The sequence below is a fragment of the Engystomops pustulosus genome, chromosome 2 (genome assembly GCF_040894005.1).
Source record: "Engystomops pustulosus chromosome 2, aEngPut4.maternal, whole genome shotgun sequence".
Lineage (NCBI taxonomy): Eukaryota > Metazoa > Chordata > Amphibia > Anura > Leptodactylidae > Engystomops > Engystomops pustulosus.
Genome location: NC_092412.1, coordinates 161911480 through 161983568, shown reverse-complemented (window position 1 = coordinate 161983568; position 72089 = coordinate 161911480). Strand labels below are relative to the sequence as shown.

The 72089-nt window shown below is 42.9% G+C and overlaps 1 long non-coding RNA gene across 1 annotated transcript; it reads left to right on the top strand.

Moving 5' to 3' along the window:
• Positions 1-22687: 22687 nt before the first annotated feature.
• On the top strand, positions 22688-61956 carry LOC140118822 (uncharacterized). The gene is made up of 6 exons (XR_011853262.1): positions 22688-22703; positions 47631-47709; positions 49770-49905; positions 58380-58501; positions 59572-59658; positions 61700-61956. It is a non-coding gene; the product is annotated as an uncharacterized lncRNA (long non-coding RNA).
• Positions 61957-72089: the final 10133 nt, after the last annotated feature.

Here is a 72089-nt window from a genome sequence, read left to right as displayed (position 1 = left end):
CTTAGGGGACTTCAGGCTTTTTTGGTGCCTCATCCACTGAAGCTTGTGCTTACTTTGTAGATACCTGGTCATACACGAGGTGCTTAGATTGCCAAGACTTTATGGACTGTCCAGAACTTCATGCAAAAGACATGTGTTTGTATTCTGCACTCTTGGAGAACACTGGAAGAACACTCTGGCCTTTGTTTTTTTGGTCCCTGGGCCCTAGGCAGTGACAGGTGACAACATAACTACAGGATAACTCTTTTGCTTGTTATGCTGGCTGCCTGGGGCTCCTGATCACTTCATCGTACAAACTATCACTGCCTTCCACTCATGTAGGGTCTATGACCTCACCATTGCCCCTCGTTTATTCTACCACAGAGCCCTCTCCGCTGCCCATTTTCTTTAACATCACATTACAGAAAGGCATAGTTTTGGGTTTCATAATCATCGTAGATGTCTTCTGAATGTCCATCATCCACAACCTCATTCTCCAACACAAGGTTTTGGGAATCATTCAACTTCAATTCAGTTTTGGGGGAAGGGGCAGGTGAATGGACCACAGATTCACAACCAATTCATCATAGAGCATTAGTTAATGCTCCATGACTATTGTGTGAGAAGTAGAGATGAGCGAACATGCTCGTCCGAGCTTGATGCTCGGTCGAGCATTAGGGTACTCGAAACTGCTCGTTACTCGGACGAATACTTCGCCCGCTCGAGAAAATGGCAGCTCCCGCCGTTTTGCTTTTTGGCGGCCAGAAACAGAGCCAATCACAAGCCAGGAGACTCTGCACTCCACCCAGCATGACGTGGTACCCTTACACGTCGATAGCAGTGGTTGGCTGGCCAGATCAGGTGACCCTGGGATAGACTAGCCGCTGGCCGCGCTGCTCGGATCATTCTGTCTCTGGATGCCGCTAGGGAGAGAGCTGCTGCTGCTCAGGGAAAGCGTTAGGGTGTTCTATTAGCTTACTGTTAGGCAGGAGTGATTCTCAAAGAACCCAACAGCCCTTCTTAGGGCTACAATAACGTTCTACTTTTTTTATTTTAATTTGCATCTTTTACCATTTTGTGAGGAATTAGCAGGGGGACTTGCTACCGTTGTGTTTAGCTCTTAGTGGCACACATATCCATAGCAAAGACCGAAGTGGGAAAATTCAGTAGGGGTTGGATTTCTATTAGGCAATAACTCAGTGTCATCTCATCTGGCATAGTACTGTGCTTCCTTTGATACTTGGCTAGAAAATAGCCATAGGAGAATACAAACAGCTTCTTGAAGCCTACAGTAGCGTTCTATATATTTGATTTCTGGTTGATCTGCTGGTGGCTGTAGTTTCTGCAGTGCATGTACTTGCCAATTCTGAGCAATTTGTAGTGAGACTTGCGACCGCTGTGTTCTGCGCTTAGTGGCGCACATATCCATAGCAAAGGCTGAAGTGGCAAAATTCAGTAGGGGTTGGATTTCTATTAGGCAATAACTCAGTGTCATCTCATCTGGCATAGTACTGTGCTTCCTTTGATACTTGGCTAGAAAATAGCCATAGGAGAATACAAACAGCTTCTTGAAGCCTACAGTAGCGTTCTATATATTTGATTTCTGGTTGATCTGCTGGTGGCTGTAGTTTCTGCAGTGCATGTACTTGCCAATTCTGAGCAATTTGTAGTGAGACTTGCGACCGCTGTGTTCTGCGCTTAGTGGCGCACATATCCATAGCAAAGGCTGAAGTGGCAAAATTAAGTAGGGGTTGGATTTCTATTAGGCAATAACTCAGTGTTATCTCATCTGGCATAGTACTGTGCTTCCTTTGATACTTGGCTAGAAAATAGCCATAGGAGAATACAAACAGCTTCTTGAAGCCTACAGTAGCGTTCTATATATTTGATTTCTGGTTGATCTGCTGGTGGCTGTAGTTTCTGCAGTGCATGTACTTGCCAATTCTGAGCAATTTGTAGTGAGACTTGCGACCGCTGTGTTCTGCGCTTAGTGGCGCACATATCCATAGCAAAGGCCGAAGTGGCAAAATTCAGTAGGGGTTGGATTTCTATTAGGCAATAACTCAGTGTCATCTCATCTGGCATAGTACTGTGCTTCCTTTGATACTTGGCTAGAAAATAGCCATAGGAGAATACAAACAGCTTCTTGAAGCCTACAGTAGCGTTCTATATATTTGATTTCTGGTTGATCTGCTGGTGGCTGTAGTTTCTGCAGTGCATGTACTTGCCAATTCTGAGCAATTTGTAGTGGGACTTGCGACCGCTGTGTTCTGCGCTTAGTGGCGCACATATCCATAGCAAAGGCCGAAGTGGCAAAATTCAGTAGGGGTTGGATTTCTATTAGGCAATAACTCAGTGTCATCTCATCCGGCATAGTACTGTGCTTCCTTTGATACTTGGCTAGAAAATAGCCATAGGAGAATACAAACAGCTTCTTGATCTTGAAGCCTACAGTAGCGTTCTATATATTTGATTTCTGGTTGATCTGCTGGTGGCTGTAGTTTCTGCAGTGCATGTACTTGCCAATTCTGAGCAATTTGTAGTGAGACTTGCGACCGCTGTGTTCTGCGCTTAGTGGCGCACATATCCATAGCAAAGGCCGAAGTGGCAAAATTCAGTAGGGGTTGGATTTCTATTAGGCAATAACTCAGTGTCATCTCATCCGGCATAGTACTGTGCTTCCTTTGATACTTGGCTAGAAAATAGCCATAGGAGAATACAAACAGCTTCTTGATCTTGAAGCCTACAGTAGCGTTCTATATATTTGATTTCTGGTTGATCTGCTGGTGGCTGTAGTTTCTGCAGTGCATGTACTTGCCAATTCTGAGCAATTTGTAGTGGGACTTGCGACCGCTGTGTTCTGCGCTTAGTGGCGCACATATCCATAGCAAAGGCCGAAGTGGCAAAATTCAGTAGGGGTTGGATTTCTATTAGGCAATAACTCAGTGTCATCTCATCCGGCATAGTACTGTGCTTCCTTTGATACTTGGCTAGAAAATAGCCATAGGAGAATACAAACAGCTTCTTGATCTTGAAGCCTACAGTAGCGTTCTATATATTTGATTTCTGGTTGATCTGCTGGTGGCTGTAGTTTCTGCAGTGCATGTACTTGCCAATTCTGAGCAATTTGTAGTGGGACTTGCGACCGCTGTGTTCTGCGCTTAGTGGCGCACATATCCATAGCAAAGGCCGAAGTGGCAAAATTCAGTAGGGGTTGGATTTCTATTAGGCAATAACTCAGTGTCATCTCATCCGGCATAGTACTGTGCTTCCTTTGATACTTGGCTAGAAAATAGCCATAGGAGAATACAAACAGCTTCTTGATCTTGAAGCCTACAGTAGCGTTCTATATATTTGATTTCTGGTTGATCTGCTGGTGGCTGTAGTTTCTGCAGTGCATGTACTTGCCAATTCTGAGCAATTTGTAGTGGGACTTGCGACCGCTGTGTTCTGCGCTTAGTGGCGCACATATCCATAGCAAAGGCCGAAGTGGCAAAATTCAGTAGGGGTTGGATTTCTATTAGGCAATAACTCAGTGTCATCTCATCTGGCATAGTACTGTGCTTCCTTTGATACTTGGCTAGAAAATAGCCATAGCAATAGGATAGCATTGTTTGGTTTTAAAAACTCAAAAAAAAACAAAAAACACAAAAAAAAAAAAAAAAACACAAAAAAAAACAAAAAAAAGTAAAAAAAAAAATAAAGTTATAACTCTCATTTTAAAAATGTTTAACCCGAGGGCTAGGGGTAGAGGACGAGGGCGGGGACGTGGGCGTCCAACTACTGCAGGGGTCAGAGGCCGTGGTCCTGGGCGGGGTGAGACACCACCTGCTGATGAGGGAGCAGGGGAACGCCGCAGAGCTACACTCCCTAGGTTCATGTCTGAAGTTACTGGGACTCGTGGTAGAGCACTGTTGAGGCCAGAACAGTGCGAACAGGTGATGTCGTGGATTGCTGACAATGCTTCAAGCAATTTGTCCACCACCAGTCAGTCTTCCACGCAGTCCACCCATGTCACCGAAATCGCCACTCCTCCAGCTCCTGCACCTCAGCCTCCTCCCCCCCAGTCTGCCCCCTCCCAGGAAAATTTGGCATTTGAACCGGCATACTCTGAGGAACTGTTTTCTGGACCCTTCCCACAGTCACAAACCACTTGTCCGGTTGCTGCTGAGCAATTTTCCGATGCCCAGGTTTTCCACCAGTCACAGTCTGTGGGTGATGATGACCTTCTTGACGTAGTGGAAGTGTGTAAAGAGGTGTCCGACGATGAGGAGACACGGTTGTCAGACAGTGGGGAAGTTGTTGTCAGGGCAGGAAGTCCGAGGGGGGAGCAGACTGAGGGATCGGAGGATGATGAGGTGACAGACCCAAGCTGGGTTGAGAGGCCGGGTGAACACAGTGCTTCTGAGACGGAGGAGAGTCCTCGACCTGAACAGGTTGGAAGAGGCAGTGGTGGGGCCAGACGGAGAGGCAGGGCCAGAGCTGGTGCATCAGCGCCACTGTCAACTAGTGAAGCTCCCGTGGTGAGGGCTCTTGCGGCGAGGGCTAGATCTTCAGAAGTGTGGAGGTTCTTTAAGGAAACACCGGATGACTGACGGACTGTGGTGTGCAACATTTGCCAAACCAGGCTCAGCAGGGGTTCCACCACTACTAGCTTAACTACCACCAGTATGCGCAGGCATATGAATGCTAAGCACCCCACTCAGTGGCAACAAGCCCGTTCACCTCCGGCCGTGCACACCACTGCTCCTTCCCCTGTGTCAGCTGCTAGTCAGCCCCCTGCCCAGGACCCTGCCACAAAAACCCCATCGTCGCCTCCACGATCCTCCACAGCATCCACCAGCGTTCAGCTCTCCATACCCCAGACGCTGGAGCGGAAACGCAAATATAGTGCAACCCACCCGCACGCCCAAGCCCTTAATGTGCACATCTCCAGATTGCTTAGCCTGGAGATGCTGCCCTATAGGCTAGTAGAGACCGAGGCCTTTCGCAACCTCATGGCGGCGGCCGCCCCTCGGTATTCGGTCCCCAGCCGCCACTACTTTTCCCGATGTGCCGTCCCAGCCCTGCACCAGCACGTGTCAGACAACATCATCCGTGCCCTGACCAACGCCGTTTCTGACAAGGTCCACCTGACCACGGACACGTGGACGAGTGCTGCCGGGCAGGGCCACTATATATCGCTGACGGCACATTGGGTTAACTTGGTGGAGGCTGGGACCGAGTCTGACCCTGGGGCTGCTCATATACTGCCGACGCCGAGGATTGCGGGGCCTACCTCGGTCCAGGTGTTTCAGGCCTACTATGCCTCCTCCTCCTCCCACCCCTCCTCCACCTCCTCCTCCGAACTACCATCCGTGGGCACGGCGCCATCAGTCGGTAGCTCTAGGCACAGCAGCAGTGCCGTCGCTAAGCGACAGCAGGCGGTGCTCAAACTGCTGAGCCTAGGCGACAAAAGGCACACCGCCCAAGAGCTATTACAGGGCATCACGGGGCAGACTGATCTGTGGCTGGCACCGCTGAACCTCAAGCCGGGAATGGTTGTGTGTGACAACGGCCGTAACCTGGTGGCGGCTCTGCAACTCGGCAGACTGACACATGTGCCATGCCTGGCCCATGTGTTAAATCTGATAGTGCAGCGTTTCCTCAAGACATACCCCAATCTGTCTGATTTGCTCACGAAGGTGCGCCGCATCTGTGCGCATTTCAGGAAGTCCAGCCCAGATGCTGCCACTCTCAGGGCAGCGCAGCGCCGCCTCCAACTGCCCGCTCACCGACTGTTGTGCGACGTGCCCACGAGGTGGAATTCAACACTGACCATGTTATCCAGAGTTTACCAGCAGCGCAGAGCGATTGTAGACTGCCAGATGTCAACTTCCACCAGAACTGGTAGTCAGGTCAGTCAGCTTCCTCAAGTCTACAATGAGGAGTGGACGTGGATGTCTGATATCTGTCAGGTGCTGAGTAACTTTGAGGAGTCAACACAGATGGTCAGTGGCGATGCCGCCATCATCAGCCTCACCATCCCGCTGCTTGGCCTGTTGAAAAACTCTCTGGTCAGCATGAAGTCGGAAGCTTTGCGCTCGTCACAAGAGACGGGGGAAGAATATTCCCTTGTTGATAGCCAAAGCACCCTGAGGTCTGTTTCTCAGCGCATATCGGAGGAGGTGGAGGTGGAGGAGGATGAGGAGGAAGAGGAGGAGAATGTTGGCGAGACACAAGAGGGGACCATTGTTGAGTCCTTCACTGTTCAGCGTGTATGGGCAGAAGAAGAGGAGTTGGAGGAGTTGGAGGAGGAGGAAATGGACAGTCAGGCCAGTGAGGGGAGTGAATTCTTACGCGTTGGTACTCTGGCGCATATGGCAGATTTCATGCTAGGCTGCCTATCCCGTGACCCTCGCGTTCAAAGAATTTATTCCAGCACCGATTACTGGGTGTTCACTCTCCTGGACCCACGGTACAAGCAAAATCTTCCCACTCTCATCCCTGGAGAGGAAAGGAGTGTGAGAATGCATGAATACCAGCAGGCCCTGGTGCACAAGCTGAAACAGTATTTCCCTTCTGACAGCGCTAGCGGCAGAGTGCGTAGTTCTGCGGGACAAGTAGCGAGGGAGAGTAGGCGAGCAGGCAGCTTGTCCAGCACTGGCAAGGGTACGCTTTACAAGGCTTTTGCCAGCTTTATGTCACCCCAGCAAGACACTGTCACCTGTCCCCAGTCTCGGCAGAGTAGGGCTGATCTTTACAGAAAGATGGTGAGGGAGTACGTAGCTGACCATACCATCGTCCTAAATGATCACACAGCTCCCTACAACTACTGGGTTTCAAAGCTGGACATGTGGCACGAACTGGCGCTCTACGCCTTGGAGGTTCTTGCCTGCCCTGCCGCTAGCGTCTTGTCCGAGCGGGTTTTCAGTGCAGCTGGTGGCATCATCACCGATAAGCGTACACGCCTGTCGACTGACAGCGCTGACAGGCTGACGCTTATCAAGATGAATAAAGCATGGATTTCTCCTAATTTCAAATCTCCAGCAGGTGAAGGAAGCTCAACCTGAATAATTTATCCACTCCTCCTCCTCCTCCTCATTTTCCTCCTTCTCCTGCTCTTTGTACAGTAAAGCAGAGGAAACTGGCTATTTTTTGACAGGGCCCACTGGCTCTACCTATAGTACTTTATGCATTTAATTTTTCTGGAGGGCCACCTACCCGGTCCTCTGTTTGAAACAATTTTTGTGAGTGCCACATACAGGCACTCAATCTATTCCATTTTTCTGGAGGGCCACCTACCCGGTCCTCTGTTTTAAAAAATTTTTGGGACTGCCACATACAGGCACTCAATCTATTCCATTTTACTGCAGGGCCACCTACCTGCTCCTCTGGTTTGAACAATTTTTGGGACTGCCACATACAGGCACTCAATCTATTCCATTTTACTGGAGGGCCACCTACCTGCTCCTCTGGTTTGAAACATTTTTGGGACTGCCACATACAGGCACTCAATCTATTCCATTTTACTGCAGGGCCACCTACCTGCTCCTCTGGTTTGAACAATTTTTGGGACTGCCACATACAGGCACTCAATCTATTCCATTTTACTGCAGGGCCACCTACCTGCTCCTCTGGTTTGAACAATTTTTGGGACTGCCACATACAGGCACTCAATCTATTCCATTTTACTGCAGGGCCACCTACCTGCTCCTCTGGTTTGAACAATTTTTGGGACTGCCACATACAGGCACTCAATCTATTCCATTTTACTGGAGGGCCACCTACCTGCTCCTCTGGTTTGAAACATTTTTGGGACTGCCACATACAGGCACTCAATCTATCCCATTTTACTGGAGGGCCACCTACCTGCTCCTCTGGTTTGAAAAATGTTTGGGACTGCCACATACAGGCACTATCCAAATTAAATTGTCTCCATAGCAGCCTCCACACTTTGTCTCCATTGCTACCTCCAAAAGTCGTCCATATAGCTGCCTCCATACATCGTCCCTTTATCAAACGAGGTGTGTCAGGCAGAAATTTGGGTTGTTTTCATGGATTCCACATCAAAGTTGTTAACTTTGTCGCCACCCTGCTGTGTAATCCCCAAAATATACTGGCAAACTTTTACCATTTAGGGATATTATTTCAGCGCTTCTTGCGCATCTGTTTACATTCCCCTCACCCGGCATATCCTAAACTTATAAGAACGCTACTACACTTGATCTTATACAAAAGGTTCTTAGAAGTGCTGTTTGGGGAGTAGCCTAGAGACAGGGGCTTGGATTGGCGAAAGCTCGCCTGGCAGCGGAACGCCAGCTCCATGCGCATCATGCGCTTCTTGCGCATCTGTTTACATTCCCCTCACCCGCCATATCCCAAACTTATAAGAACGCTACTACACTTAACTTGGTGCAGGCTGGGACCGAGTCTGACCCTGGGGCTGGTCATATACTGCCGACGCAGAGAATTGCGGGGCCTACCTCGGTCCAGGTCTCAAAGGCCTACTATACCTCCTCCCACCCCTCCTCCACCTCCTCCTCCTCCGAATTACCATCCGTGGGCATGGCGCCATCAGTCGGTAGCTCTAGGCACAGCAGCAGTGCCGTCGCTAAGCGACAGCAGGCGGTGCTGAAACTGCTGAGCCTAGGCGATAAAAGGCACACCGCCCAAGAGCTATTACAGGGCATTCCACATCAAAGTTGTTAACTTTGTCGCCACCCTGCTGTGTAATCCCCAAAATATACTTGCAAACTTTTACCATTTAGGGATATTATTTCAGCGCTTCTTGCGCATCTGTTTACATTCCCCTCACCCGGCATATCCTAAACTTATAAGAACGCTACTACACTTGATCTTATACAAAAGGTTCTTAGAAGTGCTGTTTGGGGAGTAGCCTAGAGACAGGGGCTTGGATTGGCGAAAGCTCGCCTGGCAGCGGAGCGCCAGCTCCATGCCAAGATCCAACTAACATAGTTTTAACTGCAGCACCTTTAATCTACTACTAGTTCACTGCCTCCATACATCGTCCCCTTATCAAACGAGCTGTGTCAGGCAGAATTTTGGGTTGTTTTCATGGCTTCCATGTTAACTTTGTCGCCACCCTGCTGTGTAATCCACAAAATATACTGGCAAACTTTTATCATGTACCGATATTATTTGAGCGCTTCTTGCTCACCTCCTTTGGTTCCTCTCTGCCACCCATTGGTTTGAAGCCTGAGTCCATTTAGGGTATGTCGCCATGACACTCTCTAGCCTGCTGCCGCTGCCTCTGCATGCCGTCCCCTATAGTGTCAGGGTCAATTATTGGATGTTTTAGATGCTATCTAGCTTCATTCTGTCACTCTGTCATGGCCATGCTGTTGCCCATAATTTTGGCATAATGGTGCGATTATGCAGCCTCAGAGGCATCCATGCATGCTGCCCCTGCTGTTTCCTGTCCATTTCCGTGGTGTTTCCATCCTTTTCTGAGGTTCCCAGGTGTTTGGCCAAGCTTCCCTGTGCAGAGCCTTGGTCCCCTTGAAAAATGCTCGAGTCTCCCATTGACTTCAATGGGGTTCGTTATTCGAGACGAGCACTCGAGCATCGGGAAAAGTTCGTCTCGAATAACGAGTACCCGAGCATTTTAGTGTTCGCTCATCTCTAGTGAGAAGGCTTTGCTGTTTTGAAAAGGATGAAATTGTCATGTCCCTGTCCCTTAATTCCTGCATTCCTCATTTAAAAAAACCGTCAGTATTGTTTTAAGTTACAACTGATGCAAATACTTTTAAGACTGGTAATGTGAAGTAACACTGTTGCAAATAGGTGTAAAACTGTATTTTACCTTAAAGAGGACCTTTCACCACCTCACACGTGTTAAGATTATAACACCATCCTGTAGGAGCAGCTACACAGATTCAGGCGCGCTTGGAATTTTCCTTCTAGCCCCCACGGTTGCGGAGATATCATTCTGAGGTTCTGACCATTGTAATCTGAGCTGGGGCTGGAGCTGGAGGCATGCGTTATGTCAATCTTCTCTCATACTGTCCAATCAGAGGCAGAGAAACGATTATGAATATTGAGCTGTGATTTTTTTCTATGTTCATCTAATGGTTGTGTTCACACACATTCCGCTAATATACTGTTGACATTCTGTTTACGATGTTTGGCAGTTTTGTTTGTAGTTGCATTTACGCGGTTTTTGCACCATTAATGATTACGCGCCATTTGCGGCAGTAATGATTACGCGGCGTTTGCGGCAGTAATGATTACGCAACGTTTGCGCCAGTAATGATTACGCGGCGTTTGCGGCAGTAATGATTACGCAACATTTGCGCCAGTTGCGACTACGCGGCATTTGCGCCAGTTGCAATTACCTGACGTTTAATCCAGTTCTGATTACGCAGCGTTTGCGCCAGTTGTTATTACGTGCCATTTGCGCCATGGTTATGCTTACACGGCATTTGAGTCACGGTTATGCAGCGTGTGCATCACGGTTATGCTTATTCTGCATTTGTGACAGGGTTACGCTTACGCGGCATTTGCGTCCCATTTACGCTTACTCTGTGTTCGTGTCCTGTTTACGATTACGCGGCATTTGCGCCAGTTGCGATTATGCTGCGTTTGTGCCACAGTTATGCTTACATGGCATTTGAGTCATGGTTATGCAGCGTGTGCATCACGGTTACGCTTATTCCGCATTTGTGACAGGGTTATGCTTACGCGCTATTTGCGTCCCATTGATGCTTACTCTGTATTTACGTTCCGTTTACGCTTACGCTGCGTTTGTGTCACAATTGCGCATATGAGCATTTGCGGCACATTAACACTTACGCAACAGTTGCGCCATGTTTATGCTTACGTGCCGTTTATGTGACGTTTACGCTTACACTGCAATTATGTTTCCGCTGAAATTATGTCACGTTTACACTTACACAGTGTTTTTCATTATGGTTATTCTTACGCACTCTTTGCGTCAAGGTTGCGATTCGCTGCATTTGCAGCACACTTTCGCCTACGGGCCACTTGTCTCACATTTATGTTTGCATTTATGCGTACGCACCACTTGTGGCGCATTTTTACGTGCATGAAGTGTTTGAGGTGCGTTTACAGATTTTCTGTTTATGTTGAATTTGCGCCATGTTTAACCCCTCCTCGGGTCCCGGTGCATGGAGAGGGCTCGCGGGCCGAGCCCTCTCCATAGCCGGTAAGTCTTTGCTGCATATTGCAGCAAAGGCTTACCGGTAACACCCGCTATCGGTGCTAGCACCGATCGCGGGTGCTTTCACGGCGATCGCCGCCGGCAATGCTGCCGCCATCTTGCCGCGGATCGCCGCTCCCCCATGACGTCACGGGGAGCGGTGATCCGTTGCCATGACAGCTTCGGGTCTCACGAAGGCCCGAAGCTGTCTCGTTTTAACTCATTCATTACAATGTGCTATCAGCACATTGTAATGAATGAGGAGTAAAATCCCCATATACTGCCATATTGCAGTATGGCAGTATATGGTAGGATCGATCAGACAACCTAGATTTAAAGTACCCTAGGGAGTCTGAAAAATAGTAAAAAAAAGTAAAAAAAAAAAAACTATAATAAAAAACCCTAAAAATTCAAATCACCCCCCTTTCCCTAGAACTGATATTAATATTAATAAACAGTAAAAATCATAAACACATTAGGTCTCGCCACGTCCGAAAATGTCCGATCTATCAAACTATAATAGCGGTTTTTCACTGCGTTTAACCCCATAACGGAAAATAGCGTCCAAAGTCAAAAATGACATTTTTTTGCCATTTTGGAAAATATAAAAAAATTAATAAAAAGTGATCAAAAGGTTGCACTGTCCTAAAAATGATAGCAATGAAAACGCCATCAAAAGTTGCAAAAAATGACACCACCCACAGCTCCATACACCAAAGTATGAAAAAGTTATTGCCGCCAGAAGATGGCAAAATAAAAAAAAAAATTTTGTACAGGAGGTTTTAATTTTTTTAAATGTATGAAAACATTATAAAACCTATACAAATTTGGTATCCCCTTAATCGTACCGACACAAAGAATAAAGTAGACATGTCATTTGTGGCACACAGTGAAAGCTGTTAAATCCAAGCCCACAAGAAAACGTTGCAAATGTGTTTTTTCACCATTTTCACTGCATTTGGAATTTTTTTCCCGCTTCCCAGTATGCGCCATGGAATATTGAATCCCGTCACTACGAAGTGCAATTTGTTACGCAGAAAATAAGCCATAACAGAGCTCTTTATGTGGAAAAATCAAAAAGTTATAGATTTTTGAAGGTGGGGAGTGAAAAATGGAAGTGAAAAAACTAAAAAAGGCCAAGTCGTTAAGCTTACATAGCATTCGCCTTTATGTCGAGTGCGACTTGTGTTTTTGCTTATGTAAATGGCGCTTGCGTTTACGGCACATTCAAACTTACATTTACATGCTATTTGCATTTATGTCTGGTTAGCATCATGTTTACGCTTATGTGGTGCATGCGTTGATGTCTCGTTTGCACTTACGTTTACACAGCGTTTGCGTTCACCAATGCGTGTAACATTGCATTTTTACCAAACAGACTATTGGGGCGAGCACAGCTCTAGTGTTAACTGGTCCACACACTGGCAATTAAGCAACTGGAAATTGGAAGAAAAGAAGTGTGCTATAATGCACCGAAAATAAGGTACTGTAACCTCTAAGAGTGAGAGTTCACCTTATATGCACTGTAGAGACATTCTAGGGAGTGTGTTCTGGTGTGTCCGCGACCGGAAGTAGTATGGCGGTAAACCGGAAGTGCTCACAACCGGAAGTAGTATGACGGTAAACCGGAAGTGTACGCACTCAGTGTCACATCTTACTAGCTAGTGGCGCATGCGCATCCTCGGCCGAGGTATTAAGTATAGCATAGCTAGGCTGACTGGTTGCTAGGTGATACCGATGCTACAAAAAGGCGTGACACATATCGGAATGTCTGCAATCATGCATGTATAAAGGCGTAAGATATAACATACATCATTATAGCTTAATCGTACACATTATCAAGGTGAGCTAATGACTTACATTCTACCATAAACATTCTATGTATGTAGTTGTAACCAACAAGGTTCAGGTAATAATACACAAGTGTGTTATACAACAAAATTAAATTCTATACAATAAAAAAGGTATTAACACAAATTTTTACCCGGGAAAAAAAAAAAAAATTATTTTTGCTGTGGAGCAATTGAGACAGAGTCCAATACCTAAATGGAAAAAAGGTTCATGCACAGAAAGGACCAATTAGGCCTGCACAGGTAATGTTCATCAGACGACAACGAATTATCAAGGATGTTCTTCCGCATGGGATGTTCCACTCTGGGTTGAGAGAGGCTCCAGAGTGTGGTCAAGTCTGGTATAGTATAAACCCTTAATATCGGAGAATATTGGCAGTAAGCTGTTTAACCCCTTCACGCTCCGTGACGGATATATCCGCCACGGAGCTGTGAAGGTTGTATGAAGAAGGCTCACGGGCTGAGCCTTCTTCATACAGAGATGGGCTTTGCTGCATATCGCAGCAAAGACCCATCGCTATCACCCGCGGTCGGTGCTTGCACCGATCGCGGGTGTTAACCTCTTCTTTGCCGCCGGCAAAGTCGCCGGCGGCACTTTAAATTTGGCGGCGCGTGGGCGCCGCCATCTTACCTCCGATCGCCGCTCCCCCGAACGTCATCGGGGGGCGGCGATTGGTTGCCATGGTAGCCTCGGGTCTTCGTTTGACCCGAGGATACATGGCTTCTGCACATGCATTACAATGAGCCTGTGGCTCATTGTAATGTATAGTGTGCAGAAATGCCATATACTGCGATACAGTAGTATTGCAGTATATGGCAGGAGCGATCAGACCATCTAGGGTTAATGTACCCTAGAGGGTCTAAGAAACAGTGGAAAAAAAGAGAAAAAAAAAAGTTTAAAAAATGTAAAAAAATAATAAAATATTAAAAGTTCAAATCACCCCCCTTTCCCTAGAACTGATATAAAATATAATAAATAGTAAAAATCACAGACACATTAGGTATCGCCGCGTCCCAAAATGCCCGATCTATCAAAATATAAAAACGGTTACGGGCGGCGGTGACCTCCGGAACGGCAAATGGCGCCCAAATGTCCAAAATGCGACTTTTACACCTTTTTAGATGACATAAAAAATGTAATAAAAAATGATCCAAATGTCGCACAGTCCTCAAAATGGTAGCAATGAGAACGTCGGCTCATTTCGCAAAAAATGACCCCTCACACATCTCCATGCGCCAAAGTATGAAAAAGTTATTAGCGTCAGAAGATGGCAAAAAAATTTTTTTCTTTTTTGTACACATTCGTTTAATTTTTGAAAATTTATTAAAACGCAATAAAACCTATATAAATTTGGTATCACCGCGATCGTACCGAACCAAAGAATAAAGTAGGCATGTTATTTGGAGCGCAGAGTGAAAGTCGTAAAAACTGAGCCCACAAGAACATGCAGTTTTTTTCAATTTTTCCACATTTGGAATTTTTTTGCGGCTTCCCACTACATGGCATGGAATAATAAATAACATCATGGGAAAGTAAAATTTGTTACGCACAAAATAAGCCCTCACACAGCTCTGTACACGGAAAAATGAAAAAGTTATGGATTTTTGAAGATGGAGAGCGAGAAATCAGCGAAAATACCCTGCGTCCTTAAGGGGTTAAGAATTTAAAAAATGCTGTAAACAAAGTAAACATTAATGCATGAACACATTTTGTGCTTTTGTGCTGTTTAAATATGCCCAATATCCAGAACCACGGCTATCCAAAATGTGTAAAATGCTGTAAACAAAGTAAACATTAATACATGAACACATTTTGTGCTTTTGTGCTATTTAAGTATGCCCAATATCCGAAACCACGGCTATACAAAGTGTATATGTGCAGTTCATGCACATACCAATGTGCATGAAAGTGAAAAGTGCTCAGTATAAGAGGAATTTTTTTTTTTTTTTTTTAATAAATCACATGGAGATGAGGTGCAATTAGCCAAGTCGGTGCAAAAAGACGATATATAGTGAAACTAGGATAGGGGGTCATAAGGACCCAAAGACTAAGAGACCGTCTAGTGGTCAATGCTGTGATGAAAGTGACGAAGAGAAAAGAACCCCACATGCAAAGTGGATGAAATAAGTGGTGGGCATGAAAAGCCGCCTAAAAACTCGAAAGTTCATATACGGTAAAAGAGACAATAGTAAAGAAGGATGTGCCATAAGGTAGTCTAAGGCTAGAAAATAGCGTGTGTTATAAATAATATATATTTACCTGCGCCAAATGCTCATACAAATTATCTTTGTTTATAAAAGCCAGTAAATAATAAATCTTCGTTCAACCCAAGTGGAGAAAGAGAGCCCAACTCGTAGATCCATTTGGCTTCGCGTCTTAAGAGTTCAAGTGAGGTATTTGCACCCCTGATGTTTGTGAAAACCCTGTCAAGTCCAACCACTCGTAGTCCCTTTATTTTGCCTCCATGATGTGACCTGAAGTGTGAGGCCACTGAGGAAAGGGTCTTGCCTAGGTGAAAGTGGGAATGGGCATTGTTTATGCTGGACACATGTTGTTGAATCCTCCTTCTTAATTGTTGAGAGGTCTGACCAACATATAGTTTGTTACAAGGACAAATCAGGACATAGATCACGTTTTTTACTTTGCAATTGATGTAGTGTCGAAGAGTAAATGATTTGTGGTTAACCTCCAATTTTTTTGTTTGTTGCATCAATGGACACACAGAGCATTCCCCACAGGGACATTCTAAAAAATGTGTAAATGCAATGTCAACAGAATATTAGAATGTGTGTGAACATAGCCTTTAGATGCATATAGAGAAATTATATCTCACCACTGACAGAAAGAGAGAAGAATAGCATAACACACGCCCCCAGCTCCTGCCCCAGCTCCTCCTCTCTGACCAAACACAGATTGTAATGGTCAGATCTCGTGACTAATAACTTTGCAACCGTGGGGGCTAGAGGGAAAATTCAAAGTGCACGTGAATCTATGTAGCCACCCCTACAGAATGGTATAATAATCTCCATATAAGTGAAGAATCGAAAGGTCCTCTTTAACACTGGATGATACAGGAAATGCAAACCATACTGCAACAGTGTATTTAAGATTTTGATAGAACAGCAAACAATAATGTGATGGCACTCAATGCAACCGCAAACTATAATGCGACGGCGCCTTTCAGATTTTAATGGAATGGCAATCTATAATTCAAAAGCACCTTTAAGATTTAAACTTTTTATCATTCAAAGATTTTGACTAATTTGTTAAATATACAAACAACAATCGAATAATTCAAGGTAACACTGCAGTTGCCTTGGTAGGTGTATGCATAAGAATATTTAGAAAAAATACTGTTAGATAAAGACATAGGTAACCAAAATGAAGTTACAGTAGTGGCAACATTATTACATGCTGAAGATAAGAATTGGACAAAGCTCAGTAACATATGTGTTTTGAGTAACAACAGAAGAACAGAAAGAGAAAGAAGAGTGGGTTAGGAAGGAGGAGACAGAGACAGGGTAAGAAAATAGAAGAGTAAGAATAAAGGGGGATGGGCTGAGCTGGGGGAGGATATAGTGCGCTCTCCCAGCACCTCCTGCAGGAGTGCCACCTACAAGTGCAGATAAAGCTCCCCAAACTGTCCATGCTGAGAATCAGCCAATAAACACCAATATCTTCAGGGACTACATGGTCCGAAGACGCAGTAAGGGATAATGCAGACCTAAGATTATTTAACAAAATCCAAGAAAAGGCTAGGGTGTATAGGCATGAATGAATACAAATCTTTTATTAATTCAAAATACATTTAAACAGATGCCATGCATCAAAAATGTATAGAAATAATTAAAAGTGTGAAAACACACATCAGAAAACAATAAGTGGACCAAAGTGATTCATATCGGTCCACATACAGCCCGGAGTGCAAGAGGCATACAATCAATTCCCACAGAATAAATAGTTACAATCGTCCATGCAAAATAGTCCTAGACAACTAAGGTGTTGGATGGTATAAATAGGAAGACATCTGCAGTAGTCCTTACACAAATATCTGTGGGTCCCTATATCCACAACTGAGGTACTTAACAAAAATATATAAAGCTAGTGAACAATAGGATTACCCAGTGATACAAACCAAGGCCTAGGCACTACAAAATGAACCATGTGAAGAGTGGATAATTGTGCTCTCGTGGCTGGAGGCATCCACCTAAGAATATTTGTGTTGCATTCCTTACTGCTGCAAATATTCTTGCCAACAACCATGTAACAGGAAATGTGGCTCAGGGGAACAGTGGGAATATGTCCCCAGTCTCCTCAGGTTTCTCCTGGCTTGGATCCAGGCACGCAGCCTTGCTCTGCCCCCAAATCATCAAAAAATTAACTTCACTCAGAGGACTGTTATATTTTGGATTTGTCCTAAAAACCAACACCAATTAGCAGTCTTCTGAATGAAGGGAATTGATATTTGACTGTTCCAAAATTCGGGGTGCAGTTGTAGGGCATTTGTGAAAGTTCCCTGGATCTTTCGTCAGTGACTCTTGGCCCTTCCACTGCAGCCACTTTCCTGCTTTCTGTTAAGAAGGAACTGAGTTCCTTAGCTTCAAATCCTCCTGGGGCATCTGGGAGTCTGGTTGTGACATGGTGGCAAGCCAAATCACACAAATGACCTTTCTACCTCTCAAGTGAATGAAGATACTCAAAGGTTCAAAAATGAATATAACATTTTTGGACTGCAGTTCTGCTCTTGTGTATGCCTCTCTAATTTACATAATACTAGACCAAATAAGGAAAATAATTTACCGAGTTTAAAGAGGAATTTAATGTCATTCCAGGCATTACTAAAATGCATTATTGTTCTACCCATAAAGGCACTAAAAATGGTTAGCAGAAAAGGGATGGCTGAGCAAGTTGACTTAAAAATATTATTTGGCCCACATGGGTTCTGCTGCCACCTCCCCCTGATGGGCGATATGTTCAGTCAAATCTTAGGCAAGGTCAATCTGCAGCTATAGCTATATTGTGGAGAATACAACATGCTATTATGACCTTGCAGACAGTGAAAAGTCCAGACACCTGAACAAGCTTTTCAGCATGCCAAACATACGCTCAAAGGAACTGAGGGTTCGGCAATGGGTCCAATTAAAGCTCCTCTCTTTAGTGATGATGGGGTTCAAATAGGGTTTCATGAGCCACAGAATCAATTTTTAGCCATTATCACCTAAAAATAGGGTAGAAAGATATTATGAATTAAATTTTCACAAAAAAAAAAAAAAACATTTAATAGCATTACTATTACATTTTAGTCTAATCCCCACACTATCCCTTGTTGGCTCAGAATCTGTTTGTATTATTAAGGGCCATACTGTTATTTAACCCCTTCCCCTTCACATAGATCTTGAGAATCCTGCAAAAGGTGCATATAACTAGGAATGGCCAAATCTCCACATAACTTTAAAAATAATGGATGCAAGCAAAATACAAAGATTTCTGAAATATGTAATATTCCCACTGTTTTGAAGGTTTAGAACATAATTTATTTCAATACTGGAAATGGTAAACATTGAAATACAAATTGATATTTATTGCAATCTGAAAATATGTCATATACGTAAAATCATGTTCTAATGTTTTCTGGGTTTTTTTTCTGATGCAGAGAAAATGGTTACCCTGGTGCTGGAACCTGTTGATAATCCACCAACAGAGGTCCAGCAACCAGAGGTAGCAACCACAGCAATGGCTGAGGGTTATCAGATGTCCATCAAGAGATTTTGCATGAGCTGCGACTGCTCAATGCAAAGATGGACATGCTGATCATCTGATTCTAAATGGTGTTTTGCCCACTACGTTATTAATTTTTTATTTTTCCGATTTTATTATGTTTGTTTTTTGTTGTTTTGTGTTTATTTTTCTATATAAAAATTTTAAAAAATAGATTTAAAAAAGTTTAGAAAAAAACAAAAAAGGAGTTGACTTTCAAGTAATATTATCACAAAAAGATGCATTGTTGTATGAATTAACGTGAATCTTTTATTCGTTCATGATAAAACAGTTAAATGCTTGCATACATGAAAAGATAAAAATGCTTATCTGAAGCATTTCAGACCCTTCGGTCTTTAATCATAGATAACATAGAAAACAATATTGTGAGCAAACATACCGTATTCACCGGAAATGACCTCAGTGAATTCTGAATTCTTACCCATGGCTATATACAAAAACAAAACAAAAACTACACATTTAAAATACATAAGCGAAAACATCAATAGTTTAAAATCAGGTGGTTTCTAACATTAAGAGCTTTGGGATACAAACAATCCTTGATGAGGCTCCAAAATACAAAATACAAAATTTTGTAGTTTTTTCCTGAGGTCTCCTCCCTTACTTTTTACTTTAACTCTTTATTAACTGCTGAAAGAGAAACTGGCTAAATCCCTATATCCTTTGTGATGGTGCTCCCTTCCCCCACCTTGTCATCAGCAGTATCAGCTCTGTGCACATAAGCTTTTAACTCTCAGTGCTCACACAGCACAGGCTATAGACTGTATGTAGCTGGTGTACTTGGATTTTTACCACTTATTACATGTGCCCCGCTCCTCTATGTGATGGAAGCTGCCAGGCTAGTCCCCATATACATCCTGTATGTGCACCATGCAGTGTTCAGTGGATTTACTTGTGGGGAACTAAATGGATTTAATGCCAAATTACTTTAAGCAAGAACACAAGGAATCATCGGATCTGTGAGCAAGCTAACTGGCCTCAGCATGAGGGCATAGACTGACAGACGATAGTCTCCGCCCACTTCACCTCTGGTAAGCAGGATTTTTGTCAAACACTTTCAGAACAGAAAATGCCATAACTTTGGAAAGAAGTGTGAGAAGGGTGAGCAGGACAAAGTAAGCATCGTTCTGTTTGTTTTCAAAGGGGAAATCACATATAATAATTTAGTAAAATCACTAACTTTACAGTTAGGCTTTAAAATTGTCATTTGGGCTTAAATTATTCTTCACCAAGTTAAGTGGATAAAAAGGTGGATAAAAAGTACAACCAACCAACAAAATTCCAAGTTCTGTAACAAAATAAAAAAGGGTGAACTGACTTGCACTTGTGATCCATTTTTGTCAGACCCCACATGATAAATGTGATGCCCGGTCCAACTGTGCTCCAGAACACCCCTTTTAGTGCAGAGTTTTGTGTAATGTCGGGTATAGAGCAGCTGTGACACAAATGTGTCACAGACACTACTTAAATACATGTGCAAGCAGTTTGCACATAAAACAATGTGCAAAATCTGACAGAAAACAGGCACAAGGTTCTTAGTAAATGTGTCCAGTGTCCCTTGGGCTCAGCAGTAATGTGGCCTTTATTGCATCTGTACATTATTCATACACTGTCATGGCAAGTATGGCTAGGGTCATTGTACTACTGACGGCCATCAAACAATACCAGCCTGCTATTGTCTGTCTTTTGAAGAAGTATTTTTCAACTGACAATTATATTGATATGTCAGTACCCCTATGTGCATCCTCCACAATTCTGGCTAAACTTCTTACAAACCTTTACCTTAGTGATTTGTAGAGGGCACAAAACCTGAATGTTATGCAATATTTTTGTGGCCCCAGCTCACATGGCTCTATATCTAGCATAGATCTGACCTTAGGTTCTGATATAATGCAAAGAATGGTACAAGACATGCAATACAGCCTAAGGGTTGTGTCATATCACTCCCTGTGTTGGCTATGCTGAATTGGGCTGCATAAACGGGTTGCAGACATTCTGGCGTTGATGATAATGCACTTCCCATCCTGACTTCTGAACAGAGGTTAGAATTAGAAAGACTGATCATCCTGGGAGAATTGTAGAAGGCAGTTAAGATACCACACCAATGAGAACACTCCAGGAGTCAATGGGCTCCCTGGGGAAGTGCTTAAAAATATCTTTCACTCAAACTGCTGAGACTGAGGAGAAGGGCGTATTACCGGATTCAATGTTGGAAGCCATCATTATTGACAAATTTTTAGAAAATATGTCAGGTATATAAAAACAGGAAATAAACTATGTATATTAAAAAATACCAAGCACTTCTATTGCACTATCCCAGAGAGGAATCCAGTATATTAGCAAATCCCGAGCACCTAAGGTGCTTCATCAAATTCACAAGGAACTATCACTTTGCATAATAACAAACATATGCATAATAAGTTCAAATAAGTAAAGTGTTTCTTAAAGTTTCTTAAAAGGGGTGTTAGAAAGGGAAGAATTATATGGTGCTAGGACACCCAAGAAATTATTATGTATAAGAAATTCTGCTATTATACTGACCGAAGAAGAAATCCAGAGTGTTAACACATCCCAGGCACTTAAAATGGTACCCCAAATACACAAAATACTATCATACTGCCAAACAAGTGCAAATCCCAACAGACTCAAAGTCTTATGATATCCTTATGGTATCCTAAGCATTTTCAAAACGTTCATCAGATATATAGACAGAGTAACCTGCATTCATTGCACAGTCCAGAATGCCTTTCTCTATTACATAACATGTATTTGTTTATTGCCCAATTCTCAGACCATTGTATACTGCTTCTTCCCTTCAGCTTTGTAGCAAGGGAACAGGATTAAACTGATGTTGCACTGCTGTTGCACTGACCCAAAGAGGAGCCCAGAGTGTTGGTTCACTTAAAATGAATAATCAAATACATAAGGTACTGTAGCTTCAGATTTATAATCCTATAGCTTCCTAAGCACTTTTGGAGAATTCATCAGATGCATATCCAGTTTTATCCAGATTTATCCAGAGAAATAGAAAATTCTGCAGAATTGGAGAACTCATCAAATGCATAGGCAAAAAAGTGACCTGCATTTATTGAACAGTCCCAGACGCCTTAAATTCCTATATTGCACTAGATCTATCACCAGATTTATCCAGATTTTTCCTGAAAAATAGAGAAATCAGGAATCTCACTTCAAGACAAACTTTCTGTATAAAGATAGAATACCAATGGAAGTATATAGGATACCCGAATAAATGAATAAATAATTTGCAATGAAGTTAAATACTCAATTTACGATAAACAATATACATCTTTATTTAATCGTTCATCACAAAACACGGTTAAAAAACTTACATAAAAACCACAAAGGTGTGGTGGTGGTCTGAAGTATCACAATACATGGTAAATACACTCAGAGTATCCAACAAACATCAGTAAATACAATTAGGCTGTAACAAGTTATATTACCCACCAGGGCGTAGTATGTAGCCACAAAAGATTGTTTAAAATAGTAGCTCTGACCACCGCCACAGCACCCCCAGAAATCAGGAGTCTCACTTCAAGACAGACTTTCTGTATAAGCCCAGAGAGGGGCCCCAGTGTCAGTATTATGTCTAATTATCCAGGGCATACGATAGCACCTTTCGCTAATGCCTCTTACCCAATCCTTCGGCCTTCAAAAGTGTTTCCCCATTCCAGTCCCGGCAGCCCCCAGTGTTTCACTGCCAGGAATTGACAGGATTCAAGCTGCAACAAAAGGTAACACCTTGGCTCCTCAATGGTTCACTCTGCATCACTTGCCTCCACAGAAGTTTCTGCTGCCTGTGACACCCGTGCTAGCCTCCAGCGTGCCAAAATGGACCCGTCGCTCCCTATGGTCCTGGGGCGAGGCAGCTCAAGGCAACTCGAAGCAAGTCAGTGGGTGATGTCACAACCAGGTGAGAAGGAAGTCTGTGGCGCACCTAGATTACTTGTAGTTATATTAGACCTGTTTCATAGCAATCAGACAGGTTTTATGCCTGGTAAATCCACAGCTCTTAATATACTGCAACTGTTTTTGAATCTTCAGCTAGGACTAGAAGGGGAGGGTTGCAGGGTTATACTGTCCTTAGATGCCGCAAAGGCATTCAATCTGTGGGCCATTATGACCAAAATGGGCTTCAGACCCAAATATCTTAGCTGGCTACAAATGTTTTATAAAAATCCTGAAACCCGGATCCCTGTAAACAGCCTGTCGACCGACTCTTTTGCTAGCGGGAGGAGTATGAAGCAGGTTTGCCCCCAGTTGCCATTGCTCTTAGGGTTGGTGATTGAGACTTGAGACTGACTTGTTTGATTCTCGCATGGGACTCTATTCTGGGCTTTGTGTATGGTAGCGCAGAGGAGAGTGAAGCAATGACATGCTCCTGTTCTTGAGGAATGTAGATAACTGCTTTCCTATACGGTAATCCATTGAATGCTTTTCTGTAAACTTAACGCTCTCTTCTCTTGTCTCTGTCAGTTGATCATGTACAATGAACCTTGAGAAGGGCTAATGTAAAAATGTATTCCTGTAATGTACTATACCTGCACAGTTGCCACTATTGCCTTGGGGGGGGGGGGGCTATGAGGTTTCTGATGCATGGGCTGTGTATATGTAAAATGTATTTGTAAAATGTAAACACTTTCAATTAAAAATTAGCTGATTTAAAAAGAGAAGGGAATGTACTCTATACCACCTAGTTAGGATTTTGTAACAAGCATCTTGATGTTTGGAAGCAATTATCGCACGTTGGGAAAAGGAAAAGCATTTTGTCCACTGAGCAGTGGAGGAAGTCCTTTCCAGTTCAGTTTCCCAAGCTCTACAGAAAGAGTGGAGACCAAGACTTAATAGAAGACAGAAAGGTTGTGTGGGATCAGGGAAGCAGCATTAAATCAACTCCACAGTCCTGACAATTCCTGGAGTGGATGGAGTATGCAAGTGGCAGGGTGATGTCAGAGAGTGCACAGGCATATCTCTGTTTGCACAGCTATGATAATCAATTGTGTATATGTCTTATAGTTGTACATAAAAATGCTTATCCTCCCTCATACAGACAAGGTAGGCCTCAACAATAAGGTATAACCTTAATAATAACACATTTATAATAAGATATCCACCTCTATCCAGATGAAATTGGCACTAGAGGAAAAGATTGAGGAAAAGAATGAATACTACCCTACAAAAGGTGAGCGAAGTATTGAATAACAATTATTAAAGACACAGTCATAAAGCATTAACTTGATTCACATATTTGTTACATATTTACTTATAATACAACAGACATATATTTAATTTTACCTGCAGTAGAAACACCTTTCAAGTATAGATAAAGATTTTTTTTCATTTATTGGTACATAAAGAATATAAGAGAAAAAACTCTTAAAAAAGAGAAAAAAATCCTTTCAAGAAAACACTATTGCAATATCCCAGGACATTAGCAGAACAGGTACACATATTTCCACAGCAGAAAAGTAATGTGCTGGCCTTTCACACATAATTAGGAATAATATTTCACATGTCAGTATTAATGATGTAGGTATAAGAGTAATGACAATAGAAATGAGCAATTTAGAAGCCATTTGACCCTAACTATTGCTTTATAGACAGAATGAAAACCGTTAAAAGGTCAATAAATAAAAAGTAAGAGCTGGATACTTTCCCAGTTACAAGTGCATTTTTTCATTTACTTATAGAGCACATTCACCAGGCCAGTCATCTACAGAAATTCTTTTTAACACCCTAGAAACAGGCATCTGCTGTTGGGTCATTACACTTAACATTCAACATTTCTCAGTCTCTTGTTAACATACTGTAATGGGGACACTGGACTGGGACAACAGAAAGGACAATGAACGCTAAAACCCTAGACCCCTAACAACCCAGCCTGCTTGCCTCTGTATATCCTAGGTGATATGGGACAACCACGAGTACTGTTCCTCACTGCACCAAGTGTGGACATTTAACAATAAGACAAACAAATAAGACATAGGGGAGGTCGACAATCCGGCTCACCACTGACATAGCATACAAAGTACAGAATCGAATACCCAGAAGAATGCTTTCTGGACAGAGTAAGGAGAGTCAGCAGCCAATAGGGCACTGTTTAGGCTGCTAACTACAAATGACCAGGTAAATTCGGTGTCTTCTCAGCCTGTACAAACAGGAGACAAAGCTGTAATAGTATCCCCCTTTTAAAGTTGGCCACTGTACCCTCATTAAGACTGCCAGGTTTGGAAGGGTTTTGACAATGGAGCAACCTGAGGAGATGTGTGTGTACCCATGTACACTCCTCTGGGCTATATCCCTTCCAATGCACTTTAATGAATGGCTTTCTAAACGCTGCAAGAATTTTTTCAACTTCAAATTCTAATTGCTAGGCCCTTCTTGAAGAACTCTGCTGTCACTACTGAGGCAGGCTATCACATCACATGACCATAACAGCCACCAATAGGACGAAGACAGATGCTTGGTTACAGCAATGCCTGGGTGCTGTGCTAACAAAGAGCAGTCTGCATCTGTTCAAGTACAAAAAGACAAACATTAGAAGGAACAAACAACCTACCTTCAGAAACATTTTCAGGAACTGAACCCTCAGCATAAGTGGTAGATGTGGCCAAATCCTGATCAATGACAGTAATAACAACATCAGGGGACAGGATTCTTTCAGACGCAAATTCCTGAGCATTGCTAGTGCCAGGACAGAATGTGATAGCAAAATCAAAATAAGTAAAAATACAATGCCCAATGAGCCTCCCTGGTAGATAATCTCTTAGCACTATCCAGATCCAGTCAATTCTTATAATCAGCAATCCCCATAATTTGGTGTTCAGTCCATTCAAGGAAGTGTCTCCATTTCCAAAATGCCCACTTTATGGAGTTCATGGTTACCCAAATCATAATCGGATTGTGTGGAGGAGAAAAAAGGACACAGGATGTAGGTTAGTAAGGGAGTCAGGTGTGTGGAACACATTATCTCCTACTCCAGCCTCTGCAGTGTCAACCTCTACAAAGAAAAGTCAATACAGATCAGTTAAAATCAAGAAATGTGTATTCATAAAGCTCTTTGTAGCTTTATGAATGTTGACTAGAGATGAGCGAGTATACTCGTCCGAGCTTGATGCTCATTCGAGTATTAGTGTACTCGAAACGGCTCGTTGCTCGGACGAGTATTTTGCCTGCTCGATAACGAGCTTTCACTTAAGGAAACACAGTGAAGAACAGTGAAGAACACAGTGAAAACAGTGAACACAGTGTGAACACAGTGAAGAACGCATTGCAGATGTTTCCGTACATCTGCTAACTTATCAGAAGACATTAGTGCCGAACTGTGTTCTTCACAAGAGTATGTGAAGAACAATATGTGTGAAGAACACATTGCAGATGTTTAACCGCTCGGCACTCGTGTCTTCGGATAAGTTAGAAGATGTACGGAAACATCTGCAATGTGTTCTTCAGTGAAGAACACATTGCAGATGTTTCCATACATCTGCTAACTTACCAGAAGACATTAGTACAGAAAGGTGTTTTTCACAATAGTATGTGAAGAACAATATGTGTGAAGAACGCATTGCAGATGTTTAACACGGGTCATTCTCCTTTTTGAAATTCCATGAATATTCCATTGAATTAAAAAAACGAAGTAACAGGACTGACTTCCTTATTTCTCAATAAAATTACACATTTTATTGCAGAGCCTTGGTCCACTTGAAAAATGCTTGAGTCTCCCATTGACTTCAATGGGGTTCGTTTTTCGAAACGAGCACTTGAGCATCGGGAAAAGTTTGACGCGCGTGACGAGCACTCGAGCATTTTAGCGCTCGCTCATCTCTAATGTCAACCAAACAACGTGGAACATACGCTAGTACAATAAGTATAGCAAACGCCAACACACTAAGGGACAAGCTATGCCTGCGCATAACATCTTTTTAATCATTACCATCTGTCTTGTACGCATGCGCATAAATGTAACTTCATGTTCGTCGAAGACGCCTGCGCATAACAACAATTATTCTGTACGCATGCGCTTAAATTTGTCGCTTCATTGAGACTAGTAGCGACACTAGCAGAATAAACAAACAGGGATTAACTTTATCATCATCGGCAATAATAGGCACTGGTGCGCATGCGCGGGATTTGATCGCTCTCGCGACAGTCTCGCCGTGTATTGGATTTTCACACAGGTGTCCACACTTCAACGGACGCCAGCGATTGGTGATTGGGGATCTCCTAGGGACTTATAAGGTAGGCTCCACGGGCTACAAGGCACTTACCCCTGAGGAAGTCGCAATCAGGCGACGGAACGCGTGGGGTGCCTTCGGCCACAGTTCTGTGACCTGGCAATTCCTCCTCCCACTTGGGTCCTATACAGAACCATTTGACTACTTTGGGCTCTGTTCTGCTCTATATCTATGTGATCATCCCTGCTTTAACCTTATGGGACTACCACTGTTCCCTGTTTCCCTCTGCATTGGCAATTGACCTTTGGCTAGCGACATCATTAACAAGGGCTTTGGTCTTGTGAGTACTTGGACTGTATAGTATATTTCTTTTGGATAGATTATAGGTATGGTGGTCAGGGCTACATTTTCATTTGTTGTGAGGAATTTGCATTCACATACCCTCTTGTGATCTGTGGCCGTAGGTGGGTCCTGGTTACCAGGCTCTGACCCACCTAGTTGTATATGGATGTGTATTTGTACACTTTTTAAATGTTTTTAATCTTGCATATAGGACACATTAGCCATTGTTTGTGAATTTCAATAAAGTTTACTGTATTTTAGCCTTTACACACTTGTCTTTCTCTTCTTGTGGTATTCGCTCATCTCTAATGCTGACCAATTGGTTCCATAAGCACCTTTCTTAGCTAAATCTATCAATGGCTAAGTCCAGCGGTGGCGAACCTATGGCACGCGTGCCAGAGAGCGCACGCAGAGCCCTCTCTGCAGGCACGCATACCATCTCCCCAGTCGGAGCTCAGGCTCTGTCCATTGCAGCCTGAAGCTGATCGGTCCTGCTCCCACTAGTGATGCCTTAGTGAGACAGTACCCCCCCCCCCCTCCTCCTCTTCAGCCCGGGAAAACAAGTACAGCAATACAAGGAGTGAGAGTCCACAGAAGGAAGTCTGGAACATCAGAAGATGATAAGCGGTCAGGAGCTGCTGGGGCTGCTGTGTGTGCTTTTCACATCAGCAGTTCAGTGTTAGAGCTGCACATGCCTTCAGAGGTTCTGTCAGGTGGCTTTGGGACACTAAACCAACTAAAGATAACTGTGATTTAGTGTCCCAAATCACCCTGTATCACAGCTGTCTGTTGACAGATATATACTTATCTGTGTCTGAAGCGCTCATCACTTACATCAAGCGGCCAATGAAGCCAGCATAGCTCCACTGCAGACAGCGCATGCACAATGTGGCTGGGTGCTATGCTGCATCACTGGCTGCACAGTGCATGTGATGAGGCAGGTATGTATGTGGCCACAGACAGCTGTCATATGTGTGATCCCAAATCCACCTGTGCCCACACCTTCCACCCCACAACAACCACCACTTTGCCCTACAGATCCCCTGCCAAATTGGATTCCCTAAACCTTAACCCCATAACTGAAAATAGCGTCAAAAGATCAAAATACCACTTTTTAGCCATTTTGCAACATGTAATAAAAAAAGTGATGAAAAGTCTGTACGGTCCTCAAAATGGTAGCATTAAAAACATCAGGTCATCTCGGAAATAATTACACTACACACAGCTCCGTACACTGAAGTATGAAAAAGTTACTGCCTAAAATGGCAAAATAAATTATCTTTTTTTTGTACAGGTGGTTTCATTTTTCTAAATCTATGAAAATATTATAAAACATATATAAGTTTAGTATCCCCGTGATCGCACCGACCTAAAGAATATATGAGACATGTCATTTGTGGAGCACAGTGAAAGCTGTAAAATCCAAGCCCACAAGAAAATGTTGTTTTTTAACCAATTTCAAAAATTAAAATGCAAAAACAAAAAAGGGGTTAAGATGGCGATATTTGGTCCATAAGCAGGCTAACTTATAGTCCCCCAGTCCATTCCTCTACTCAGGACTACTGTCACTGTATGGGGGTAATATTAATCAGTATATGACGGTAATACAGTATTCATCACTATATTTGCCTCTAGTATAGTGTTATTATTGGTAATGTTGGCCTTTCTATAGGCTTTGGTTTGCAGTTTGGGCACTCGGTCTCTTAATGGTTCGCCGTCACTAGCGTAGGCTACATGCACACACATGTGTGCCCGCCGTATCGTAGCATGGAGGTCAAACATCGGCGAGGGGGAGAGAAGGAGGGGTCGAGTGGTGCTCACCCCTGCCCCTCTCCATAAAGGAACATGGAGCACAGCACAGTGCAGTGCGACCATTGCCGGCCTATGGGGGACGTATATCTGACGAATATACATCGCCATATATATGTCCCCCAACGGCCATGTGAATGAGGCCTTAGCCAGTACATTTCTGATTAAGGCTGTGTAAGAAGTAAGAACGTGTCAGTTTTGTTTGGGCAATCTCAGAGCGTAATGCTGTAGTTTAACAACAATTTGAATAATTAAATTCTGAACTTGAGGACATGGATTCTATGATCTAATATGAGTAACAGGTGACCTGAGCATTGGGCTGACTTTGTGTGTGGCTATATTTCTGACTTGTAGTATGTAGGTGGCCCAATCAGGAGAGAAGATAAGGATATAATTCAAACACAACATACTGACTAAAAAGATCCCAGAAGATATCATTAACAAATTGTTGGAAGACAGTAGGAGCATTGCATTAGCCAATTGTCATCACAAGATATTCAAAATGTCCTTCAGGAATATTGAACGGATTGGAATTTTCCATTCATCTCCTTTCCAGATTCGAATCAGATTGTAGGCTCCATGGAGATCGATCTTGGAGAACCAATTTATCTGATTAAAAAGTCAGGATCAATGTTTTTAACATTAATGTTATTGAGCTCAGAAAAAAGTAATGAGGTGCAATGAGGAAATGATTTTTAACCTCACTTTAGCACTGCAGAATTATGCAGGGCTAGTCAAGGAAGCCCTAGAATAATATCAGCAGACAATTTATTGAACACATAAAATTGCAACAACTTGCCATTAGAGATGAGCGAACATACTCGTCCGAGCTTGATGCTCGTTCGAACATTAGCGTACTCGAAACTGCTCGTTGCTCGGACGAATACTTCGCCCGCTCGAGAAAATGGCATCTCCCGCCGTTTTGCTTTTTGGCGGCCAGAAACAGAGCCAATCACAAGCCAGGAGACTCTGCACTCCACCCAGCATGACGTGGTACTATTACACGTCGATAGCAGTGGTTGGCTGGCCAGATCAGGTGACCCTGGAATAGACTAGCCCCTGCCTGCGCTGCTCGGATCATTCTGTGTCTGGATGCCGCTAGGGAGAGAGCTGCTGCTGGTCAGGGAAAGCGTTAGGCTGTTCTATTAGAATAGTGTTAGGCAGGAGTGATTCAACAAGAACCCAACAGCCCTTCTTAGGGCTACAATAACGTTATACATTTTTTTTTTTATTTGCAGCTAGTACCATATTGTGAGGAATTTGCAGGGGGACTTGCTACCGTTGTGTTTAGCTCTTAGTGACACACATATCCACCTCAAACACCAAAGTGGGACAATTTATTAGGGGTTTGATTTCAATTAGGCACAGTCTGCCAGTTTCTTTTTATTTTACGTTTATTTTTTCATAACTCAGCGTCATCTCATCTGGCATAGCAGTGTGCTTTCATACTTGGCTAGAAAATAGCCATAGGAGAATCCAAACGGCTTACTTAGGCCTACAATAGCGTTATATATTTTATTTCTTGTTGAGCTGCTGGTGGCTGGCCTTGCTGTAGTGCATCTACTACCATATTGTGAGGAATTTGCAGTGAGACTTGCGACCGTTGTGTTTAGCGCTTAGTGACGCACATATCCATTGCAAAGACCGAAGTGGGACAATTTATTAGGGGTTGGATTTCAATTAGGCACAGTCTGCCATTTACTTTTTATTTTACGTTTATTTTTTCATAACTCAGCGTTATCTCATCTGGCATAGCAGTGTGCTTTCATACTTGGCTAGAAAATAGCCATTGGAGAATCCAAACGGCTTACTTAGGCCTACAATAGCGTTATATATTTTATTTCTGGTTGATCTGCTGGTGGCTGGCCTTGCTGTAGTGCATCTACTACCATATTGTGAGAAATTTGCAGTGAGACTTGCGACCGTTGTGTTTAGCGCTTAGTGACACACATATCCATCGCAAAGACCGAAGTGGGACAATTTATTAGGGGTTGGATTTCAATTAGGCACAGTCTGCCATTTACTTTTTATTTTACGTTTATTTTTTCATAACTCAGCGTCATCTCATCTGGCATAGCAGTGTGCTTTCATACTTGGCTAGAAAATAGCCATAGGAGAATCCAAACGGCTTACTTAGGCCTACAATAGCGTTATATATTTTATTTCTGGTTGATCTGCTGGTGGCTGGCCTTGCTGTAGTGCATCTACTACCATATTGTGAGAAATTTGCAGTGAGACTTGCGACCGTTGTGTTTAGCGCTTAGTGACACACATATCCATCGCAAAGACCGAAGTGGGACAATTTATTAGGGGTTGGATTTCAATTAGGCACAGTCTGCCATTTACTTTTTATTTTACGTTTATTTTTTCATAACTCAGCGTCATCTCATCTGGCATAGCAGTGTGCTTTCATACTTGGCTAGAAAATAGCCATAGGAGAATCCAAACGGCTTACTTAGGCCTACAATAGCGTTATATATTTTATTTCTGGTTGATCTGCTGGTGGCTGGCCTTGCTGTAGTGCATCTACTACCATATTGTGAGGAATTTGCAGTGAGACTTGCGACCGTTGTGTTTAGCGCTTAGTGACGCACATATCCATCGCAAAGACCGAAGTGGGACAATTTATTAGGGGTTTGATTTCAATTAGGCACAGTCTGCCAGTTTCTTTTTATTTTACGTTTATTTTTTCATAACTCAGCGTCATCTCATCTGGCATAGCAGTGTGCTTTCATACTTGGCTAGAAAATAGCCATAGGAGAATCCAAACGGCTTACTTAGGCCTACAATAGCGTTATATATTTTATTTCTGGTTGATCTGCTGGTGGCTGGCCTTGCTGTAGTGCATCTACTACCATATTGTGAGGAATTTGCAGTGAGACCTGCGACCGTTGTGTTTAGCGCTTAGTGACGCACATATCCATCGCAAAGACCGAAGTGGGACAATTTATTAGGGGTTGGATTTCAATTAGGCACAGTCTGCCATTTACTTTTTATTTTATGTTTATTTTTTCATAACTCAGCGTCATCTCATCTGGCATAGCAGTGTGCTTTCATACTTGGCTAGAAAATAGCCATAGGAGAATCCAAACGGCTTACTTAGGCCTACAATAGCGTTATATATTTTATTTCTGGTTGATCTGCTGGTGGCTGGCCTTGCTGTAGTGCATCCACTACCATATTGTGAGGAATTTGCAGTGAGACTTGCGACCGTTGTGTTTAGCGCTTAGTGACGCACATATCCATCGCAAAGACCGAAGTGGGACAATTTATTAGGGGTTTGATTTCAATTAGGCACAGTCTGCCAGTTTCTTTTTATTTTACGTTTATTTTTTCATAACTCAGCGTCATCTCATCTGGCATAGCAATGTGCTTTCATACTTGGCTAGAAAATAGCCATAGGAGAATCCAAACGGCTTACTTAGGCCTACAATAGCGTTATATATTTTATTTCTGGTTGAGCTGCTGGTGGCTGGCCTTGCTGTAGTGCATCTACTACCATATTGTGAGGAATTTGCAGTGAGATTTGCGACCGTTGTGTTTAGCGCTTAGTGACGCACATATCCATCGCAAAGACCGAAGTGGTACAATTTATTAGGGGTTGGATTTCAATTAGGCACAGTCTGCCATTTACTTTTTATTTTACGTTTATTTTTTCATAACTCAGCGTCATCTCATCTGGCATTGCAGTGTGCTTTCATACTTGGCTAGAAAATAGCCGTAGGAGAATCCAAATGGCTTACTTAGGCCTACAATAGCGTTATATATTTTATTTCTGGTTGAGCTGCTGGTGGCTGGCCTTGCTGTAGTGCATCTACTACCATATTGTGAGGAATTTGCAGGGAGACTTGCGACCGTTGTGTTTAGCGCTTAGTGACGCACATATCCATCGCAAAGACCGAAGTGGGACAATTTATTAGGGGTTTGATTTCAATTAGGCACAGTCTGCCATTTACTTTTTATTTTACGTTTATTTTTTCATAACTCAGCGTCATCTCATCTGGCATAGCAGTGTGCTTTCATAGTTGGCTAGAAAATAGCCATAGCAATAGGATAGCATCGTTTGGTTTTAAAAACTAAAAAACACAAAAAAAAAAAAAAACACAAAAAAAAGTAAAAAAAAAATTAAAGTTAGAACTTTCATTTTCAAAATGTTTAACCCGAGGGCGGGGACGTGGGCGTCCAACTACTGCAGGGGTCAGAGGCCGTGGTCCTGGGCGGGGTGAGACACCACCTGCTGATGAGGGAGCAGGGGAACGCCGCAGAGCTACACTCCCTAGGTTCATGTCTGAAGTTACTGGGACTCGTGGTAGAGCACTGTTGAGGCCAGAACAGTGCGAACAGGTGATGTCGTGGATTGCCGACAATGCTTCGAGCAATTTGTCCACCAGTCAGTCTTCCACGCAGTCCACCCATGTCACCGAAATCGGCACTCCTCCAGCTCCTGCACCTCAGCCTCCTCCCCCCCAGTCTGCCCCCTCCCAGGAAAATTTGGCATTTGAACCGGCATACTCTGAGGAACTGTTTTCTGGACCCTTCCCACAGTCACAAACCACTTGTCCGGTTACTGCTGAGCAATTTTCCGATGCCCAGGTTTTCCACCAGTCGCAGTCTGTGGGTGATGATGACCTTCTTGACGTAGTGGAAGAAGTGTGTAAAGAGGTGTCCGACGATGAGGAGACACGGTTGTCAGACAGTGGTGAAGTTGTTGTCAGGGCAGGGGCAAGTCCGAGGGGGGAGCAGACTGAGGGATCGGAGGATGATGAGGTGACAGACCCAAGCTGGGTTGAAAGGCCGGGTGAACACAGTGCTTCTGAGACGGAGGAGAGTCCTCGACCAGAACAGGTTGGAAGAGGCAGTGGTGGGGCCAGACGGAGAGGCAGGGCCAGAGCTGGTGCATCAGCGCCAAATGTGTCACGTAGTGAAGCTCCCGTGGCGAGGGCTCCCGCGGCGAGGGCTAGATTTTCTGGAGGTTCTTTAAGGAAACACCGGATGACCGACGGACTGTGGTGTGAAACATTTGCCAAACCAGGATCAGCAGGGGTTCCACCACTACTAGCTTAACTACCACCAGTATGCGCAGGCATATGAATGCTAAACACCCCACTCAGTGGCACCAAGCCCGTTCACCTCCGGCCGTGCACACCACTGCTCCTTCCCCTGTGTCAGCTGATAGTCAGCCCCCTGCCCAGGACCCTGGCACAAAAACCCCATCGTCGCCTTCACGATCCTCCACAGCATCCACCAGCGTTCAGCTCTCCATACCCCAGACGCTGGAGCGGAAAAGGAAATATAGTGCAACCCACCCGCATGCCCAAGCCCTTAATGTCCACATCTCCAGATTGCTTAGCCTGGAGATGCTGCCCTATAGGCTAGTAGAGACCGAGGCCTTTCGCAACCTCATGGCGGCGGCCGCCCCTCGGTATTCGGTCCCCAGCCGCCACTACTTTTCCCGATGTGCCGTCCCAGCCCTGCACCAGCACGTGTCAGACAACATCATCCGTGCCCTGACAAACGCCGTTTCTGACAAGGTCCACCTGACCACGGACACGTGGACGAGTGCTGCCGGGCAGGGCCACTATATATCGCTGACGGCACATTGGGTTAACTGGGTGGAGGCTGGGACCGAGTCTGACCCTGCGGCTGGTCATATACTGCCGTCTTTCAGGCCTACTATGCCTCCTCCTCCTCCCACCCCTCCTCCACCTCCTCCTCCGAACTACCATCCGTGGGCATGGCGCCATCAGTCGGTAGCTCTAGGCACAGCAGCAGTGCCGTCGCTAAGCGACAGCAGGCGGTGCTCAAACTGCTGAGCCTAGGCGATAAAAGGCACACCGCCCAAGAACTATTACACGGCATCACGGCGCAGACCGATCTGTCGCTGGCACCGCTGAACCTGAAGCCAGGCATGGTTGTGTGTGACAACGGCCATAACCTGGTGGCGGCTCTGCAACTCGGCAGACTGACACATGTGCCATGCCTGGCCCATGTGTTAAATCTGATAGTTCAGCGTTTCCTCAAGACATACCCCAATCTGTCTGATTTGCTCACGAAGGTGCGCCGCATCTGTGCGCATTTCAGGAAGTCCAGCACAGATGCTGCCACTCTCAGGGCAGCGCAGCGCCGCCTCCAACTGCCCGCTCACCGACTGTTGTGCGACGTGCCCACGAGGTGGAATTCAACATTAACCATGTTATCCAGAGTTTACCAGCAGCGCAGAGCGATTGTAGACTGCCAGATGTCAACTTCCACCAGAACTGGTAGTCAGGTCAGTCAGCTTCCTCAAGTCTACAATGAGGAGTGGACGTGGATGTCTGATATCTGTCAGGTGCTGAGTAACTTCGAGGAGTCAACACAGATGGTCAGTGGCGATGCCGCCATCATCAGCCTCACCATCCCGCTGCTTGGCCTGTTGAAAAACTCTCTGATCAGCATGAAGTCGGAAGCTTTGCACTCATCACAAGAGACGGGGGAAGAAGATTCCCTTGTTGATAGCCAAAGCACCCTCAGGTCTGTTTCTCAGCGCATATCGGAGGAGGTGGAGGAGGATGAGGAGGAAGAGGAGGAGAATGTTGGTGAGACACAAGAGGGGACCATTGTTCAGTCCTTCACTGTTCAGCGTGTATGGGCAGAAGAAGAGGAGTTGGAGGAGGAGGAAATGGACAGTCAGGCCGTTGAGGGGAGTGAATTCTTGCGCGTTGGTACTCTGGCGCATATGGCAGATTTCATGCTAGGCTGCCTATCCCGTGACCCTCGCGTTCAAAGAATTTATTCCAGCACCGATTACTGGGTATTCACTCTCCTGGACCCACGGTACAAGCAAAATCTTTCCACTCTCATCCCTGGAGAGGAAAGGAGTGTGAGAATGCATGAATACCAGCAGGCCCTGGTGCACAAGCTGAAACAGTATTTCCCTTCTGACAGCGTTAGCGGCAGAGTGCGTAGTTCTGCGGGACAAGTAGCGAGGGAGAGTAGGCGAGCAGGCAGCTTGTCCAGCACTGGCAAGGGTACGCTTTACAAGGCTTTTTCCAGCTTTATGTCACCCCAGCAAGACACTGTCACCTGTCCCCAGTCTCGGCAGAGTAGGGCTGATCTTTACAGAAAGATGGTGAGGGAGTACGTAGCTGACCATACCATCGTTCTAAATGATCACACAGCTCCCTACAACTACTGGGTTTCAAAGCTGGACATGTGGCACGAACTGGCGCTGTACGCCTTGGAGGTTCTTGCCTGCCCTGCCGCAAGCGTGTTGTCCGAGCAGGTTTTCAGTGCAGCTGGTGGCATAATCACCGATAAGCGTACACGCCTGTCGACTGACAGCGCTGACAGGCTGACGCTTATTAAGATGAATAAAGCCTGGATTTCTCATAATTTCCAATCTCCACCAGGTGAAGGAAGCTCAACCTGAATAATTTATGCACTCCTCCTCCTCATTGCCTCCTTCTCCTCCTCTTTGTACACTAAAGCAGAGGAAACTGGCTATTTTTTGACAGGGCCCACTGGCTCTAGCTATAGTACTTTATGCATTTAATTTTTCTGGAGGGCCACCTACCCGGTCCTCTGTTTTAAACAATTTTTGGGACTGCCACATACAGGCACTTAATCTATTCAATTTTTCTGGAGGGCCACCTACCTGCTCCTCTGGTTTGAAAACTTTTTTGGACTGCCACATACAGGCACTATCCAAATTAAATTGTCTCCATAGCAGCCTCCACACGTTGTCTCCATTGCTACCTCCAAAAGTCGTCCATATAGCTGCCTCCATACATCGTCCCCTTATCAAACGAGGTGTGTCAGGCAGAAATTTGGGTTGTTTTCATGGATTCCACATCAAAGTTGTTAACTTTGTCACGACGCTGCTGTGTTATCCACAAAATATACTGGCAAACTTTTATGATTAACCGATATTATTTCAGCGCTTCTTGCGCATCTGTTGATTACACTGCTGTGTAATCCACAAAATATACTGGCAAACTTTTACCAGTTACCGATATTATTTCAGTGCTTCTTGCGCATCTGTTTATATTCCCCTCACCCGCCATATCCCAAACTTATAAGTACGCTACTACACTTAACTTGGAGGAGGCTGGGACCGAGTCTGACCCTGGGGCTGGTCATATACTGCCGACGCCGAGGATTGCGGGGCCTACCTCGGTCCAGGTCTCAAAGGCCTACTATACCTCCTCCTCCTCCCACCCCTCCTCCACCTCCTCCGAATTACCATCCGTGGGCATGGCGCCATCAGTCGGTAGCTCTAGGCACAGCAGCAGTGCCGTCGCTAAGCGACAGCAGGCGGTGCTCAAACTGCTGAGCCTAGGCGATAAAAGGCACACCGCCCAAGAGCTATTACAGGGCATTCCACATCAAACTTGTTAACTTTGTCGCCACCCTGCTGTGTTATCCACAAAATATACTGGCAAACTTTTATCATTTACCGATATTATTTCAGCGCTTCTTGCGCATCTGTTTACATTCCCCTCACCCGCCATATCCCAAACTTATAAGAACGCTACTACACTTGATCTTATACAAAAGGTTCTTAGAAGTGCTGTTTGGGGAGTAGCCTAGAGACAGGGGCTTGGATTGGCGAAAGCTCGCCTGGCAGCGGAGCGCCAGCTCCATCCCAAGATCCAACTAACATAGTTTTAACTGCAGCACCTTTAATCTACTACTAGTTCACTGCCTCCATACATGGTCCCCTTATCAAACGAGCTGTGTCAGGCAGAATTTTCAGGTGTTTCACCACATACATAGTGGAACTCGGCGCGTCTGTCGCCGCCATGCTGGAGACCTGCAGTTGCAATCATAGAAGCGCAATATGGATGCCCCATACTGTCGCTCTTAATCATGGAAGTCCTCTCCATGGCTGCCTCCAAATGTCGTCCCCTTATCAAACGAGCTGTGTCAGGCTCATTTTTCGGGTGTTTCACCAGATACGTTATGGAACTTGGTCACTATGTCGCCACCATGCTGTGTTATCGACTAAATATACAGTCAACCTTTTCTTCACAGAGGAAATAATTTCAGCGCTTCTTGCTCACCTCCTTTAGTTCCTCTCTGCCACCCATTGGTTTGAAGCCTGAGTCCATTTAGGGTATGTCGCCATGCCACTCTCTAGCCTGCCGCTGCTGCCGCTGCCTCTGCATGCCGTCCCCTATAGTGTCAGGGTCAATTATTGGATGTTTTAGATGCTATGTAGCTTCATTCTGTCACTCTGTCATGGCCATGCTGTTGCCCATAATTTTGGCATAATGGTGCATTTAAACAGCCTCAGAGGCATCCATGCATGCTGCCCCTGCTGTTTCCTGTCCATTTCCATGGTGTTTCCATCCTTTTCTGAGGTTTCCAGGTGTTTGGCCAAGCTTCCCTGTGCAGAGCCTTGGTCCCCTTGAAAAATGCTCGAGTCTCCCATTGACTTCAATGGGGCTCGTTATTCGAGACGAGCACTCGAGCATCGGGAAAAGTTTGTCTCGAATAACGAGTACCCGAGCATTTTAGTGCTCGCTCATCTCTACTTGCCATCCCTTAAAGGGAACCACCTGTCACTATATTTTCCCATATACATCTAGTGACAGGTTTCTATAGAGCCCTATTAAATTACTGACACCCTTCTTTTAGCTAAAAATTGTTTCCCTTATCTAAGTGGCGTAACTATGAGCAGACTTCTAAATGGAGCCCCTACCCCCTCAGAAAATATACACATAAGTATACTCACACATTTATACACACATACTTCCATTTATACATTCATGTGCACACATTTAAGCATTTATATATAGATTTATACACTTGCACATACATACACATATATGCATTTATGGTAGATGCTATTTCCTAGCGGTCTAAAGCAGCAATCTCCAACCGCCGAGTCCGAGAACGTGGAACATCCTCTCCCGGGCCGTGGTCTGGCAGTTGGATATGAAACTTGGGGGAAAAAAATTAATCGGAACTTACCTCTGGCCCTGCTCTTCATCCCGTGGGCCCCTTCTTCTGTTCTCAGCTTCCTGGCAGTGCGGGCAGAGGCACGTCTATGCTCTCTGCCACACAAACTCGCTATGACACAGCCGTGTTGCTGGCTGATGACATCATAGTGGGTGCGTGTGGCAGAGAACATAGATGTGCTTATGCCCTCACTGCCAGGAATCATGTGGTTGAGCAGCACTACAGGGGACATTTAATTGGGGGGAGCACTTCTTGGGGCATTGTATTGAAGGCTCTACTGTCGACATTTCATTGGGGGGCTCTGCTGCCGACATTTCATTCATGGCGGGGAGGCTGCTGCGGATATTTCAGTAATGCTGGGAAGGCTCCTGGACATGTTATTAGTAAAGAAGGCTGCTGCTGGAAATGTTATTAGTTAGAGAGGCCGCTTTGTTTTGTAAAAGGGGTGCCACCCCGAAATGCGTAAACAAGGACATTCACTGTTCTTATCTTATAATTTTATTGTATCATTGGATGCTTTATTTTTACATTGTTTAATAATAATAATATTAAAACCATTTAACTCCTTTTGATATAGACACTCCCATGTTATTAGGGAGGGGAGGCCGCTACTGGACATGTTATTAGTGAGGGAAGCCACTGCTGGGACATGTTATTGGTGAAGGAAGCCCACTGCTGGGCATGTTATTAGTGAGGGAAGCCACTGCTGGGACATCTTATTAGTGAAGGGAGGTCACTGCTGGACATGTTATTAGTAATGGGAAGCTGCTGCTGGGCCATGTTATCATTGAGGGTAGGATGCTACTGGAAATGTTATTGGTGAAGGGAGGCCACTGTTGCACATGTTATTAGTGTTCAATGCCGGTTCTATGTATGAAATCATCACAGGTCCTTTAGCCCCCTAACATTAGCAGACTGTACACCATGCATACTGTACATCTGTGGTTTGTTTTGTGGGTTGTGTGTGTACATGGGCCCATGTATGCGTGTCTGTATGCGTGTGAATTTGATCTGCTGCATAGATCTTGCATTATGAATGTTTTTAACATATATATACATATATTGCAATAATGTCTTTTCTTATGTAGTTTATATGGCATGTAAAAAATACTTTGATATTATATGTTATTGATATATATATCTGTGTAGGGAAGTGGGTCCTAGCCAACTCCCCTTAGTGTCTTTTCACTAATATCAACATTTGCACTCACGCACTTTATATATATTTTATATATATTATATATATTTTTATTTTAGATACATGGGTAGTTATTTTCCATCATCATAATCACTTTCACCTTCCTACACTTGATATTTTTGATATTTTTGTACTTACCCTCCATTTATCTTTTTGTCCTTTTCCGACAATCTTATCCTTATTTTCAGATAACTATACACAATCTTTACTTGCACTTTTCCATTTTGTATCCAAGGTAACAACTTTTTACAGTATTCTTTATTATTCAGCCATATGCACGCTGTTCCAGACACTTTACCGTGTGCCAGTTTACTGACCACATGACTTTCCGTCATGTGATTCGGCACGACGCCGGTTACTCACAATATGTTCTGCGGCACTGGGCGCCGCCATCTTCTTGTCACATGACTGCCGGTCATGTGACTTGTGGATATGACGCGCACACACGCGTACCACACCGGACATGACATCGTGCGCCATAATGACAGTATGGTGACTCCCATACACCAATCACCCCTGAGGAAGCCAGTGAGTGGCGATACGCGTGGGGCTTTCCCAGCCCCTCACCCTTTTGCCTGGTAATTATGCTGACCATCCTTTGTTTTACATGTACCATACCTTTTTATTACAGATATATTGTCTGATTACTTACTCCTATTTATCTGGTATATAGTTGCCATTTGACAGGCTGAGGGTTTTGGGGCTGGGTAGGGAGGGGTTGCTCTTTGATGGACCGTATCATGGGTCCTACCCTCCCTTTGGTTTTTGTACAAGAGGACTTTTTTCCTTTTTTAAATGGTTTTATTGTTTTTTTGGTTTGGTGTGTAATATTTATGTTGTGTTTACATTGAATAAAGATTATATATTTTGGAATAGCACATGTTCATCTTGATTCATTATACATTATGGGGCACATTTACTTACCCGGTCCATTCGCTATCCAGCGGTGCGTTCTCTGTGGAGGATTCGGGTCTTCTAACGATTCACTAAGGTAGTGCACTCGATGTCCACCAGGTGTCGCTGCTGCGCTGAAGTCCGTCGGAGTTCACCGAAGTTCACCAAGCTACGCTGGGTGCAGGTAAGTGCAAGCGACACTTTTTTTTCAAATCCGGCGGTTTTTCCAAATCCGTCGGGTTTTCTTATGACCACGCCCCCCGATTTCCGTTGCGGGCATGCCGGCGCCGATGCGCCACAATCCGATCGCGTGCACCAAAAACCCAGGGCAATTCAGGGAAAATCGGTGCAAAACAGTAATATTCGGGTAACCTGCCGGAAAAACGCGATTCGGGCCCTTAGTAAATGACCCCCTATGTTTCCACGAGTAAGATTTGCTTCAATGATTTGAAATAATAATTATTTTGCATTTGTTCCTCAAATATAATCAATAGCAGTGGAGATACAGAATTCTTAACCTGAGAGGCAAGCATAAGTGGTTTACTATCAAAACTCATATTCTTCTTGAATATACACTCACTGGCCACTTTATTAGGTACACCTGTCCAACTGCTCGTTAACACTTAATTTCTAATCAGCCAATCACATGGCGGCAACTCAGTGCATTTAGGCATGTAGACATGGTCAAGACAATCTCCTGCAGTTCAAACCGAGCATCAGTATGGGGAAGAAAGGTGATTTGAGTGCCTTTGAACATGGCATGGTTGTTGGTGCTAGAAGGGCTGGTCTGAGTATTTCAGAAACTGCTGATCTACTGGCATTTTCACGCACAACCATCTCTAGGGTTTACAGAGAATGGTCCGAAAAAGAAAAAACATCCAGTGAGCAGCAGTTCTGTGGGCGGAAATGCCTTGTTGATGCCAGAGGTCAGAGGAGAATGGGAAGACTGGTTCGAGCTGATAGAAAGGCAACAGTGACTCAAATCGCCACCCGTTACAACCAAGGTAGGCAGAAGAGCATCTCTGAATGCACAGTACGTCGAACTTTGAGGCAGATGGGCTACAGCAGCAGAAGACCACACCGGGTGCCACCCCATTCAGCTAAGAACCGAAAACTGAGGCTACAATTTGCACAAGCTCATCAAAATTGGACAGTAGAAGATTGGAAAAACGTTGCCTGGTCTGATGAGTCTCGATTTCTGCTGCGACATTCGAATGGTAGGGTCAGAATTTGGCGTTAACAACATGAAAGCATGGATCCATCCTGCCTTGTATCAACGGTTCAGGCTGTTGGTGGTGGTGTCTGGTGGAGGAGTCTGTCCAATGTTGCTAAAGCAGTAAGATTGCAGCAATACAGCCAGATCTGCCTAATTTGTATTGGTTAAGAAATATGCAAATAAGTTATCCAGAATGTGAAAAAGATGCTATTCCCTTAAGACATGGCAACTAGAGATGGGCGAATGGATTCTAGCAAAGTGGAATTTGGTCCGAATTTCAGGAAATATTCAATTCGTCACTAATCCAAAATTTACGGTGATTTGTAGGAACGAAGTTTCTTTTTTTTCTCGCGCACAATGTGTTACATGGCGCAGAGAACTCTGGGAAGAATTAAGAAACACCCTCGATCACATGTGCAGACCTGTAAGCCAATCAGCGACTGGCAATCTTATGTGATATCACACAGCCCTTTAAAAACAGGCAGCCTTTTCCAATTGCAGTGCTTCACACTGCATGTGCTGTCTGTAGCGTCTAGCTATTTGTACTGTACTGTGCTATAGTGATTTCTGCTACAAACCCAGGGTGTTCATTTTGGGGGAATCTGTATACCCCAAATAGCAGTTCTTTTTTGTTGCTGAAGTGAATAGGAAGAAATCTGAGTAAAATCCACATATTTTCTGTAGTGATTTTTGCTCCAATCCCAGGGTGTCCGTTTTGGGGAATCTGTTTACCCCAAATAGCAGGATTTTTTGTTGCTGAAGTGAATAGGAAGAAATCTGTGTAAAATCCACATAGTTTCTGTAGTGATTTCTGCTCCTATCCCAGGGTGTCCATTTTGGGGATCTGTATACCCCAAATAGCAGTTCTTCTGTTGTTGCTGAAGTGAATAGGAAGAAATATGTGTCAAATCCACATAGTTGCTGGAGTGATTTTGGCTCCACACCAAGGGTGTCCGTTTTGGGGGATCTGAATAGCAGGGTTTTTTGTTGATGACATGAATAGGAAGAAATCTGTGTAAAATCCACATAGTTTCTGGAGAGATTTCTGCTCTTATTCCAGGGTATCATTTCTTGTGCTTCGGTATACCCCAAATTTCAAGTTGTTTTGGTAGATAGATCCTTGTCAAATCAACATAGTTGATTAACCAATATTTCAGACAGAGAGGTGGCAGGTGGAGCAGGCACAGGTCGCAGCACAGTAAGGGGATAGAGCGGCAGGGGTGACTCTGGGATGCTAGAACTGCCTGTGTCATCTAGCGGCAATGTGTTGATAAACAGCCCAAAGATTGTCGATTGGTTGACTAGGTCATCCACTTCCTCCCAAATGACATCTGACAACCCCAGCCAAAAGTCTGTGGGTTTGTCAGATACAACCCTTAGTTGACATGGCCGAGGAGCAGGTCAGTGGCGCTCACCTGTCCTTAACCAGCCTCTGTCCTGTTCATTTTCCTGAGCCAGAGATCTACTAGGTGGTCTGGGCTCAGCGCCACTAAACAGCGGGGGTGAATTATTTGAGATCAGTCAGCATCTGCATGGCAGTGAAGAGGTGGGGCAGACATCCACTGCTTTGTGCAGTAGGCGGGAAAGTAGAGATGTGGAGAGTGGCACGGGAGGTTATATTGCACTTGCAAATAGTCATATGCATACTGACATCGTTGAGGAGAATAGCAGTGACAATCGAAGATGATGTAGCCAGGGATTCGTCATCATCGTCAGGAGAAGAGGGTGTCAGCTTGCGCATCAGGCAGCGAAGCAGGCAACAAGTCACTTCTGTGGCCGTGAGTCAGCAGGGTGGCAGCAGTATGAGGACGGGAACTAAATGGCCGCAGGGTACAAACCCCGCTTCGCAGGTCCAAGTAAGCAGTGGCAACAGTGTTAGTAGTCATTCAGTGCAGAGAGTTGACAGTAAAATCACCACCTCCGCGATGTGGCAGTTTTTTGTTAAGACACCAGAGGAGTCGAGCGAGTGTATATGTAGAATCTGGGGGCAGAAAGTGAAGCGTGGCCAGGGAGCTAACGTTAGCACCATGGCCCTGCGTCAACATATGCAGCGTCACCATCCAATGGCCTGGGAGAAATGGGTCTCAGATGTGGAGGTCCATCGTGCCGCAGCAGCAACAGCAGCAGCACCTAGTAGCACACATGCCATTTCAGCCAGTCAAGGCTCCAGTACCTCTGCCGAAGGGAGCTGTTTGTTTTTGACATCATCTCCCGGTCCAGATGCTCTTGCTCCTTGCTAAGCATTGCTCCAGCAGTGGTTGAAAGAGGCTATTACAAAGACACAACTGTATGCATCCAGCCATACTAAGGTGCAGAAGATGACCGTGCTCCTTCCAAGTTGTTGGTACTGCAGTCCCTCCCTTTCCAAGTCATGGACCCTTCAGAGAACTAATGGCTTATGCCGAACTGAGGGGGAGAGTTCCAAGCTGAAACCTCATTTACAAAAAAAAGCAGTGCCAGCCCTTCAGAAATATGTAGAACAGAAGGTGGGCCAGTCCCTGAGCTTATTGGTTTCTTCCAAGGTGCATGGCAGTGCGAACGTGTGGAGCTGTAACTACAGTCAGGCCAAGTACATGTCCTTTACAGCCCACTGGGTGAATGTGCTTCCCACCCAGCCACACCAACAACTTGAACTGGAGACGCTGCTTTCTCCTCCACGTTGTCAAACCACTGCTCCTGCAAACGGTGGTCCGCCTCCTTCTCCACCACCACCTTAGCCTCCAGAAGTCTAAGTGCTGCTCAATTACACCACATTTGCAGGGCACAGCGGTGTAACGCAGTTCAACACCTGGTGTGCCCGGGCAAATGAAGTCACACAGGGTAGGAACTGCTCCGCGTCATGCAAGAAGAAATCAATCTGTGGCTTTCTCCGTGCAAATCGGAACCACAGTGACAGACAATGGGTGGAACATGGTGTCCGCACTGCACCGAGGAGGGATGCACGTGTTCAATCTGGTTGTCAACAAGTTCCTGTAGTCACACCCTCCTCGAGTTGCAGCGGCAGAATGGCCTCCCCCAACTTAGTCTGATATGCAATGTTTCCACCCGTTGGAATTCCAGCCTCCACATGTTAGACCACCTGTATGAACAGAGAAAAGCCATTAATGATTTTTTGATGATGCAAGTGGACCGGAGTACTCCCCTGTGTAAATTTGATGTCAGCCACTGGCAGCTCATGCGTGAAACCTGCCATTTGCTCAGGCCCTTTGAAGAGGCCACGTTATTTGTCAAGCGCCAGGAATGCGGGATGATTAACGTCATTTCATTGCTTCATATCCTGGAACTAATGCTGCAAAATCTGCCTGGCCAGGGCACTGGAGAAGTGGCGACTACATCTCATGGCCACATGAGTCCAATGGGGGCTGAACTGGAGGAAGAGGACGACATTGGAGAACAAGCAGAGTCTGGTGAAATCAGTGGTTTTTCCACTCAGGTGACAGGACAGGAGGAGCAGGAGCATCCAGAGGAGGTAGAAGACGAGGCAGATGACCCAGAAGCACCGTGGAAGTATGCAATGGAGATGGAAGCCAGGAGTCCCTCACAGTCACTTGCACAGTTGGCCTGCAGCATGCTGCTTTGCCTAACTAGGGACAGCTGAATACTGAACATCTGGCAAAGGGATGACTTTGGCTCTCCACCCTCTTGGACCCTCGCTACCGATCAAAAATGGGTACTTTTTTCCATCTGCCGAGAGGGAGGAACAACTGGCGTACTATAGAGAAATACTGAAAAGACAGTTGGCTTCTGCCTATGTGAGCCATTGTCCATCCTCTTTCAGGTCTGACCGGGGGATTCCTGGCAGTCATGACTTGAGAAATTAGTCTGGATTCAAACTACCTACCTCCACACTCTATCATTGTACCACTTTCTGACCTACTACTGCTGCTCCTGCTGCCGGCACCTCCACATTATATCACTGTGGCCTACCATGTTGCTGCCACCACCAGAATTTGTCATTGTGCTGCTCTCTGGCCTCATGCTGCTGCTGCCACCTCTACACATTGTGCCACTCTGTAGTCTACCATGTTGCTGCCACCTCCACACTCTGTCATTGTACCACTCTGTGGTCTACCATGTTGCTGCCACCTCCTTACTCTTCCATTGTGCCACCCTGTGGCCTCCTGCTGATGCTGCTGCCAGCTCCACACTGTCATTGTGCCACTCTGTGGCCTCCGAGGTTGCCTCCACCTCCACACTCTCATTGTACCACCCTGTGGCCACCTGCTGCTGCCGCCACCTCCGCACTCTGTCATTGTGCCACTCTGTGTCTTACCATGTTGCTGCCACCTCCACACTCTCATTGTGCTATTCTGTGGCCTCCTGCTGCTGCCGCCACCTCCACACTCTATCATTGTGCCACTCTGTGGCCTACAGTGTTGTTGCCACCTCCATAATTTGTCATTGTTCCACTCTGCAACCTACTCATACTGCTGCCAACAGATCGTTGTCTCCCTGGAACACCCTGTGATTTCCATAATGCTGTTTTTACCCTCCACCACTCTATGACGTTGCCACTATGTTTGGTTTTCCCCTTCATTTCATTTGTCAGAAGGAATGAAAAGCCTCAGGATTGATAGCCAAAAACAAGAGAGGATACAGAACTCAGAGGACATGCAAATATCCCATTTACTGGTCATCTCTATTTTGGATCAACTCCTGTTTGTTTTTGGCTTTAGCAATACTGATGGATTAATGACCGATTGAAAGCGGACAGATGACAAGGACAAAATGATCAGTGGCGACACCCTCTTCACTCTTTTGTGGGGTTTCTCCATGTATCTACGTTTAACAGAACAGGTTCTGTCGTAATCTATAGAATCATCTGATGTCAGTGTAAAAAGTGCCCTCTTTGACGTTATAGTGGGATCTTAGCCTTCAGCTCAGTCGTTTCTAGCTGGCATAGACGTTCCTTGTCAGGCTGCATTCCCGCTTCACTTATTTGGTCAAGCTGGCCTCTGTAAGTGCCCATGGAGTTGAAGAGTGAAGCAATTCTAAGAGCGGCGGCTGACATGTGCAAGTCACAGCATTGTTTGAAGACCAAACCACGCTCCCTATGCATATTTGAGCATGGCACAACAGACTACAACACCCTACAGGCTCTCGTCATGATTCAATCCGTGTCGATTCAAATTTTTTCGAAAAATTCGGTGAATCGGGTAGAATCAAATTTCAACAAATTCGCCCATCTCTAGTGGCAACCTTTTAAAATTTTGCCTTTATGTTTTTTACTTGCTGCAATAACTCTTTTGGGTTTTACATTTACAGAGCCATACATGGTTTGTTATATACCAGGATTATTGAACTTTGATAGTTCACTTTGAAGAAGGAAAAAACTCCAAATGCAGTGAGTATTGACAAAAGTACACACAGTTGGGTACTAATAATGTTACTACATTTTAAACACTTTTTATGCAACTTTATATAAAAATGGCAAAAAGCGTTACTTTTTGGTATTTTTTCACGTTAAATTGTTTGCTATCTGGGTTACATTTTTAAAAAAATTTTGATAGATCAGGCATTTTGGAACAAGGGGATACCGAAAGTGATTATGATTATGAAAGGTCGGGTAATTTGAATTGTTATAATTTAAAATTTTTGCCCTTTTTAAAAAAAAAAAAAAACTTTCTTACAATTTCTTCCACAATATTTGTTTTGCAGTACACAAAATGGCATATGTGCCAGTTTTCTGTCTGACTCTGCGCTAAAAAGAACATGCAAACTGCATGCACATGTATTTATAAAGTGTCTGCGTCAGTTTTGTGTCGCGGCTGTACTGTGTCCGACAAGCATGTTAGTGCTTAGTTGTACTGTGCGCCACAATTCTGTCCAACATGTGGCACAGTTATGTCTGCACCATCATTCTGCAGCATGAACAACGTGCACCAAAAAAACGCAACTGTTGCATTCTGCACCAATGCAGGGGGCACTCCATTCATGAAGACCATGTGACACTTTTCATGAATCTGTTGCAGTACAGGCAGTTAAGTACAAGATAGCTTCTGTAGAATTGTTCTTAAGTTGAATTTGTAAGTAAGTCAGAACTGCATACTTTATAATTGTAACCCCAGTCAAAAATTTTTTGGTCTCTATGACTACTGGATTTTAAAAATGTTGGGTTGTCATAATAACCAGGATTAACAATAAATCGTAATTACAGACACCTTTGTTATAACTGTTATAGCAATTTATTGTAGCCTAGGGATCAAGTACAATAAACTATCAAAATCCATAGGTCCGTTTGTAACTAGGGATCATATTTAAGTCGGGTGTTCTTAAGTAGGGGACCGCCTGTATTTTATTATAATACTGCATCACAGACTGTTATGGTGATTGCCATATGACAGCCAGAAGAGCCTATCAGAGGTTCCCAGTTGTCAAAGCAACAGATTGACGCCTCTAATGACATCACAGGGTGGTGGCAACTTGGCGCCAAGCATGCATATTTGACCAAGGCACTTAAAAAGTTAACACTCTTGATCTGTGCCAGCAGTCACAGGACAGAAATCCTGAATGCCACAATGCATGGAAGAAATTTGGCATCAACAGACTAAATAAGGAGGCTCCCTGTGTTTCAGCAAGCCTCTTTCAAAAGGAACAGACTCCAGTCTGTGGACACCTAGGGAACCGATTTAACGGGAACAGTTGTTTTTAAACAACCATGTCTACTGTTGGGAGTCTATTACTTGCCTGGTCCCATATCATATCACAAGGCTTCTATCTATATTGCAGCTGTCATGAAAACTGATCAGTGCCCCCCCTAATTATGTAATGAGGAATGCAAATAGGCAACAATGTGGTCATCAATAATTTATCAACATCATAACACTTTTTGTGGCCGTAATAGGACCTGTATTGTTTATTTCTAATTTGCTATCCACCAGTAAATGGTGGATGAGAGAAGCTAAGTAAGTGGAGAAAGACATACTTTTTCTGATATATACAACAAATGTTTCTTGTACTCATTTGTAAATTAAGCAAATTTTAGTCAACATTTAAGTATTATGAGATTATAAAGGAACACTTCAAATAATAAATGATGTTGAGTTCTAAGAATACATAAAGTATAGGTACAACTTTTTTACAATCTACTAGTAAAGTCAATAGCATTTAACCAACATAGGTAAAAATGTCTTGCCATGCAAAGAAAAAAAAATAATATAATGAATAATTTACTACAAGATTAAGCAGGAAGGTCTCATATAATAATGTCTGTGTAACATGTATAGCTCTATTTACAGAGCACTAGCCATAAAAATCTAGCATAACAGTTTATCAAATAATGTGTTCCATATCAGCATGGAAACATTGACACTGAGCTATAGTAAGTGCATTTATCAGGGCAACAAAACATCTTCTCACACTGCAGTTTGACATCAGGAGAGCAATAAAAATTATTGTTTCTAGGGGCCAAAGAAATCTTTATTTGATGTAAGTGCAACGCCTCCAACCGTGGTATATAAAAGATAGCAATGACACCCTATACTAAGATATGTGTGAGTATTTTCTAGCAGTAATTTATATCAAGCTAAAGCACAGATAGGTGAGTAAAATATTTAGTTGCAATTTTAAGCCATTACTTTAATCTTTGCTTGTCAGAAGGAATATTAGAAATTACTTTATGATAATACTTTTTGTTTTGTATTTGCCTTTTTTTTTTCTTTATTACTTCAGACTTTCTTTTTTAACTGTTCCAGTTGAGCATTCTAAGTGTACATGTTAAAAAAGTTACCTTTTATGTGCGTTACATATTAATATGCCTGTGGTCAACTTGACTGGTGGCTTTGCAACCTGAGGTTTTGTTGCAGAGCAAGCAGCAGCTTATTTGGCATCTACACCTTTAACCCCTTAACAACCTGTTTTTTAATTTCCATTTTTCACTTCCCACCTTCAAAAATATATAACTTTTTTCATTCTTACACATAAAGAGCTGTGTGATGGCTTGTTTTCTGATAAACAAACTAGACTTCATAGTGATGGTATTGAATATTCCATGGTGTGTACTGGGAAGCGGGAAAAAATTTCAAATGCAGTAAAATGGTGAAAAAACGCATTTGCGTTGCTTTCTTTTGGGCTTGGATTTTACGGCTTTCTCTGATTTTAAATGCAGTGAAAAAACGTTATTATATTTTGATAGATCAGGCATTTTTGGACGCGGCGATACCTAATGTGTTTATGATTTTTACTGTTTATTTATATTTATATGAGTTCTAGGAAAAGGGGGTGATTTGAATAATTTTTTAATTATAATTTTTTAACATTTTTGATTTTTACTATTTTTCAGACTCTCTAGGGTACTTTAACCCTAGGTTGTCTAATCGATCCTACCGTGTACTGCCATACTAAAGTATGGTAGTATAAGGGGATTTTCCTCCTCATTCATTAAAATGTGCAAATCACACCTTGTAATGAATGGGTTAAAACGAGACAGCCTTGAGTCGTTGGAAGACCTGAGACTGTGATGACTACCGATCGCTTCTTCTTCATGACATCACGGGGGGGGGCGACGATCGTCACCAAGATAGTGGTGACCATGTGCCACCATTGAACACCCGTGTCAGTGCTACACTTACCGGCTATGGAGAGGGCTCAGCCCGTGAGCCCTCTTCATGTACCCGCACCCGACGTGTGCCATATTATTAAAAAGCCAACTAAAAAGGGAGTGTGGGAGCATTTGCAATTGTACATTAGACCTAAGTGTGTGCAGTGTCCAAAGTGTGATTTACTAATAAGGGACTTAAGACTGAGGGACTTTAGGAGGTAACTGCTGTATTTTTGTGCTACTCTGTTTCTGTGAATTCTTATTTCGCTTAAATCTTTTATTTTCTTTTAATCTCCCTTAGTGCGATGGACTTCATAGTATCATAGTATCATAGTATATAAGGCTGGAAAAAGACGCAAGTCCATCAAGTCCAACCTTTAAGAATTAAATAAATGTTTTATCCCCATAACCCGTGATATTTTTTCTCTCTAGAAAGGCATCCAGGCCTCTCTTGAACATGTACATAGAGTCCGCCATAACAACCTCCTGCGGCAGAGAGTTCCATAGTCTCACTGCTCATACAGAAAGAATCTTTGTCTATGTTGATGGTAAAATCGCCTCTCCTCTAGGCGTAGAGGATGCCCCCTTGTCTTGGTCACAGGCCTAGGTATAAAAAGACCTTTGGAGAGGTCCTTGTACTGTCCGTTCAGGTATTTGTACATTGTAATGCGGTCTCCCCTCAGTCGTCTTTTTTCTAAACTGAATAATCCCAAATTTTGTAATCTGTCAGTGTATTCTAATACCTCCATTCCCCTAATAATCCTGGTTGCTCTCCTCTGCACGTTCCAGCTCTACTATATCCTTTTTATACACTGGTGCCCAAAACTGTACACAATATTCCATGTGTGGTCTGACCAGGGATTTGTATAAGGGAAAAACTATGTCTTTATCATGAGAATTTATTCCTCTCTTGATACATCCCATAATTGTATCTGCTTTAGCAGCAGCCGCCTGGCTCTGGTCACTAAAATTAAGTTTACCATCCACCAATACCCCCAAGTCCTTTTCAGCTCCAGTTTTACTAAGTAATTGACCGTTTAGAACATAATTATACTTTGTTTCCATGGCCCAAGTGCATAACTTTACATTTATCTACATTAAACCTCATCAACCATTTCTCTGCCCACTTCTCAAGCTTCTACAAATCCCTCTGTAATGCTAAACTATCGACCTCAGTATTTATTACTTTACACAGCTTAGTATCATCTGCAAGTATTGAAACTTGACTGTGTAAACCCACTACAAGGTCATTAATAAAAATATTAAAAAGAAGTGGCCCCAATACTGACCCCTGTGGCACTCCACTGGTAACATCAACCCAATCTGAGAATGTGCCATTAATGACCACCCTCTGTTTTCTATCACTAAGCCAATTACTTACCCAAATACACAAAGATACCCTATTCCCAGCAGTCTCATTTTATATACCAACCTTTTATGTGGCACGGTGTCCAGATATACAACATCCACAGCGTCCCCCAGATCCAGTCTTGAACTTACCTCCTCATAGAAACCAATCAGATTAGTCTGACAGGACCGATCTCTCATAAACCCATGCTGACGCTGGGTTATAAGGTTGTGCACAGTGAGATACTCCAGGATAGCATCTCTAACAAACCCCTCAAATATTTTCCCCACCACAACAGTTAGACTCACGGGTCTGTAGTTTCCAAGATCGCTATTTGACTTATAGGAATAAGTGCAATTGCTAAACAGTGTACATTCTGTATGGTGTTACTATAACTATAGCCCCATTACCACTGAGGACGCCATGATAATGGTAAAACATGTCAGGGGTTTGTGTTGATTTTTTAGCTCAGTTAGAGGATGGTTTGAGACTCAATACGAAGACATAGCAGCAGGATATAGTACAGGAAAAAGGTGTGTGTGCTTACCCCACAAGGGGCTCTCCTAAGTTATCCCATCCCTCCCCTCCCCCTCCTTGATGAATGTGAGAGTAATATAGGGAAGATGAATGTGTTAATGGATCAGAAGGAAAAATATAGCAGAACAATATTAGGCCCGTGAGGAAATAGGAGATAAAATTTTGGTTGTAATTCCTAGTGAAACAACATAACTCCTGGGAAGTAAAAGGGAGCTTTTGCTATATTAGGGCTGTCACACCACTGGAGATATCCGAAAGCTATTAAGTGACAGAATTAACAAACTACCAACACATATGCTTCACAATTGAACTTTATTCCCTGCTGATAGTTTTACATTTATTTTTCATGGTATTAGTACACTTGGCTTTAATCTATAAATAATAAAAGTGAAGTTTTAGTGATTAAGGGGGTGGCTTGGCCCAAAGGGCATTTATGGTGTACCTAAAGATATCTTACCCTAAAGATATCTTACCCTAATGTCAATTGATAATATGGAGCAGATGGTGCTGGTAGTGGGAGATTCCATTTTTGGGGAAAAGACAGGACATACTGCATACCGAACAGTGTGTTGTTTGCTGGGTGCTTGGGTTCAACATGTTGTGGATGTTGACCGATTACTGGGAGGGGCTGGTGAGGACCCAGTGGTCATGGTCCACATTGGCACTAATAACAAAGTTAGAGGTAGGTGGATGGTCCTCAAAAATTATTTCAGCTCTATGTCTTGAATCCCGGGACCTAGAAACACAAATCTGGTGTTATATTAAAAAGAATTCCCTTTAATATGATATATGAATTGTGTATGGATACTCTACAGAACCAGAGATATCCACCCTTAAAGGGGTATTCCCATCTGGGGATTTAAATTTAATTAAATTAATTTGTCTTATGTAAACATTTCTTCAATTGGATGTTAATAAAAAAAATGTCACTGTGTGAAGATAATTTCTCATAAATGTAGTCATGTTGTCCCTTAGAAACCAGATGGCTTCCTCGGATACGACCACGTCACACTCTGGCAGCAATGGCCAAACTTGCGCTAAAGAGTCCTGCCGGACCACCAGGATTCTGTAATCATTACCACAGGGTGGCTGTGCGACATTTAGTAACCCCCGGACATTTTATATACAATAACCTTTTGTTTCTTTGTGCACTCACTCCAGTAGAGGTGGCCGTATCCGAGGAAGCTATCTCGTTTCTAAGGGACCATATGACTACAATTATCTTCACACAGGAACATTTTTTTTAATAACATCCAATTGAAGAAATGTTTACATATGGCAAATTAATGAAACTGAATGTGAGTGCCCAGATGAGAATACCCCTTTAATGTTGTACTAAAAATGATTTTTATGCACAGCTTTCTATTTCTCAGTGACAGTATTTATTATTCCGTGCCATGTACTGGGAAGCTGGAAAATACTTCCAAATGTGGTGAAATTGCCCCCCAAAAAAACGCATCAGTTTTTAGGACTTTCACTGTGCGCTCCAAATGATACATCTACTTTATTCTTTGGTTCGGTACAATCACAGCGATATCAAATTTAAATTGCGTACAGAATTTTTTTTTTCCGTTTCCCCATTGGTTGATGCTAATAACTTTTTCATAATTTGGTGTATGGAGCTGTATATGATGTCATTTTTTTTGCTAGCACCGATCGCTGGTGTTAGCGGTGGGTAGCGGTGGCCTGTAAGACAGTGGGCTCACTCCATGAGTCCTCTTCAGATATATGGCAAGCTCTGTGCAGCGCTCCCTAATCTGTGTGTGCTAAATAAATAAAGGAATTATGATTATTATTATTATTATTCATACATGCTAAACAGCTCCACTTTGTAATAGAACGACATGGAGTGTTTAGAGTGAATATCTCTGGTTCTGTTAAGCATCCATACACATTCCTAATATCATACTAAAGGAGAGACTCAACTGTTTAAAATTAATTGAAAACATTACATTTAATATTCCATGCTGTGTACTGGGAAGTGGAAAATCCAAATGTGGTGAAATTCGTGAAAAAACACATTTGCAGCGTTTTCTTTTGGGCTTGGATTTTACGTCTTTCACTGTGCGCCCCAAATGACATGCCTACTTTATTTTTTGGGTCGGTGCGATCACAGAGATACCACATTTTTATAGGTTTTATAATGTTTTCATACATTTACAAAAATTAAAACAAAAAAAAAAAATAGATTTTTGACATTTCTGCCGCTAATAACTTTTTCATAATTCGATGAATGGAATGTGGTGTCATTTTTTGAGACTTTTGATGAAGTTTTCAATGCTTCTATTTTTAGGACTGTATGGCCTTTTGATCACTTTTGCCATTCCACCCCCCCCCCCATTAAGCGGTTTTGGGATGCTGCGAATCCTAATGTGTTTATGATTTTTACTGTTTATTCATATTTCTATGACTTCTAGGGAAAGCGGAGTGATTTGAATTTTTAGGGTTTTTTATATAATTATATTTTTTTTTAATTTTTTTTTTTATTTTTACTATTTTTCAGACTCCCCGTGGTACTTTAACCCTAGGTTGTCTGATTGATCCTACCACATATTCATACTACAGTATGGCAGTATATGGGGACTTTCCTCCTCATTCCCTGAAAAAAAGGCTGAAATTATAACATTACAGAGGGATTTGTGGAAGCTGGAGGGATGGGCGGAGAAATGGCTGATAAGGTTTAATATAGATAAATGGAAGATAATGCACTTGGATCATGGAAATAAAAAGTACATTTATGTTCTAAATAGTCAATTACTTGGTAAAATGGCAGCTGAAAAAAACTTGGGGGGATTGGTAGATGGTAAACTTAATTTACCCCTGTATGGTGTATATGGGAATTCCTGGGTGATGAGGGAAAGGAAACCGGAGATGGAGAGGCAGCCTGATTCAGGGATCACACAGAGGCACGATGTTCAAATCAACTTACTGTTCTTTATTCAACTTCAAACTGCAAGCAACGGCCAAACATTAACAGCAGAATCAGCAGGCTGGAAAGCTAGTAGGAGATAGCTGGTCCACAGGAACCTCTGTGCTGGTATGACACTGGCTGGTGCAGCACAGGCAGGTGCTGCACACTCATCTGCTTACTTTGCTGAAATATGCTTAAGAACTCAGGCCACAAGGGGTTTTTATACTCCCTTGATGTCGGGCACCAGGGGTAGTGGAACCACTGGACCACGGCGGACAATGACGTAAGCCGACACCTGGGACTGGAGTCTACAAATCTGTTTGGACTTGCAGTGATGTGGTACCACCAGGTCGTTCCGCAGGCGTGACTTTGTCGATGGTGGCAGCCAAGGCGAAGTACAGAATCGTAAAGCAAACTCATGGTTGAGGACAGGCAGAAGGTCGAGACAGGCAGCACAAGATCCGAGTCAGGGATGTAGCAAAAGGTCAGGACAGGCAGCACTGGATCGAAGTCAATAATGGAATCGGGGTCATAGCAGGAAATCACAATAACAGTGCAGGGCATAGGAACAAAGCTTTCTCCAGGGCACCAGGCACAAAGATCCGGCAGGGAGTGTAGGGAGGGGGCTGGTTTATATGAAATTCTTGGAAATGGCCAGCATAAGGAGTGGGGACAGATAAGAAGTGCGGGCGCTGCGCTTCCCAATAGGGAGGGACATGGGTGAGCACTGTGACACATGCTCAGGTGGCAGCACCCTCCAACCAGCTTCCAGCTTGCTTTACAATAGTACAAAGAATATTATTGGTTAATAACATTTCAAATGTTAACTCTTGCCTTACCAGGCAGTGGCTTCAAGTGGCAATGACTAAGTTTCCCATGTTACCAACTTCCTAGTGAGGTGATCAATCTCACCAGATAGCTACTGGCATAGAGAAGGGCATTTTCGCAATACTGACCCATGCCATGCATTGGCAGGTGTGTTGCATGCACATGGAAAATTGTGTACAGTGTATAAAAAGGACATAGTAGATACTGGATCGGATTTAGGGGCGAGAAAATAAGCTTGTTAAGGGAATGGGTGGACTAGAATACAATGACAGATTACAAAATTTGGAGTAATTCAGCTTACAAAATAGACAGCTAAAGGGAGACCTCATTACTATGTACAAATACCTGAATGGGCAGCACAGGAATCTTTCCAAAGATCTTTTTATACCTAGGCCTGTGACCAGGAAAATGGGACAGCTTCTAGGCCTAGAGGAGGGGTTATTTACTCCAAGAGCAGGAAGACTGTGGTCCTCTCTGCCACAAGAAGTCATGCCTTTCTTGGGAACAAAAATTTTCATGGGTTACGGAAAAAATTTTTTGTTTATTTGGTGGACTTAATCATGTCATTTTTTACAAGCTTTTGAAAACTGTTAGTGAAAATAGTTTGTTAACAACAATTTAAAATTGAGTGAAGTTGATGATGATTACACTATATTTCTGCATATCATCACTACAAAATCTATACAAATAAAATGCAACAAAATGTGTATTTACATTGGCCTATTAATTGGAAAGGAGACAATTAATGATGATGACACGGAATACAATCAACTGCAATCCACCTTTTCTGTTATATTTATGGAAAAGGTATTTGCTATGACATTATAAACAATGAAGGTCTAACACTTCAGACATTCACTTAATTCAAGAACTTAAAATAATGGGATAACCGTTTAATGATCCATAGGGTTCTGTAGTTATCAAGAGATACTGTAGGTTTTGTACTATAAGTCGCACTTTTCAGTTACAAAAAATCATGCTGAAAAGTTCCTGTGTCTTATAGACCAGAGGTCAGAAGGATCCAGCAATGCCAGACCCTCCTGATCACTGTAATGGAGATAGGGAGAAGCACACAGTTGGCTTCTATTGATCTCTGATAAAGTAAAGGCTTGTCACTAGCAAGTAACAAGAGCAGAATGAATTTATGTAGAACAGATGTTTGTGTGTGAATTCAGTGTAAATGTGGAGCTATTACAGAGATATGTGTGACCTCCAAATCGGTATCAAATATATTTTTCCTTTTTTTTGATGTTCAAATCTGGTGTGCATCTTATGGTAAGACATTAGTGACATCAAATACCTAACAGGACATGATCTGCTCCATCAGCATGAGGACTTCATTATAACTTCCCTCAGCCATCACTGCTGAATTCCCCACCAGATGTCTTCAGCTCTACCTAGCAATTTTCCACACTAGGCCCCTAAAAATACGACAGTCTCTTACAGGATCATGTAATTTGGATAACAGTGCTTAAATACATCATTTATTATTATTATTCAGGCATTAGGCAAAACAAATCACCAAATGAATTTGTGTAAGTTATTTATAGTAAGTAACAACGTGTGTTTTGTCTTTTAGCATTAATAATAAACCCCCCACATTTTAGCTTTATGGAGGGATGCGGGTGGCATGTGATGACATCATACAGATCTTGTCTTCAATCCTCTTAACACAGGCAGGTCCATACTCCCTGCCCAAGTTACCCACCAGAACAGCCAATGGCCGGGTCCCTGAGCAATTACCCACTTTGCCCGGATATTGGGTTTTTGCCCATTGATATTGTGTTTTTGCATAATCCATGTCCAAAATTCTTTTGCACAGTATTTTAATCTATTTCTGCTTTCTTGCAGCTATGGATTGCCGTGTGATTGTATCAGTTTTTATTATTGCACTTGGTATCTGCATGTTGACTGAGAAGACACAAGCGAGTTTCCTTCATTTTTTCTCACACAGTGATGTTTGCAGTATGCAGGTATTACAGAAAATATATTATTTTATGCAAATAAAAATGCCAGATTTATGTTGTGTGATTTTAAGTAACTTTTGCTGCAATTGTACGGCAGAAATTTTGTTACGAAAAGCAACCCCTGCAACTATTTCAACACCTAGGGAACCCTAGTGCCCTTTTTGTCTCAAAGAACCTTTGTGTTATGGCTCTAAGACAACTTTAAAGGTAACCAGATTTTACAATGTTAAACTATTAGCACCCTCAAATACATTAAATATATATTAAATGCAAGTTGCAGATAAAGATCCAATTGCCTATTTCTTTATCCGTTTGTATTTTTGGTTTTACAAATTAAAGAGCCCAAGCCTGATGTGCTCTCAAATATGACAATCTTCTCTTAAAATGACACCATGGTTGCAGGTACAACACAAGCTCAAGTGACACATCTCAGGAAAAATATGACTCTTCTCACCTCATTTTAAGAATGATGGTCATCCATTGTGCTTCGGGCTATATATGTAAAAGTCCAGTTATTGTCAATCAGACTCCTTTAAACGTTTCCTCTTTAATTTTCACTGTTTCATTGCAGCCAATTGGTAAGATAAAAAAGGTTTTTTTTTGCTTATTAATGTTCATCTTGCACCCCATCTTGACAGAAAAAACAGACCCTCCTTGAGATGGTTCAACTCCTTCCAGCTGTTTTTAATTAAACTCATTGGACTTGATTAGAAAATCTATCTGTCTAAATAAGACCTCACAGTGCTTGTCAAAGCTTATCAGAATCCTAAAATCTAAGAAACTTAAGTAATATCTTACTTAAAAAAAATAGGCAGCACTCCATCGAATAGTGGAGAAAAACAAGAGATATGTACTTTACCTTATACAAAACACAAGTTGTGTAGCCTTTCTTTACCATCCATTGGTGTGCTGCTAAATGTTTGGAGGTTAGATAGATAGATGTCTTGTTGAATGTCATGTGGACCTCTTTTAATGCTACAATCAAGAACTTAGTTGCTTAACATATGTGAAGTTATAATCTGTTAGATAACTAATGATAAATCTATTATGTGTTCTATCCAATGTTTTTGGAGAAGGGTGGACCATGCAAGAAAATTTTACAACAAAGATCAGAAGAAGGTGAACAGCGTAATGTAGGTCTGGAAGAAGAAGATGTTTTAAAGGTATACAATATTTATAAGTTTCTTATATTTCTTTTTCTTATTCAATAAATCTTTAAAATTTGCAATAAAAACATTTCTTATCTACTGAATTTACCATACTGTATAGGACTATTCACCTTATCTTTGAGACTTATTATTTTTCTACCTTAGGTTACATTCACACAATGTATGCCCGCCTTCCCGTAGTACGGCAGGCATAGATAGGCACTGCCCCTCTCCATAGGAATACACAGCGCACGGCGCCGTATTACGTAGAAAGATAGGACATGTCCGCAGGTGTGCTGCACCGTACCGTTCCTGTACAGGGCCATGAGCCCATAGAAGTGTGTGGGGGACGTACACTCACCGGCCACTTTATTAGGTACACCTGTCCAACTGCTTGTTAACACTTAATTTCTAATCTGCCAATCACATGGCGGCAACTCAGTGCATTTAGGCACGTAGACATGGTCAAGACAATCTCCTGCAGTTCAAACCGAGCATCACTATGGGGAAGAAAGGTGATTTGAGTGCCTTTGAACGTGGCATGGTTGTTGGTGCCAGAAGGGCTGGTCTGAGTATTTCAGAAACTGCTGATCTACTGGGATTTTCACGCACAACCATCTCTAGGGTTTACAGGGAATGGTCCGAAAAAGAAAAAACATCCAGTGAGCAGCAGTTCTGTGGGCGGAAATGCCTTGTTGATGCCAGAGGTCAGAGGAGAATGGGCAGACTTGTTCGAGCTGATAGAAAGGCAACAGTGACTCAAATCGCCACCCGTTACAACCAAGGTAGGCAGAAGAGCATCTCTGAACGCACAGTACGTTGAACTTTGAGGCAGATGGGCTACAGCAGCAGAAGACCACACCGGGTGCCACTCCTTTCAGCTAAGAACAGGAAACTGAGGCTACAATTTGCACAAGCTCATTGGACAGTAGAAGATTGGAAAAACGTTGCCTGGTCTGATGAGTCTCGATTTCTGCTGTGACATTCGGATGGTAGGGTCAGAATTAGGCGTCAACAACATGAAAGCATGGATCTACCCTGCCTTGTATCAACAGTGGTGGTAGTGTCATGGTGTGGGGAATATTTTCTTGGCACTCTTTGGGCCCCTTGGTACCAATTGAGCGTTGTTGCAACGCCACAGCCTACCTGAGTATTGTTGCTGACCATGTCCATCCCTTTATGACCACAATGTACCCAACATCTGATGGCTACTTTCAGCAGGATAATGCGCCATGTCATAAAGCTGGAATAATCTCGGACTGGTTTCTTGAACATGACAGTGAGTTCACTGTACTCAAATGGCCTCCACAGTCACCAGATCTCAATCCAATAGAGCATCTTTGGAATGTGGTGGAACGGGAGATTCGCATCATGGATGTGCAGCCGACAAATCTGCGGCAACTGTGTGATGCCATCATGTCAATATGGACCAAAATCTCTGAGGAATGCTTCCAGCACCTTGTTGAAACTATGCCACGAAGAATTGAGGCAGTTCTGAAGGCAAAAGGGGGTCCAACCCGTTACTAGCATGGTGTACCTAATAAAGTGGCCGGTGAGTGTATATACACTGTATATACGTCCCCCATAGGTTTCTGTGAATGTAGCCTGAGGGCGCCTTCACAACGCGACGCTAGCGCACAGGGGGTGGGGCTCGGGCTGATCACATATGTGAACACATTGTGAACGCGACGCTAGCGGAACGTGTGAATGTGCCCTCACACTAGGAAAGTGGTAAGGAGAAAAATCAGTAGCCTCAGAAGTTACATGTGCACGAACAATGATGTATCAGCAATTGACTCACCGTTTTTGCACGTTATTGTTGATGCATGGGATTTACATTTTCATACTTGTTGAACATTTTGTGCATTTACTCTGGAATAGAATCCAATTTTTATGGACTATTATCTGACTATTAATCCCATCATGAGAATCAGTTGTATTTTAACTGAAAATGTGGATATACACATTTAGATTATATTGTATTATTTCATGAGGACATCTGTCAACTATATGGTGGCTACCTTCTCAAAACAATGTTAATTTACTTCTGTTACAGTTTAAAGCACCAATGGAGATTGAAGTGAGATTGGATTCACAGCAAATCGAAAATTATCGCAACATTGTTGAGGGCATCTTTAGAGGGGAACCTGGAAAGTCTTAAGATACCACAAAGCTACCTGAAGCTTATAAGAAACAATACTTATCAATGTCTTTCACTATGAATTTGCAGCGTGAATACATATACTAAGATTAAATGTGCATTACCTATTAAATTGTGTTTATGTTGTGTTGAATAAATATATACCACCTTAATTCGGTATTCCCAGCATTAACTGACTTTGACTTGCCACGTTAATCTGTCTCATAATGTTCAGCATTAAACTGCAGAGACTAATTTTGTTTCCACGACAACATGAATGCTTTACTATCATCTGAATGGTGTGACAGCATGATCCAAACATGGAGGTAAACAAAATAAATCACTCTTGCAGAAAGAGATTCAAAGCTCTGTGCCGTATCTTACATTATTAAAGTATACATACTATTTATCTATGGCCCATCATTTTTTTAGCGACACATTGTGCCTCATTTATCTAAACTGTCTAAATAACTGTTACCGAGAGAAACTGAAGTGTAGTTTTATGTTTTACAGAGAAGCTCAGCGAATGAAGGATGACCTCTGATTGGTTGATCCGTGTTATGTCTGATAATTGAGGCCAAAATAAACATCCCTCTGTTTCATTGCCATATTCATTAAACCTCTTTAAAATACGTAACTGTTTTTATGTGGTAATGCAAAAGCAATTTGCAGACTCTTAAGTTGTTTTGTGTATGATGTTTTAGTGGCTTCTATGTGCATTCCCTTACCATATACATTTTATAAATTAAGCTTTGTGTTTTTTTTCAGGTAAATAGACCTTTAATGTACAGGCAGTCCCCGGGTTACGTACAAGATAGGGTCTGTAGGTTTGTTCTTAAGTTGAATTTGTATGTAAGTCGAAACAATATATTTTATAATTGTAACCCCAACCAAATATTTTTAGGTTTCTGTGACAATTGGATTTGAAAAATGTTGGGTTGTCATTAGAACTAGGATTAACAATAAAGCTTAATGGCATACATATTTAATAACAGTTGTAGCTGTTTATTGTAGCCTGGGAGTAAAGTACAGTAAATTACCAACTTCCAGAGGTCCGTTTGTAACTAGGGGTCGTCTGTAAGTCGGGTGTTCTTAAGTAGGGGACCGCCTGTATTTCATTTTTTTATATCTAATATATATAGCTAAGTGTGTGTGTGTGTATTCATGTCCTTTAACCCTTTAAAGTTCTGGCCGTTTTTTCATTTCCATTTTTTACTCCCCACAATCAAAAAACTATAACTTTTTTTTTTACACATAAAGAGCTGTGTGACGGCTCGTTTTCTGCGTAACAAATTGCACTTGATAGATTATATGTAATATTCCATGCATGTAAAAAAATTCCAAATGCAGTGAAATAGGTGAAAAAACGCATTTGTGACATTTCTCGTGGGCTTGGATTTTACAGCTTTCACTGTGTGCCACAAATGACATGTCTACTTTATTCTATGGGTCGGTGCTAAAACTGGGATAGAAAATTTGTATAGGTTTTATAATGTTTTCATACATTAACCATTAACAAAAATTAAAACCTCCAGTACAAATTTTTTTTTAGATTTTACCATCTTCTGGCATTTTCGGATGCGACGATACCTAATGTGTTTGTGATTTTTACAGTTTACAGGCAGTACCCTACTTAAGGACACCCAACTTACAGACGACCCCTAGTTAAAGATTGACCCCTTTGACCTCTGTGACCTCTGGTGAAGCTCATTGGATGCTTTACTATTGTCCCAGATTGCAATAATCAGATGTAAAGTGTCTTTAATGAAGCTTTATTGATAATCCTTGGTTCCATTAGAGCAAAAACAATTGTCACAGAGGCAAATTGTATAGAACTACAATTATAAAATATACAATTTCAACTTAAGAAGAAACCTACGGAACCTATCTTGTACGTAACCCGGGGACTGCCTTGTATTTATATTTATATCAGGAAAGGGGAATGATTACAATTTTGGGGTTTTTTAATTATAATTTTTTTTCCTTTTTATTATTTTAAATTTTTACTATTTATTAGACCCCCTAGGGTACTTTAACCCTAGGTTGTCTGATTGATCCTACCATATACTGCCATATTACTGTATGGCAGTATATGGGGATTTTCCTCCTCATTCATTACAAAGATCAAATCACACATTGTAATCAATGGGTTAAACCAAGACAACCTCGGGTCTTCGGAAGACCAGAGGCTGTCATGGCAACTGATTGCCACTCCCTGAGGACGTCACAATCTTCAGCAAGATCACCCATGCGCCGCCATCTTTTTGAAGCGATGTGGGGGTTAACACACGTGATCGGCACTAGCACCAATCACAAGAATTACTGGTAAGTCTTTGCTGCAATATGCAGCAAAGACTTACCGGCTATGGAGAGGGTTCAGCCCGTGAGCCCTCTCCATGCACCCACAGTCGACCCGTAACATGCTATTATGTCACAGGTCTTTAAAGGGTTACAGGAATCTGCATTGGAATGGTGCATTTACATACACAAGATACTACACATACATCTCTTGTGACCCGGGGACTGCTGTAGAGTATGTTTTTAGAGGAAATTTTTCCCTCCAATTGCCAAACAATAGGAGCCATTGTCTGTTGGCTCTTGTAGCATTTAGTCTGGATAGCAACCAATCAAAGCTCTGCTTCTATTTTGCTACTGGGTATTCATATGAGCTGTTAGTATAATATAGTTTTTGTGAGAGTTAATATGATTTTGATTGCCTCTACAAAAATGCTGGCTAAGCGTCGCATAAATTAATCTCTGATAATCCAATTACATCCAGAGCTTCAGACTTATCCTTGCCATACGCTTAGCCAACGTTGTTGTAGAGGAATTAAAACATCTCGGATACTCTAGTCACATCCAGACTTGCAGTTATATCTTTGACATCATATCATCTCATATACTCCAGTTACATCCAGAGCTGCAATAATCTATCCATTATTTTATAATATTTTATACTCCAGTCCCATTCAGAGTTGCAATCATTTGTCTACTGTTATATCATCTCAAATGACTGCAGCTCTTGTTCAAACTGGAGTATCTGTCTAATGTCATCATCAGCAGTCTTATCTTCGCTTTTAGATCATCTCTCATACCTCAGTCACATCTGCAATCATCTATCTACTATTATATAATCTCAGATGACTGCAGCACTAGATTAACCTGGAGTATCAATCTGCCATGATGTCTTCTCTGATACTCTAGTCACATTCAGAGCTACATTCTCACGCTGCATATACTGGGCATACTTCTTGGATTCTGTTACACAATCATTTGCTCTAAGTGATGAGAAGAAGAATGTAACTATTGGTTACAAGCTTTGTAATTATTGAAAAAATAGCAGAATTACAGTGAGGACTGACACAGGGGTACAGCAGTGGGAAAGGGGGATATATCAGCAGCTTTTAGGTACCCTCCACCAGGTTGGGGACACATTCCTGGAATAACTCCAGGGGGGTGCGCTGACATGTGAAGGGCCACCTTCTAATGATCCCCAAATGTTGTGGAACTCCTGGAGGGAGAAATATCCCAAGCTACAGGACCAGGTAATGTAAGCTTGGGCAGATACTTGTGATTTATATGTGCAAAATATTTTTTGTAAACCCATTTTATTTTTATAGCTAAGAGCAGTTATTTATTATCCTCTGCAATTCCAAGTACCACAACTAGTATAATATGTCTGAAAATTAATACTGATCCATAAATATGGAGTAATAATTTACTAAACAGCATAAATGTCCAAATGATCCATCCACCGATCAATCTAGTAATTGTGCAAAACCAGTAGAGAAATCAGCAGTGATAACATAAGCCCTGCTAGGATTTTCAGCACAAATATATAGGAAATGAAACACATGAGTGGACCCTTAGGGACTCTGGTTTTGTTCTTTACAACATATTTTTTATTGTCAAATTTTTATTATATCTGATTGACAAATTTTTATTTGTGATATGAGTCTTATTTATCAATGGTGTCATTTTGAGGTGCCTGTAACATATCATCTAAGTTTTTATTTTTTTATCTTGTGTTCTTTTAATTTTAGATTTTTCAACATTTACCAAAAGGTATAAATAACATGTTAGACTAATTTACATTTATTTTATTGATTTAATCCTGAATTCAATCTTCTAAAAATAGAGAAATGTGGCAGTGTATCTAAACCAGTATCATCATTCTCCCTTTCAAATAAAACTCATTTATCGTTCCACCTTTACTCTTAGTTTTGCATGGTGAACTTGATTCTCTAGCAATCCCCTGGCACTCCCAGATGCCCAATGCCACTGTAAACCACAATAAATGCTATTTACATGAACATCTGCACTCCATAACATGAACAAAAGTAAATGCGTAAACCAAAGTGAAAACTCGGAGACAGTTCTGGTGCCATTTTATATCATAGCTTACAATGGATATAGTCCTCACCAATGTCAAATTATATCACAGAAAGGGGTGGTGTCATAGGACTAAATTAAGATTTAACCTTTATTAGTACATATTACAAAAAATGACAATTTAAGCAAACAAGTCTAAAAATATTGGTACTAGCGTAATTATATTCCCCTATGGTTTCCCTGTTTGATCACCTACAGGAGGAACAGTTACCACTAAATGCCAAAGTGTTAAGGAGGGGGAATAGATATCATATGGTAATATCCCCTCTTCCTGTCTACTCAGTATGTGGCCAACTGCAGCTAACAAGGAAGACCACTAGGTGGCAGTAGAGAAAGGGTTGCATAGAACATAACAAAAACACTGATTTATGTAATGAAGCCTGGCAGAGTCTACTGCTGCTGGTGTGCGGTTTGCGGTCTCTCACTGCTTTTGGTATAAAACTAAGAGTCATCAGGAGACCAAAAAGTACTTAGCTAGAGACTGTAGATTCCGATCTAGCTATTGGAGACAGCCAGACACTGATGGCGTATCTGGCTGCTCAGAGATATGTAGCTGACTAGCTAAGGCCATGCTGGAACCCTGATGGTGGATTCCAGCAGTAGTGGAAGAGCAGCATGCGGCAGCCCATACACTGGCTATTTATTAGGGCTAGCTCCACCTTTTCCTGCCTACCTGATGACATCACACACAGGGCAGGAATTCCCACCCAGGATTCTGATGTCACACTGAGGGGCGTGTCTGTAAGAGGGAGCCTCAGCCACATTTTTTGTATTCTACCATAAGTCGCTTTATATGGTGGTGGGGAGTGAAAAATTTAAATGAAAAACCAAAAAGGGCTAGGTCGTTAAGGGGTTAAATATGCCAGTGAGGCAATGTGAATGTAATTATATGCCAGTATCTGGTCATGAATTTTTTTACCGTGGCTTCATTGCTGTCAAAGGTTCCAATAACACGTATCATATCTACAAATCTGTCCTTCTCCCTAGTTGTCAGTAAATTTCATCTAACCGAGTAATTTGCAAACTCTCTGGACTTTTGAAAGACTCTATTTGGATATCCCCGTTGTTAAAATCTCCCTGCTAATTCCTCCACATGTTGGGAGTAGTCTACAATTCATAAAATACCTGGATAATGCCACCTGTACTGTGGGGCACATTCCTACAGTGGAGTAATTCATAGCAACACTGTGATCAAACAGTGCCTTCAGATTCTGGACTTTTAACAATACCAAACTCTATATCCTATACATCAAGTCATTGCTGTGCCTTCTTAGGGATCAGAGTACCCCCTCTGCATCATTGATACAGATTGTCTGTATTTGGTTGTGCAATATGCCCCTCTCCTTTCTACACTCCCAGCTCAAGCTCCCTCTTACAGACACACCCCTCAATGTGACATCAGAACCCTGGGTGGGAATTCCTGACCAGTGTGTGATGTCATCAGGTAGGCAGGAAAAGGTGGAGCTAGCCCTAATAAATAGTCAGTGTTTGGGCCGCCGCGTGCTGCTCTTACACCACTGCTGAAATCCACCATCAGGGCTCCAGCATGGCCTTAGCTAGTCAGCTACAACGTCAGTGTCTGGTCGTCTCCAATAGCTAGCTAGGTATTTACAGTCTCTAGCTAAATACTTTTTGGTCTCCTGATGACTCACCCTATCTATGAGGGTGAAGAAACGTGTTGAGACTTTTGGTTTTATAACAAAAACAGCGAGAGACCACAAGGCTTACACCAGCAGCATTGGACTCTGCTAGGCTTCAATATATAAATCAATGTATTTGTTATGGTTCTGTGCAAACCTTTCTCTACTCCCACCTAGTGGCCTTCCTTGTTAGCTGCAGTTGGCCACATACTGAGTAGACAGGAATCGGCTATATTACCATATCTTATCTACTCCCCCTCCTTGACACTTAGGCATTAAGTGGTAAGTGTAGCTCCTGTAGGTGATCAAACATGGACACCATAGGGGAACATCATCATGCTATTACCAATATTTTTAGATTTTTTTGACTTTTTTGTTTAAATCATTTTTTATAAAAGGTAAAATCTTAATTTGTTCTGGTGTCATTTTGTGTCATATTTCAGATCATTCTCTCCTTTAATATTGTAGAAGGACTGTGTTTCTAGGTGCCACAGATGCAAATATATTCATAGATAAAGCTCCACTTGGGAGTGGGACTGCCAGTATACACCACCTGACTTACAAAACTATAGCAATATCTAAAGAGAATCTCCTGACAAAATGCAATTGTTTGCAACTTTTAAACCGGACAGTTAAAGACTACACTTACTACTCAGCCGCACACCAGACATATGCACAGATTAGATTATATTTTTCTATCCTCTCCCCACCTCGTGGTTGAAGGAGACTAGTATAGGGACGATTCTCCTCGTAGATCACGCCCCTATAGCAGCCTTGATCCAGATACCCTCCCTACCCAACCCAGATTGGACTTGGACCCTTAATAATACTTTATTAGAAGAGAATGATATCTGCGAACTATTAGAAAACGTGTTAAGGAACATTAGGAGCTTAACGCATCAGAGGGAATGTTGACACCTTTTCTGTGGGAGGCACATAAAATAGTTGTTAGGAGGAATTTATCTCTCTGGCAGCGTATTTACATAAGAGGCGGATGCCCCTTTTGAACTCAATGTTAGCACATATCTCTAAACTGGAACATAAGCACAACATAATCTAGAGCACAAGAGACATTGCATGAACTCACTGACCTCAGAAACAATGTCAAAAATCTGCTCAACATCCGATCAGCCTAACTGTCCCTGATATCTAGAAGCAAATTTTACGCTCAGGGAGATAGAGGGACCAGACTAACGTCAGCGTTGGTGAAGAAACAGAAGGACAAATCCTTCATTAGCTCATTAGCAACTCCTATGGGTAAAGTCACTTGTGACACTAGTAAGATAGCAAAAGTTCTACTCCGATCTCTACAACCTGCCCAAACAGGCTTCCCATACTCCCCAACACATTAGTGAATTCTAACTAAACCGTTCTCAATGGGAAGAGATTGAATTGGTCCTGTCTTCTATTCCATCAGGCAAATGCCCAAGACCCGATTGGCTACCAATTAACTATTATAAAAAATGCAAAACATTCTTAATACCACACTTCATGGAAGTATGTAACAAGCTTCTCGAAGGGGAATCATTACAGAAGCAGGCTTTAGAAGCCCATATCTCCATCATAGATAGATTTTTTTTTTACCTATCTCTCTGTACTAGCTATAGATTGATATCGCTGCTAAATGCAGACGTAAAGTGGTAGCCAAAAGCTCTAGCAGAGAGACTGCGTAAACACCACCCCAAGTTTATCTCCCCAGAACAGACTGGGTTTGTAAGGGAAAGACAGGATAAAGATTACACATGCAGAGTATTAAGGCTAATGGAATAGGCATTTCACAACAAAAAGTTGCTGGTCCTTCTCGAAAAAAAGAAGAAAGGACAGCAATCCTGGATATTCCTAGAAGATTTAGGTGGTGCTCGCAGCTGGGGATCCGGTGCTCAGAGTCCCATTGACAGCATAAGAGTGGAGAAAGCCACAGCACTCAGTACGGTTCAATTCCAAGTCGTCTTTATTATTGCATCATCAGGCATAAAATAGCAACGTTTCGATTCCAAATGAATCTTTCTCAAGCACTCGACTATGATGCCAAGCAGGCCTTCGATAGCGTTAGTTGGTTGTTTATGGCATTCCACAAAGCTATATCCAGGCAATTTTTTAATTAATGGGACTTATAACTTATTAGATAATGAGAGGCACATAGAACTTGCCTTTTGGGAGTAAGTAGACAAAATCACACTAAGAGACGTGATGACGCCCCCTAGATCTGCAGAGGAAATAACCACCTTTATTCCGGGAAAAATACTGACTTTAACATTTTACAGGTACACGTCTTGAACAAAGAACTACACTCTTTGCTCATACAAAAACCGAAAGACTTTAGGCTAGGGCAAATGAGACACACCAAGAAGGGTCTATATTCCAAAATGATAAGCTCATATTCCTACAGGAAGATACCCCCCTAGTTTTATAAAGCAGTAGCAATCGGAACTGCAGGTACACTTCACAAACTGTGAAACAGAACAGATACTATCACGAGCACACGGCTTCTCCAGGTGTGTCAGGGTACAAGAAAATTTGTTCAAACTTCTGTCTCGCTGGGACAGGACCCCGGATTATTTGCATAAAATAAATTCTTCTATAACAGACACATGCTGGAAATGCCTCAGAGACAGAGGAGACATCTCTCATATTTTGTGGCATTGCCCATTAATAACACCATATTGGAAACAAATTATATATTCTATCTATATTGGAAAATAAACTCTATGGGGTACATTTACTTACCCGATCCTGCGTGATCCCTGTTTCAGAATGTCCAACGGAAAGCACATCTGCCGCGATTCAAGACGATAGTGTGCCCGATTTCCTGCTTGTGACGCTTCCCCGCTCAGGTGCGCCAGAATTCACCTTATTCTTCCCGCTCCATGTAAGTGCTTGTCTTGCGACACAAATTTGAATATTAAATCCATCGCTCAGTCCGAACCCATCGGATCGTCCGACGGCCCACTCCCGATTTATGTCGCATGAAAGCTGGCGCAGATGTGCCAAAATCCGGTCGCGTGCGCCAAAAACCCTTCTAAATGCGTCGCAGATTGGAAATCTTCAGAAATTGTCGTAAATCACCCCTATCTGCTCAGTAAAAATACCGCTTGACCCAGCTGTCATTCTCTTGCATAATCCCTAACCAGGCATATGAATAACAGCTGAGCGTATTCCAAAAAGACCTAATAATCATACTAGGGCTTATTTTTGGGGTAGGCTTTTATTTTCCGGGAAACATAGCAGGAAGAATTAGAATAGAGACCATGGGGCATATTTATCAGGACCTCTGCGCACCGCCACTGGCGCAGAGGCCCTGAAATAATCGCAAATGCTAGCTTATTGCTAGCTTTTGCGATTATTTTCCCCAATCCGCCACCTTTCACGTGAAAAGTCGCTGGCTGCTTTTTTTTCTATGCCTGGCGTAGGATAAACGCTGTGCTACTGGCAGCCCGATACATCAAGAGGCAGAAGCCTCTTGATGTATCGGGTTGCGAATTTGCAGCGGCGGGGCGATCATAAATATCCCCCCATATATTTAAATAAGAGCCCTATTACCGTGACAACTGCAAAAACAATCTCTGAAAAATAATTACTTGAGCATCCATAATAGTATAACATAGATAGATATTTCAATTGTTACAGAAAAAGTAAAAATATAGATATTTGGCCAAATATAAACATATTTGGCATATCGAGAGCTTTGTTAGGTCCCAGTTACAGCTGGACTTGCATAAATTCAGTGACAAATCAGGGAGATTGCTGGTGAAGGGCAGGAGACCAGGATCCCACATTCTAAAATTAAGAGATAGAGAAGGGAATCCACACACTGACACAGACTTTCGAAGACCATGCACAAGCAAGTGACCCCGGTATTAGCCAGCCTATTCTCCAAAATAGTGCAGGGCATCCCCCTCTCGACGCACTTAAACATGGCATATATCAAATTAATTCCGAAAGAGGGGAAAAACCTAGAAGAACCGGCCTCATGCCGACCAATCATGTTAATTTATGTGGATCTAAAGCGCATATCCAAAATAATTGCGAAGAGGTTGGCCATGATAATGCCCTCACTCATATGGGATTCATCTTAGGACGCTCGGCGGTCACTAATGTTCATTGGGTCCTTATGGCCCTGGATTTCTTGTCCCAATTGCCCCCTGGGGGGGTTCCATCAGCCCTAGTCACTCTCGACGTTGAAAAAACATTTGAAAAGGTGCGCTGGGAGCGGCTGGGGCAGCTGCTCGACAGCATGGGATTCGAGGGGACTTTCAGACCTTACCTGAGAGTGA